Source organism: Cyclopterus lumpus, chromosome 8 (genome assembly GCF_009769545.1).
Source record: "Cyclopterus lumpus isolate fCycLum1 chromosome 8, fCycLum1.pri, whole genome shotgun sequence".
Taxonomy (NCBI): domain Eukaryota; kingdom Metazoa; phylum Chordata; class Actinopteri; order Perciformes; family Cyclopteridae; genus Cyclopterus; species Cyclopterus lumpus.
In genome coordinates, this window is record NC_046973.1 from 2755268 (window position 1) to 2816215 (window position 60948).

General features: G+C 42.5%; 1 protein-coding gene across 2 annotated transcripts; it reads right to left on the reverse strand.

The window, feature by feature from the left end:
- Nucleotides 1–33176: 33176 nt before the first annotated feature.
- On the reverse strand, nt 33177–59187 carry si:ch73-281f12.4 (RA_Radil_like and Myo5p-like_CBD_Rasip1 domain-containing protein). Of its 2 annotated transcripts, XM_034540310.1 has the most exons (16): nt 58596–59187; nt 57516–57845; nt 56515–56750; nt 53100–53431; nt 49414–50109; nt 49104–49141; nt 47509–47678; nt 47295–47407; nt 44013–44232; nt 43147–43319; nt 40787–40931; nt 39860–40041; nt 39437–39773; nt 35150–35244; nt 34768–34907; nt 33177–34671 (listed from the first exon to the last, which is right to left on the reverse strand). In XM_034540310.1, the coding sequence occupies exons 1-16, from the start codon at nt 58721–58723 to the stop codon at nt 34581–34583; spliced, it is 3426 nt and encodes a 1141-aa protein (XP_034396201.1). In that variant the 5' UTR covers nt 58724–59187; the 3' UTR covers nt 33177–34580. The 2 variants fall into 2 exon arrangements, with proteins under 2 accessions (XP_034396201.1, XP_034396202.1); XM_034540311.1 differs by lacking the exon at nt 34768–34907 and having other exon boundaries at nt 33177–34688.
- Nucleotides 59188–60948: the final 1761 nt, after the last annotated feature.

Sequence of the window (60948 nt, forward strand, 5' to 3'; positions counted from 1 at the left end):
ACGGGAACGACGAAGGAGACGGGGACGACGAAGGAGACGGGGACGCGTCGAAGGAGACGGGAACGACGAAGGAGACGGGGACGCGTCGAAGGAGACGGGGACGACGAAGGAGACGGGGACGCGTCGAAGGAGACGGGGACGACGAAGGAGACGGGGACGCGTCGAAGGAGACGGGAACGACGAAGGAGACGGGGACGCGTCGAAGGAGACGGGAACGACGAAGGAGACGGGGACGCGTCGAAGGAGACGGGAACGACGAAGGAGACGGGGACGACGAAGGAGACGGGAACGACGAAGGAGACGGGGACGACGAAGGAGACGGGGACGCGACGAAGGAGACGGGGACGACGAAGGAGACGGGGACGCGTCGAAGGAGACGGGGACGACGAAGGAGACGGGGACGCGTCGAAGGAGACGGGAACGACGAAGGAGACGGGGACGACGAAGGAGACGGGGACGCGTCGAAGGAGACGGGAACGACGAAGGAGACGGGGACGACGAAGGAGACGGGGACGACGAAGGAGACGGGGACGCGTCGAAGGAGACGGGAACGACAAAGGAGACGGGGACGTCGAAGGAGACGGGAACGACGAAGGAGACGGGGACGCGTCGAAGGAGACGGGGACGACGAAGGAGACGGGGACGCGTCGAAGGAGACGGGGACGCGTCGAAGGAGACGGGGACGACGAAGGAGACGGGGACGCGTCGAAGGAGACGGGGACGCGTCGAAGGAGACGGGAACGACGAAGGAGACGGGAACGACGAAGGAGACGGGGACGCGTCGAAGGAGACTAAGGAGACGGGGACGACGAAGGAGACGGGGACGCGTCGAAGGAGACGGGGACGCGTCGAAGGAGACGGGAACGACGAAGGAGACGGGAACGACGAAGGAGACGGGGACGCGTCGAAGGAGACTAAGGAGACGGGGACGCGTCGAAGGAGACGGGGACGCGTCGAAGCAGACAGGGACGTGTCGAAGGAGACGAAGGAGACGAAGGAGACGGGGACGCGTCGAAGGAGACGGGGACGACGAAGGAGACGGGGACGCGTCGAAGGAGACGGGGACGCGTCGAAGGAGACGGGAACGACGAAGGAGACGGGGACGCGTCGAAGGAGACTAAGGAGACGGGGACGACGAAGGAGACGGGGACGCGTCGAAGGAGACGGGGACGCGTCGAAGGAGACGGGAATGACGAAGGAGACGGGAACGACGAAGGAGACGGGGACGCGTCGAAGGAGACTAAGGAGACGGGGACGCGTCGAAGGAGACGGGGACGCGTCGAAGCAGACAGGGACGTGTCGAAGGAGACGAAGGAGACGAAGGAGACGGGGACGCGTCGAAGGAGACGGGGACGCGTCGAAGGAGACGAAGGAGACGGGGACGCGTCGAAGGAGACGAAGGAGATGGGGACGCGTCGAAGGAGACGAACAGTCAAACAAAACAAAAGATTCAGTATATTTTTCAGTAGAAAGAGTTGCAGTGAGTCTTTTGGTTCAATAACAGTAGAAATACTACAAATACAAGTTACTAGTAAAATTCCTTTGACGTGCTTTCACGTGTATTAATCGTACTGAAGAAAATCATAATTTAAAATGATTGACAGCAGCTTAAAATCCCCAACAGAACATTGGGTCGCCTTGCAGCCACTGAGGAGGGTTTAGAAAACGTCTCGGGGCTCAAACGGTGCTGAGCAGAGAAAAACCGAGTCAGCAGAACCCGAAAGGAGCCGGCTGTCCGTCAGCATCCGGCTGACAAGGTCAGTGAAACAAACGCACAGCGGACGAGGCAGCGGAGCTGCAAACAGACAAACAAATCTAAACAACAACAACAACGTTGTCCAGTTCGTCGTCAACACTCTTCCAGCCGGTTTCTGTGTTCTTGCATCACGTCCTCTGAAGCTGCAGGAGCAGATCGGTTTCAACTGATTCTCAGGTTTCTGATGCGGCTCAGAGAATCTTCTGCTTCAGCTCACCTGTTTTTACCGTGTATGAATACCTCAAAGCAGCGTCGTCACATAACGAGGTCCATGAAATCTAAATGCCACAAACTGCAATAGAAACGGACTCTCGTCTCCGTCATGTTTCACACTTTGTTTACGAAGCATTTTCACCTTATTCACAAATTGCTTTGCTGGAATGGCTTTTTCTTGATTTGATTTTTAGAGCCAGTCTAGCGTAGAAACGTAGCCACTTGGAGAATGATGGGCTCTCTATAATATAATATAATATATTATATATGTATATAATACATGGCTTTGGGACCACAGAGGAGTTCAGCATTATATACAATTTACATAATTTTTTGTTTGAACTATTCTTTTACTAATAAAATAGCAATCATCGATAGAAACGTGCATTCACTTTTATTATATTTAGCAAATGTTCCAGAAATGTGTTCGAATGTAAATTCGACTTCTTCTGCAAACGAGTGTCTTCTGCTAACAAACGTAAAATCAGAGTTGTCCTGTTATTAACTTAAACTTTCATTCGGCTTTGATTGTTTATCTAATTCTTATGTGAGATCTTTGCCCTTCTGGTGGGATACACTGCATTTCATTGTCTCAGTACTTGTTAGATTTAATTCAACTTGTATATAATTGATTATGTCGCTAAAACTTTGTGAAATAATCAATTTAAACGCCTCGGCCGGCTCTCTTTTCAGGGAAATCTGTTATGTGGAAGTCAGCCAATCTGCTTTGCTCTCCATCGTTTCCTCCCGGCTGATGTTACTGGCCGATTGCACCAAACGGGGGGGGGGGGGGGGGGCTCGGTCTCACACCTGAAGGGGGACCACAGCTCAGTGTTCAAGACCTTTTATTTGTCATCCTGCAGCAGTCATGCCTGCTTTGGGTCTCCTGGAAGTCTGAACGCTTACTTTGGATTGCAAAAACTGTTGTTCTTTTACAGTTTTTCCACTGTAAGAACAACCAACGGGAACAATAGTAATAATAAAAAAATTATGCCCATATGCATGTGTGTGTGTGTGTATATATATATATATATACATACACACACACACACACACACACACACACACACACACACACACACACAAACACAAATGTATTACTACTATAAAATGTCCCAGCTGCATCTTGTTCACAGTTACATTAATAAAGTACTAATGGCTTCAGTATGAAGATTGTTTATTTGCAAAGGTTGTAACTCACTCCGTCTGTGGCATCAGTTTACACCCCGATAGCACGACGGGAGTTCCAAAAGGTCAAATTAAGACAAACTTAATGAAAAGTGTCATAATCCAATCATTTATATGACCTTTGTCTATGTCGACGTGGTTCTTACATTTCTGATATTTACCCTCTGCTGAACAGCTTTGGATATATGGACAAAACCCTAAATAGGGTATTTATAGAACTCAAATCCAAAGAGACGTCTTCTTCCTCTCTCTTCATTTACAGTTGGTCTACTCACAAATTGCCGAGACATTACACCGAAGGCAAGAACTGTGTGCATGACTGACTGGTCCAATTTAATATTCGCCAAAAATGAACATAACTAAAAAGGTCAGTGCGTCCCCATCGACACAGAAGAAGCCTGCGCAAGCTTTAATTTCAAGCAGACTTAAAACCACTGCAATCCAATGCTCTCCGGTCTCCAGGAAAGCCAGTAAATCAATCCCAGCGCGTCCAGAAGGAAACGGCAGGAACAAAGAGAGGGGATCGCGTTGCTGCTCGGAAGTCCTTCCACTGACCTCCAGCTTTAAAAGACCAACAATCGATTCACGACGCGACGACAAAAACAAAAGACCAACAGAGGAGCTGCCGTCTTCCCAGCTCATGGTTTACAACTCCATATCAACGCTTCATGGAAATGAATGGCAACAGTCTCTGTTGTTAAAGTAAGACGCACATTGAGCACCGCGGGACAAACTGCCCCCCCGTCACCTCATTTCTGTTCAGGCCAACGTCGACTTGTAAAACACCAGCGCCTAATTAATCATTTGCAATGCTAAATCAATATGTCAGCCAACTCAAAAATACTTAAGGAAACAAATGCTGCGGGCGAAAAGTCTGTTACACCTCGAAGGGAGAAAACAGCTCATTGATTGTGAATAAATAATTCAAACTGTATTTCAGCACTAATTTGGTCTTTTTACAGACTGAAACATCTTGACACCTATTGGATGGATTAGCATTAAAGTTTGGACATGCATTCACGATCCCAAGAGGATGAACCCCACTGACTTCCTCCAGCTGTTGGATGGATTTCCGTGACATTTCATGCATACATTCATGTTCCCCTGAGGATGAGCTGCGATACATTTGGTGATCCTTTAACACGTTTCCTCCGTGAGGTCAAAAGCTCTCATCGTCCGATTCTTCACAATAAAATAAACTGACGCGATTAACATTATAAAGATTACACCTGCTTAGCATCAGCATGTTAGCATTGCTAAAGAGATTTAATAGATTAGTTTTTTCTTTTTGACTAAATGTAATAATTTACGAGCTAAAAGCAAAAATGCTCAACAAAGACTTGAAAGATCGAGAAATTCCACGAAAGAAACAATTCAACCACATCTGATGCAAAATGTCACCATGTTTTTGAGCTATCCCGCTGACACACAAACAAACAAACAAACAGGACTGAACACAAACCCCCTGTTGACTTACACATTTGATCCACAATCTGTCAGTGTTGACAACCAGAGAGCCCACTTTGTTGTGTCCTCTGTGTGGACACAACAAAGTGGGATCGACTGCTTCGGCTTCAATGACTTCAAAAATATAACGGCAAGAAGCGGTTTGATTGATGATCTTTGACCTCTGTTATAAAGTGGATGAGAGACTGCTCTCCATCTAATTAAATGAGTTGTATAGAAGTCTATGCTTCATGTGTTAAAGCTGCATTCTCTCTCCTGACCACCAGGGGGCGACTCCTCTGGTTGTATAGAAGTCTATATAAATGACTCTACTTCTCTCTTGATTTATTCCCTCAGTAAACATTGTAAACATGAGTTTATGGTCTCAATAATCTCACATTTGAAGTAACTGCACTAATAGTTCTCTGTGACTAATTCAGCAAACCAGATTTATTTTAAAAGCAATTGTTTAACATCGTTTTAACAGAAATTTGGGGTTAAGTGTCTTGCCCGAGGACACGTGGACATGGACTAGCGGAACCGCCGCCATTTGAAGGACGATCCGCTCTTCCAGGCTTCTTCTCTTCTCAGGTTCCAGTCTCTGCAGGACTTCAGGTCTGGTTCCAGTCTCTGCAGGACTTCAGGTCTGGTTCCAGTCTCTGCAGGACTTCAGGTCTGGTTCCAGTCTCTGCAGGACTTCAGGTCTCCTCCTCTCGTCGCCCTCACAGATTCCAGTCAGCGACTCCAACATGTGTAAAATGTCCCTCTCTGAATCTGCCCGCTGAGATAACAAAACCAGGGAGATTATTTCTGCACCACGAGCAGCTCTTTCCTCTTTCCTCTTTCCTCTTTCCTCGCTGCAGCTCGGGCCCTCCGGCGCGGGGCTCGAGCTGTCGGCTCCCACAGCACATCAAAGCAGCGAGGCTTTAAACGCCGCCTCGGCCCACCGGCGCCTGCGACCACACCGGGGCTTTTGTGCCTGCGCTCGGCGGCGCGTCACTGGGCGTGAACCTTCAAAGCCAGCCCAGTTCTGCTGCTGTGAACCCCGCACGCTACGGTAGGTAACGCTACCGCCCTTTGTCTGCTTTAATCTCTTCTTCCTTCCTTCTGTGCTCTGAATGTGTGATCCTCTGTCTGCTGGGTGGCGGTGTGTAGGCACATCTCAGCGTTATTATTATTATTATTATTATTATCATCATGTCCTTCGACAGAAGACATCCAATTTATGGCGACGCTGTTGAATTAAAAAGATTCACAGAGGGAAATTAAACCATCCATCGCTGTCATGGAGCGTCGTGCGTCGTTTAAAAATCGGTTGGGTGCAATCTGCAGCTTCACCACTAGATGTCGCTAAAGCCTCCACACTGCTCCTTTACGCCAGAGATATTTCTAACATGTTAAAATCGTAGAAATATGGATTTTTTCTACACCGTCTTGAGTTCTCCGGTAAATTAACGTGCATTTTCAGAGCCATTTACACGACGTGTCATCATTCGTACATCGGTAGGAATCGAAACCCACAGAATCCTTGGATTAGTGGGCGACCCCGCTGACCCACGGTGACCTCTTGAGGAACGCTCCAGTAAAACGCGTACGTAGGCCAAGTGTGTGGAACAGTGACGTCAACAGTTATCCAATCATCGACCGGTCAGTGGCGGTGAAGTCGCCGCTCGAAAGAGAGGGCTGTAACACAGTATGGATCTATTCTTATAGTCTGTGAAATGTCCAAATGTTGTGATGCAATAAATCACAACTTGTTTGGTTCAAACTGATTTTTATGTTTTCAGTGAATTGTGTCGACGTAAACCTTCATTTGAGCATTATTTTTACTCTTTGTGCTTTGAAAATACCTAAAAAGGATTAAGTGAGTATTAATTAGCAGATAGTAGAATAGCAGATGATATTCATACCAACCAAATAACGGATTAATAAGAGACCAGACACCATAATCTCTGCCGCCCAATTTGAGGGACCAAAAACAAAGAGCCATCAATACAAAATAATTAAAATACAAAAATGAAGGTTTTTAAGCATGCACAGGGTCTCATCCTTCACGAGACTCGCGCAGAGCTGATGTCAGGGTCCTTGTTTACAGTCTGGGAGGGAGTCATAAAAACCTGCAGCACAAAGACATGGAGCATGAACCAGCTCTGCAGACACAAAGCATGCATTACAATCAATGCACACACACACCAAGACAGGTATGCGTGTGCACGTTTGCAAATTAATAAATGTGATGAATAAATGTGCCCAAATCCAGATGGCGTACAGCTGTGTAAGCTAGGACTCCGTAGCCTGACAGCAGCTCCATTGTTCTGCTCAGCCTGTGTTCGCTCACACGGAGTCGGACATTTATATTATAAATAATTTAAAATACGATTTTTATAATTTAAATAAATTAACGAAGCCGGCTTGTGTACACCACCGTGCCCTAGATGATGCAGCACAAAGACACGCAACGTGACCAACCCGAATCTGAGCCGACAATGAGTAGTAATAATAATAATAATAATAATAATAATAATAATAATAATAGTAATAAACACATTTAAAGACACAAACGAGCATGCGATGACCCGTTATCTCATTTTAAACCGGTCGATCACATCTGATCTCACCTTTCAGAATATGCTGCATGCAGCCTGTCGATCCGTCCAGACACCGGCGTGTTTCAGAGGAAACGCTTCTTCTTCCCGGTGAAGCTCGGACCTCCGCTCGTCTGCACCGCCGCTGTCGGTCACCGTCTCCCCGCTGCCGGTTCACCGTCGAGCCGCTCCGTCTCTCTATTGTCTCCCTGCAGGTCCCGCCCCCTCCCACCGCTGACGGTCCAATCAGAGCGCAGAGCGGCGGTGCGCTCCTCTGCGACGGTGCCGCGTTCACGTAACGTAGGAATTTACGGTCTTATCTACAGCCGGGTTTGTAAACGGAGATAAGACAAGACACAAATATAAGATAAGATAAAGCAAGGTAAGATTAAATATGATGAGACAAGATATAAAATAAGACGAACTAAAGTAAGATCAAATTAAATTAAATAAGACCAGACAAGATAAAATTGTGATGAGATAAAATGCGATAATGTAATATAAAATTACACAAGACAAATTAAGTTAAGTTCATTTAAAACTATTTATCCAGATGGAAATTGTTGTGCAGCAGTTGCAAAGAAACATAAGAAATAGTATAAATGTCAAATTCAGAATATACACAACACCAAAAATATAAACTAAGTTAAACATTTCTCAAATTGCTTCTTGATGAGCTCAAGTTAAGTTATTTATTATATGTTTGAACGGAGAACAAAAACAGAGACGCAGTCTTAGGCAATAAAAGTCAAAGATCTCTCTTTTGTTAAGATATAATAATATAATCTTTATTAGTCCCACAGCTGGGACATTTTCAGGAGCAAAAGGGCTAAAATTCAAATAAAATACAAGCGCAATAAATAATCAAACAGTAGCGGTAATAAATAAGTAAACCGTAAAAAACAACAAAAGCTAGAAATAAAACGTAATCAGATCGAGTGGATTGAGTTGTAGGACATACAAATAGGTCAGTAAACGCCCCCCTGGTGACTTTTAAAGCTTTTCCGTGTCTTAAAAAAAAAAAAGAGAGTTTAAATGAGACGACTAAACGTCCTCACAAGACCAGGAGTCCTCATAGCCCAGCGGTGGAGACGGGAAGTCATGTGACCGTGGTGGAGTTCTTCTATAGCCTTCAAAAGTCAGTTTATTCTTGAATAACAAAACGTGTAAGTATCATAAATGTTTGTTTGGCACAGCGATCTGTAATAGTCCAAAAATCCTGTTTGGTGGAGGAACTTCCTGTTGACCTAAAATATATATATATATATATATATATATATATATATATATATATATATATATATATATATATATATCTTTCCTGCAGCCTCTATTGACTTAGAGCCATTAAAAGCAGGTAGATAAGGGATTAATATGAGAATAATATGTAAGGATTTAGGTTTATTTGTCTGAGAACATGTAGGATAAGGAAGTATTATCTCAAATAAAAGTTAAATTCAGAGATTTCTGTTGACTGCAAATATTTCCTAAAAACTTTTGCTCTGAAAAGGGGGGATATTTAAATAAATGTTTTGTTGTTGTTGTTTTTGCCTAATTCTTAACAGAGCAGTTGTATTTTTTTTCTTCTAATTCCCACGTCATTGAATGCAGCACGAGGACAGGCAGAAAAGCAAAGCACAACATGTTCTGGATGAAATGGGAATCTGTGGAGACGCTCACATTTAAAATCAATAGTTCCCCGTTTGCAGTGAGTGAATGAAGAGGTGTGAGTGATCGTCTCCTGTGCTGAATAAAAAGGGGTGAGAGCTAATTCAAAGAGACAGAGTTGTGCTGTTCAGGGTATCGATTTGTGTCCGTGATGGGAAGTCTAACGATCACCAGGATTAGTTGAAGGCTTCAGGCTGTGTTCAGGCTCTGTGCCATAAGGAGGGTAAATAAAGTCTTTGTTGGCATTGTTTAATTAAATCCAGCGAATGCAACGGGAAATCTGACGGATCACAATAAAATCACAATGTCACCATTAAGCCCAAAAACTAGTTTACAGACTCACTGATAACAGCAAAGCGTCCTTTGGGTTTTCATTTGTTTTCTTTGAACAATATCCTTAATGTTCCTTAAAGGAGCAGTGCGTAGGATTCAGTGCCATCTAGTGGTAAAGTTGCAGATTGCCGCTCAATGCTCCTTTTTCATTATAAAACTAATAAAATTATGTATCCATGTTTTACAACCCGGCTCGGAGACTGCAACATGAATGGGAGACCAAGAGAGTTAAAAACAATAGACATTTAATTAAAGAACACAACAAATAACCTGTAGAGTCCACCACAGGAGAGCCACCAGCCAGTCAAGGGGGCCTCCTCTGTCTTCAGGTGTTGCCTCTTTATAGCAGCCTCCAGGCTTCAGGTGTGGCTCACTAGCTGATGAACAGCCTGAAAGACAAAACACAGAGCAAACAGGACCCACACCCCTAGTGGAAGGGAGGGGTCGGCACCCTCCATAAAAACAGTGTTCCCAACAGGAATACTGACTTTTTAAATGCAAACTACACAGACTTCTTTTTTACAGATTTCTTACCGGTCTTCGAACATCTCCCGGCCCGCCAATCAATCCACAGCCACCCAGAACTCCAACATGTGGAGAAGCATCTAAAGAGCGAGAGCTGAGAAAGAAGGAAGGCCAGAGAGATGACACTGTAATATGAAACGGTTTCTCAGGAGGACCGGTTCATGCAAAGAGATGCTGGAACGAGTGAATACACACAACTGGAATTTCCATGATTACCAGCTACCAAACAGAAACTACCATAAGCACCAATCCCAAGTAGCATCGAGAAGGTTCCTCTGACACGACGACCACCCAAGTCGTCCACAGACGCACACAAAGAGGCAACCAGACCACACCCACACCAACGAGACATGAACTACAGTGCTTATGGTCACAGTAACCACATCCCTCCTTTAACCACCAACCTGCTCACCATGTGAACCGTTAGCACCCCCTGCACACTGCAGCAGGAGTCTTCAGGTTCTCAAGGTTAACACCTGCAAGGTAACTGGGTCCGACTACCCAGACCCCCACCAAGGCTGTGCAACGAGTCCAGAACCATCTAGAACATGACCATGAACACGAGAACCGGAATACAAAACATGCAGTTAGCAGGAAACACACGCACAAAAAAACATGTTATCAGTAAACCAAGGAGCAGTAAAGGCTTCCAGTTTCAGACCAAAAGCATCCCATAAATAGCCATCACTGCCGTCCTGTCCCTCTAGCTGCCGAACCAGAACTAAGTATGCTCCCCTAGTCTTCAGGTGGTCCTCGTGGTGGGTACTTTTGCACTAAAACCCACAGGCCCGGTAAAGCCACCGTAGACGGGCAACCCACCAGCAGCCTCGGACGAGCCCCCGAGACAACTGCTCCGACCATCTTCATCACCATGGTAACAAACCCCAACGGACTACAAAGAGAATCCAGTCTTCCTCCTGACGGGGACAGACCAACAGGAATGTGCCCTCCATGTATAGAGGACCACGATAATCACAAGCATAATCCAGCTCAAAACATACAGCTGCTCAAATTCACCCACAGGAATCAGCCTTCTCCCCTCACTCGTCCAGGTCTCCCAGACAACCAGATTGACCTCCTCACTAAGGAGGTGCACCAGCCCACGAGGCCACCACTGACCTCTGCACATCAAACCAATTACAGCCTGCAGATCCAACGTCACTACAAATGTAACCCTGGTCCATCTAACAGGACGAGCCCCCATGTGTCACAACCCGGCTCATGCTGCAACATGGATGGAGACCAGACGAGTTAAAAACAAGACATTTATTTAAAGAATAACACTTAAACTGTGTTTAAACAAGTTAACTAGCTTAAACAAACTAAACCAATAAGCTGTAGTGGAGAGCCACCAGCCAATCAAGGGGGCCTCCTCTGTCTTCAGGTGTTGCCTCTTTATAGCAGCCTCCAGGCTTCAGGTGTGGCTCACTAGCTGATGAACAGCCTGAAAGACAAAACACAGAGCAAACAGGACCCACACCCCTAGTGGAAGGGAGGGGTGTTAAGCATTTACACCCCCCCCCCTCTTTTCAAAATAAACTTCCTTATTCACAGGAATCAAACTCAGTTTATTTTAAGCACCTACACCTACCTCGTTAAGAAATGATCCCGGTTTGAGTTAAAATAACTATGACAAAGTCACAAAATGTATATATTTGTATATTCATATTTATTTGTATATTAAAATATGTATGTTGTATCTTTTTATGTTAATATATATATATATATATATATATATATATATATATATTTATTTTTAATAAATAAAAACTGAAGCGTGACCAGGTTAACGGTCAATAATAAATACTTAATAATGAGCAGGAGGACAGAATAGCGGACCAGAGTGCAGGTCCTCGCCTCACGATGGTAGAAACATGATGTCAGAGGCTCGTGGCGTCCTGAGTCATCGGCTGCGTCACCGGAGCAGATTATTATTCTGCAGACGAAGGAATTAGGTCTCAGGGGAGAGGAAAGGAAACAAGCAGCAGTGAGGAGGGAACACATATTGATTTCTCCTCTTTTTTGGGGGGGTTTAAAGTGAAAGTTTTCGACCATGTGAATCTGTCTGAGAGCCTCTCCGAGCATCTTTAAGTCATAATTTTTTAAATGCCAGCAGCAGACAAAGTGGCTCCTCCAACCATTGACATTACGTTTATTCATCTTTAATGGTGTGTGTGTGTGTGTGTGTAGTCCTGATCCCCTATAGACCTCAGTGTAGTCCTGATCCCCTATAGACCTCAGTGTAGTCCTGGTCCTCTATAGACCTCAGTGTAGTCCTGATCCCCTATAGACCTCAGTGTAGTCCTGATCCCCTATAGACCTCAGTGTAGTCCTGGTCCTCTATAGATCTCAGTGTAGTCCTGGTCCCCTATAGATCTCAGTGTAGTCCCGGTCCCCTATAGATCTCAGTGTAGTCCTGATCCCCTATAGATCTCAGTGTAGTCCTGGTCCTCTATAGATCTCAGTGTAGTCCTGGTCCTTTATATAGACCTCCATCAGTAAAGAGACCAGAGAGAAGATGATCTGGTTCTGTAGAGCAGTAAAATGTGGTTTCCTAAATGGACCCTGGTGCTCAGAGACATCTACAGATCACAACAACTCCCGCCCCCCCCCACACACACACACACACACACACACACACACACACCGTCATCAGGTGAAACAAACCTGAAAGCACTCGATTATGTTTTTCATTTAAAGTGCAGCATTAAGTGCCTCACATTTGTCCTCACTTTTTTTTCCCACCAGACCAAACACAACAACAACAGAACAGCTGAGAGTCCTTCAGTCAAGGTTATGGCGGAAATTACCCAGAATGCCGTGCAGCGCCATGATTGGGCTGACATCCAGTGTTTTTAATCTCGCCAGGAGTCAGACGCAGCGGAGCCGGTTACTGCCCCGTCTGTTAGAGCTTCTCCTCAGATAACCGGACTCCATTTCCAAGCACGATGGCGAGAAGACGGAGCGGAGGAAAAGATTGTTGCTGTCACGGTGAATTGGGGGGGGGGGGGGGGGGGGGGGGGGCAGTGATCCATCCTGACAATTAAAGCTGCTGTATCCAAAATAAAGCTGCATTCTCTCTCCTGACCACCAGGGGGCGACTCCTCTGGTTGGATAGAAGTCTATGCTTCATGTGTTAAAGCTGCATTCTCTCTCCTGACCACCAGGGGGTGACTCCTCTGGTTGTATAGAAGTCTATGGTTCATGTGTTGAAGCTGCATTCTCTCTCCTGACCACCAGGGGGCGACTCCTCTGGTTGTATAGAAGTCTATGCTTCATGTGTTAAAGCTGCATTCTCTCTCCTGACCACCAGGTGGAGACTCCTCTGGTTGTATAGAAGTCTATGCTTCATGTGTTTGCACTCCGGCAAATCACTCCACGTGTAGCGGACAGAACACAACGCCGCGTGGACACGTGCACGTTGTGCACGCCAGGAAAATAAATTGCACCCCTCACACTCGCGCCCGCCTATTTCTTCCCTGAGCACATCAAAGACAACATAGCTGCAGAGAGAAGGTTTATTTTCGTCCGCCGAGCCTCAAACCATCCTAATTAATTGAAGCGAGTTTTTTCATTTTTTTTATGATAATCATTAATTCTCAGAGCACAATAAGCATAAATATTGTTCCCGTGTCACAGTTTTTCAAGACGAGAACAGCGAAAATGATTAAAGTGGCCCTCTCGGCTGCGGTTTAAATCACATTACCACAGCTGGTTATCCGGCGTCCTCTGGCTGTAAACTGTAAATTAGAGCAGCATCAGCTCGTAGCGATAAAAAGGGAAACGATGCACTGAAGTCAATCTGCATCACGTGATTTGTATCCAAGCAGAGAAAATACAACCCAACGTTTCTTATCCAATGCACCACTGTAGGGTGATTTTTAGCAGCCAGTCGGTGCACATCTTTGGTCCAGACTAAAATATCTTCAATACTATTGGATGAATTATCATGAAATTGTATTCGGTATTTCATGTTTCCCTGAGGATATATCCTAACTAATTTGGTTATCCTCTGACTTTTCCTGTAGCGCCACCATGAGGTTGACATGCGTGTCATTTTTAAACACCATGCACTGACTGTGTCTTTTTTTGGTCGCACAAGGCAGAGATTTTAGTTTTTGTTGCATTTGACAAATGCATTATGAACACGAACACCCTGATTTTGTTTTTGAGATGAAACAGTATCTAAATGATGGAGTAAAAACTGCAATTCAGCTAAAGAAAGCACCGCCCTGTTGTTTGGTTTGAGACTGTGATGCACGCGTCTGATAGCTTCTGGGTTCCTCGTGCCACAGATAACTATAGTTCACGTGTCTCGGTTGCTGCAGAGTGTGTAATTAAGGAATGTGCGAGCTCGTTTGATTTAAAACACCCAGATGATGTTTGGTGATGTTCGCCGTCAGCTTCTCTTCTGATCCGACAGCTCACTGCTGTGAATATTAACCGTGTCTGATTATCAGCAGACTGCAGATGCACAGACCTCCACACTGAGCTGCACACCACCGCCTCGTAAACATTTCCCAGTTGCACATCAGCGGTCGTGAAGCTCACTTTTTTTTCTTCTTTTTTTTTATATTATAAACGCTGTAGAAGGTTTCCCAAAACACCAACTGGGAATGTATGTTGCACGACATCAAATTATCCCAAACTGCACGTTTGTTCACCTTTAAAAAACAGCAGATTCACTGATTACAGAGCATATCATTTATTGACAAGTCCATTTTTGCATTTTACAAAAAAGTCCACAACAACACTTTCTAAATAGTTTTCTAAAGATTGATTGAGGGGAAGATCAGGAACCAGCTGATAATTGATGGATCTAATAAATAATGTACTTCCTGAACTAGAATGATAATGAGTTACTGGTTGAATTAATGATTATTTATATGAATCATTATGTAATTAGTTATATGTTAATTATACTGATTACTTTCTTCATGACGTGTTCATTACTTGGAAGTAACTTCATTTTTTTACTGGGAATAACGAGACGGAGTGAATCTACAACCACGCGTCTCTCTACGTTGGACAAGTGGAGCTTTGAGCTAATTGCTAAAGTTGAAAGACCATTGAACCAATATCAGTGTTTCTACAATCTATTTATTTTTGTGTGCCGAACTGTTTATTACATTGTTTTCAGGCTGCCTGCGCTCATTAGCATCTTTTTTTGTTTTTGTTTTAAATGTACACATTCAATATATACTTTTATATAATTATAATGATTAGATAGAAAAAAAACTTTTCGGAGAAAATGTGCCTCGACATTCGATTCTTAAATTGCGTCTTGTGTTTAATTAGCCTCGAGTCAAATCGCATGTTAATTGAAGGAGGTTCTTGGACAGGGAATGAAAATAACACCTGCCAGAGTCAGAATAAACAGCAGGCTCATTTTGAACTATTAACTGGTTTGTAAAAAAATGGTGGGGCTCAGGTGCGGGGAATCGAACCCTCGCCTTCTAGCTGTGCGTGTCGACCACTGAGGAGGCTTGAGAGCTCCAGTCCTGCCCCACATGGAGGAAACCTCCTGCTCTGCTCGTCTCCTTACTCCGTAGCTCAAGTGAACCTCCGTTCGTTCACCGTTAGCGGTGCTGCTAACGTCAACTTGCTCTCCTCCCGATTTAAAGACAGATTTGTTGCTCACAGGGGAACTGTAGCGCACCCCCGTAGTGTCAATGACACCAGCACACAACTGTATTGGAGGTTCTCAATGTTTTTTATTGAACATCTGCCTGTCGGCTCTCAGTTTAAATGTCTTCACCACTGTGGCTCCGGCCTTCTCTCGCGCCTTCATCCCTACTCAGAGACACGATCAGTCGCAGCCGAAGCCAATGAAAGGCCTCTCTTCCCGGCATTCTTGATACAAGAAACAAAAACACACATGTTCTCTTCTTAAATGTTCCATTAGTTTATTAAGATTAACACATGGAAGTCTGTAAGATTAGAATTAAACGTATTCTTCCACCACCGCTTGACTAGTTTTTACGTCTCCGGGTGCGTCCGAATCCATAATCAGAAATGAGATATCTCAGGAATGACCTGAAGTCAATTTTTTTTGCACTCTGATTTTAAGAAATTAACCGATTCGATTGTGGAGCTCAAAGGTCAAGGACACTGTGACCTCATGTCCGTCCCATTCTCGCGAGGGGAATGTCTTCAAATGTGGCGCAAACATCCACCTGAACTCAAAGCTCCTCCCCTCACTTCATTGGAATGATGGTTTTTTTTTTTTTTTTTGGGGGGGGGGGGGGGGGGGGGGGGGCGTTGGAGGTCGTCATCATCAAGAGCTACTGCAGAGACTTCAGGGGGGTCTCCACAGACCCTTCACAGAGAGGAGGCAATGGGGCGCGCCAAAAAAAAAGTATATTTCAAATGAAGAGAACACTATAATATTAGACAAATACGGAGGGACCTACAAATATTATTCAGGCTGAAAGTAACGCAGTTTAAACTGATGAATGAAGGAAGGACAGCTGGTAATGAATCCTTGACCTGTGAATGTGTTTGAATGAACAGATTCATAACAGGACTGCTTCATGTAGAACACTAGGAAATCTGAATATAATCACATGTGCATATTCAGTTATGTTAATGTCTTGAAGATTTTCTGGCGTGTATGACAATATTTTCACCTTATTATTTCCGCTGCAACATATTCAGCGTGAAGCTGGACTTGGGGCCAAATAATAAATATGAACACATAATTCTAAGCAGTAAGGTTTCCCTCAATAACTTATAATCAACACAGCAGGAAAAAAGTAACCGGAGCAAAGTAGCACCGCATCCAGTCCGTGACTGTAAGACACGTCACAATGCAACACAGGAAGCTGACACGCGTCAGACAATATATGATGAAAATATACGTTAAGAGAATATATATATAGTGATATATTTTCTATTTGGCCCCAAGTCTGTCTCACAGTGCGAAAAAGGCTACGCTGCTGATATACAGCTGCAACAGATTAATTTAACAGAATATACACATATTGTCATAGTCCGATGTATCGAGCTCTAGATGAAGCAGTGATATAATAAATATGTCCATTTACACACATTCACACAGAGCGCACAGCGCTCCAACCGACACACACACACACACACACACCGTAGTAAAACGGGAAACACGTTAGCTCCTGCTATCGGCTATACATGTTTCCGGGCTTACGGTAAACTTACGTGAACAAACTACGTGTTTACCGACCTCGTCACCAGCCGACTCACCGGGAACCTCTCCGGTTACACCGGGCTTCCACTCCGTTCAGCTGGTGGAAAGCTCACGTTATTCAAGCCGCAATAACCGTGACCGGAAGAAGGTTTCTGATTGGTCGACAAGTCCTAACCAAAGCCTCTGATCTTTCGAACGTACATATTAATAATATAATAATAATAACAACTTGTACATATTCTGCTTTTTGACCAGTTCCCCTTAAGTTTAACAACATTAGCAGCTAACAATCTAAAACTGTAGCTTAAGGTTACACGTTAGTATACTGAGGCATGAGATCTCGCGAGAACCGTTGACTTCATGAGACTTCACTCTCGCGAGGCGGAGTCGGATCAAAGGAACATTTGGAAGGTTCGGTGGCGGTGTGACGTCACACATGACGTCCTTGATTCCTTTGATGTGCTTTTCCACAAGCTATATATATATATAGAGCCATAGGGTTCCAATCTATGTTACAAGAGGGACATAGAGAGAGGATTTAATTCAAAGACCATTTTCTTCAGAGCACCGATCAAGAATTATTCAAACAATGTATGCTTATATTAAGAACATGTTGGGTCGAACCAACCAACAGGAAAACCAGGCTGCCAATCCAATAGTAATGAAAGATCCAATAGTAATCAAAGTGAAATCTTCGAAACCCACCGTGCAGCAAACAAATAAAAGAAAATTACGTTCAAGCACCGAAATCCTCGGAGAGACATTACTTTTGCCAGCAAGGAAGCGGCAACGAAAAGCCAGCCTAAGCCCACAAATCGTTATCGCACCGGCAGAGACCTCAAGGTCCAGCGCCAGTATTCTCAGTAGGGACAATGTGTTGCTGGCGCTGAAAGTCAAAGAGGACAACAGAAATTTGGGGCGCGAAAAAACCAAAAGCCTCCAAATCAACGAGGCTTTTGAGGCTGAAATTAAGTCTCTGAAGAAGAAGATGGCCGAAGACCTGGAACAATATCAACAAGACACGTCCAGGATTAAGGCTGATTGCCAAGAAGAAGTTTCCCACCTGAATACAATGTTAATGAAACTCACTGAGACAAATAATCAGCTGGTGAAAGAAAAATGTGAACTCGTCCAGCTCAACGAGGCTGAATCCAAGTCTCAGAGAGAAGATATGGAACATACACTACAGATCTACTGCCATCTTCAGGTTCAGAATCAAGATATTGTAAACAATTTGGAGAAAAAGATGCAGGTTCTCAACCAGAACAATTTACAGCTCTCTGAGACTCTTGCAGAGACAAATAGGACGCTGTTAGAAAAAAGATGTGAACTCTTCCAGATCAAAGAGGCTGCGGAGGAAGAATCCAAATCTAGGGCAGAGAAGACGGCCCAAGATCTGGAACATACACAACAGGTCCAATCCGGGCTTCTGGCTCAGTATCAAGGTGTGGTTGACGAGTTAGGGAAAAATAACCAGGTTCTCAACCAGAACATTGTACAGCTCTCTGAGAGTCTTTCAGAGACAAATAGGAAGCTGTTAAACAAAAGACGTAAAATCTTCGAGATGAAAGAGTGTGCGAGGGCAGAATCGAGGTCTAGGAGAGCGAAGACGGCCCATGATCTGGAACAAACACAACAGGTCTGCTCCAGGCTTCTGGCTCAGTACCAATGTGAGATCGACGAGTTGGAGAAAAAGAACCATGTTCTCAGGCGGAACAATTTAGTGCTCTCTGAGAGTGTTACACGGACAAATAAGACACTGTTTAATGAAAGCTATGAATTCAACAACATCAAACGCGATATGGAGTCACAATTGAAGTTTCTGAAAGAGAAGGCGATACAGTTAGAGAAAATCATTTTTCTCAACCCATCCCGCTCAGCCGCCCCTCAGTCCGCCTCTGCAGTCGCCTCTTGGGATGCCCCTTCAGTCGCCCCTTGGGCTACGCCTTCAGTCGCCCCTTGGGCTACGCCTTCAGCCGCCCCTTGGGCTACGCCTTCAGCCGCCCCTTGGGCTACGCCTTCAGCCGCCCCTGTAGCCGCCCCTTGGGCTACCCCTTCAGCCGCCCCTTGGGCTACCCCTTCAGCCGCCCCTTGGGCTACCCCTTCAGCCTCCCCTTGGGCTACCCCTTCAGCCTCCCCTTGGGCTACCCCTTCAGCCTCCTCTTGGGCTACCCCTTCAGCCTCCTCTTGGGCTACCCCTTCAGCCGCCCCTGCCGCCAACATTCGGGCGCCAACATTTGGGGAGCCTGGCTGGCTGCCGTAAAGTCATGGTTTGAAAGACGTAAACTCATCCAGATAAAAAAGGCTGTGGAGGCACTAATGATTAGGACTCAAAGACAGACTCGAGATGAGATAGTCAGGTTAAAAAACAAAGAACGGGTCTCCGTGTTTCAGGCTCAGAATCAAGGTATTGATTCTTGTTGTTCTGAGTTGATTCTTGTTGTTCTGAGTTTGGACTCATGGTTTAATGCACTTATTGTAAGTCGCTTTGGATAAAAGCGTCAGCTAAATGACATGTAATGTAATAATGTAATGTATTGTTAGGGAGGAGCGAGCCACGGTGCAGGACTCAAAGGCAGACTCGAGATGAGATAGTCAGGTTAAGAAACAAAGAACAGGTCTCCGTGTTTCAGGCTCAGAATCAAGGTATTGTTAGGGAGGAGCGAGCCACGGTGCAGGACTCAAAGGCAGACTCGAGATGAGATAGTCAGGTTAAGAAACAAAGAACGGGTCTCCGTGTTTCAGGCTCAGAATCAAGGTATTGTTAGGGAGGAGCGAGCCACGGTGCAGGACTCAAAGGCAGACTCGAGATGAGATAGTCAGGTTAAAAAACAAAGAACGGGTCTCCGTGTTTCAGGCTCAGAATCAAGGTATTGTTAGGGAGGAGCGAGCCACGGTGCAGGACTCAAAGGCAGACTCGAGATGAGATAGTCAGGTTAAAAAACAAAGAACGGGTCTCCGTGCTTCAGGCTCAGAATCAAGGTATTAATTATTGTTGTTCCGAGTTTGGACTCATGGTTTAATGCACTTATTGTAAGTCGCTTTGGATAAAAGCGTCAGCTAAATGACATGTAATGTAATAATGTAATGTATTGTTAGGGAGGAGCGAGCCACGGTGCAGGACTCAAAGACAGACTCGAGATGAGATAGTCAGGTTAAAAAACAAAGAACGGGTCTCCGTGTTTCAGGCTCAGAATCAAGGTATTCTTAAGGAAGCTGGGAGCCACGGGGGCAGGACTCAAAGGCATACTCGAGACGAGATAGTCAGGTTACGTTTGTTTTCGACGTATTACAAATACGTTTCTAATCAACGTATCTTTAACGTTGACCCAGTAAAAACGTAGTTTAAAATTTGTTTTTCCAGAAATTGTCCCTGATCACAGGTAAAGAAAGTAAAAGCATATATTTCCACTGGGTTTTTAGTAGGGAGAGAGAACAAGTGTCCACTGTTAGGGATTTTGTTTTAACAGTTAGGGATGTTTACGGTTAGGGATGTTTACAGTTAGGGATTTAGGTAGAAGAATAAAGAGGACTTAAGGACGCTCGACGGAGCTATCCTCGTCGACTCTTAGTTTAGAAAGCCAAGAGTGTGTGTGTGTGTGCGTCAGCCATTTGATATGACTAGACCTACGGGATTAATACAATAGATAGAATATAAATCGTGAGCTCAAGAGGTAGGTTAAAATAGATTTAAAAAATAATAAGTAAAAAGATTGAATAAATGGCGTGGTAGGAAGAAGTGATTACATGAAATACTGAGCAAAATCAACTCTTGAGTGTTGAACCGGGTGGGACTTTGTGTGGGATCTGACCGAGAGTCGGTCAAGGATGTGTGCCGTTGTCAGCTGGTGAAAGCAGGCAGGAGGAAACTTATTTCTCTGCTGTACAAGTTTAAAATAATTTGTGGAGTTTGGTCTGTGTGAGTAGACGATAGAACGGTTAAATGATTCAAAGCTGTACTGTGTCGGACAGCCGTGTCAACATCCGTGGGTTTGAGACTCCGGTGGATTTAGTGCAATTTATTTGAGGAAAATTTACGGTTGCATACCAAAAAGGGAGCAGGAGAACAAAGAGAGCATTACGCCACGAGGGCTAGCGTCTCAGAATACAGGATAAATAGAAGAGAGACACATAGTGGTCGGGGGGGGGGGGGGGGGGTACTGTACTCCAAGAGGTAGGAACACTCATACCCCACTGCACCCTTTGACACCATTGTGTGGCCAAGTTTAGGTATTACAACGACAAGATTAGTATACACCTGTTCCTCACAACAGGCTGACACACTTTAGCAACCAAACTGACGCTGACTACACCATCAAAACAGACACATAGATTATTATGATAATAATAATAATAATAATAATAATAATAATAATATAGTAAGGAATAGGTAGTGAAAATAAGAATAAGAATAAAATACTGATAAGGGAGAATAAAAGATTGTTTAAGCTAAAATCAGGGTACACTCTCATACACCATCAGAACAGTAACTGAAGGCACAATAATCATACATTCTCAGTTTGAGTAAAATAACTTCAGTTTTGTCTGATTTTAACATCAGGAAGTTGCAGGTCATTGAAGTTTAGCCAGCTGGTTGGTCTCCTCTGAGTTGATCAATAGATACAATTGAGTATCATCTGCATAACAACATGCTCTATAATGCAGTGGTTCCTTCTTTGGAAAAGCCTAACGACTGTAATTCCCTGGCCTACGTTTTCTTTACATAACTCCCATTAATAGGCTTACATTACATTTAAAATGATGCTAAAAATGGTTTAGTATACTTGGCTATTAGCTCAAAGAAAAACAGAATGTATCAGAATAATAACTCACGATTTATTTGAGCTAACAGTTAATTCGAACACACCAAGTCCGCCAAGTGCAGTTTGCTGGAGACGAACTCGAGGGTTCAACCGCTCCCTGATATTTGAGCTGTGCCCGTTGTTTCCTCCAGAGAAGTTAAAAAAATGTAATAGTATATTTGATTTATTTAATCTTCTTGATCACCGCTCTGCAGGACGCTGCAGTTCAGGCCTCCGTAAACAAACAGCTAATCCATCACAGTAAGTGAATTTGGTTCTATTGGATTCATAAGGCAAGAAAAATACTGTCATTAGTCTCACTGTCGGGAATAATTCGGGCTTGTGTCTTTGTCCTGCTGCTCTACAGCTGCAGGCAGTAATTTATGCAGACACATAATGAAATACACCGGATGCTCCCTGAGCTCCTAAACGGCGCACGGAGCAAATTTGCATCAATTTACATCACTGGCAAAAAAAAAAGACCAAAGATATTCTGACAGTCTTTTTTCATTTTCTATCAGAGATTATTCTAGATACAGCAAACAAAGAAATAATTGATTCGGCATCATCAGGCCCAAATTAAATAGATAAATAGAAATATCAGTTAATATTTTTATTAATAAACACTTTTAATACTTTTATAGACTAAAATATTCTGATGTATTCTATTTTTCGTAAAGCTAATAGCCAAGTATACTAAACAACGTTTGCATAATGTTAAATGTAATCTAAGCCTATTAATGATAGTTATGTAAAGAAAAAGTAGGCCAGTGAATTACAGTCGAAGGAACCACTGCATTATATTATTAACTTTAAATATGCCTGAATATGGAAAAATAAACAATACACATATGCTACTGTACATATATATATATATATATATATATATATATATATATAACACATAACACACAGATGTATTTTAAATATGGTACTTAAGTAGAAAGTCACTTCTACTTTAATTATTGAGTATTTAAGTTATATGCTCCGTTATACTTCTGCTCCACTATAATTTAGAGGCATATGTTGTAATTTCTACTCCGTCTGATTGCTGGAGTTTAAGAGAGAAATTAAGATTTAGCACAAACATATTTGATTGATTGAAAGCTGAAAGGTCAAGATCTATATTAATTATAATGTATTGATTTAAGGGTAACAATTAAATACTGTTTACATTTTCTCTATAATTAGTAGCAAATTATTCAGTTCTTTCCCAGAATTATTATTGATATTGATTTACAGACAGATGACTTTTTTCTCTCTGTAATTGTAAGAAAATATGTGTCTCTCTCATAATCGTGGCTTGTGGATTGTGAAGAAACAATCACACTATATATATATATATATATAAAGTATATATATAAAGTATTCACAGCACTTCACTTTTTCCACATTTTGTTATGTTACAGCCTTATTCCAAAATGGATTCAATTTATTATTTTCCTCAACATTCTACACACAACAACCCATAACGACAAAGTGAAAACTGTTTTTTGCAAATTTTTGCAAATCTATTAAAAATAAAGAACGAAAACATAACGTACATAAGTATTCACAGCCTTTGCCATGACACTCAACATGTAGCTCAGGTGCATCCTGTTTCCACTGATCATGCTTGAGATGTTTCTACAACTTGATTGGAGTCCACTTGTGCTAGATTCAGTTGATTGGACATGATTTAGAAAGGCACACACCTGTCTATATAAGGTACCACAGTTGACAGTAGTGATGGTGAGATGAAGCTTCATGAAGCATTGAAGCTTTGCATCCAATTGGTTCACTCATGGACCGAAGCTTCATGATGCTTCATTTGCTCTACTGCGGCATCAAGTGGACAATAAATGTAAAACAGGAGAACATCTCTTTCTTGCTGGTTCCATCGCAAAAAAAGTGGGACGGCCGGCTCACGAGGCTTCAAACGTCATCAACACAAGCCTCGATACGCGCTTCACAAAAATCTACACTGTCAATATGGACTGTCAACTAGTGATGTGTCCTTTCGTGTCGAGGCTTCAAAGCGGGTGTCGAGTAATTCAGGAAGATTTTTGTGAAGCGTGTATCGAGGCTTGTGTTGATGACGTATGTGATGACGTATGTGATGACGTTTGAAGCCTCGTGAGCCGGCCGTCCCACGTGACTGATTCCCCGATCACATTGTGTGGACTTGGGACTTTATCCTGCATTTGTTTGCAAAGTATTCAAGCTTCTTTTTTTGCGATGGAACCAGCAAGAAAGAGATGTTCTCCTGTTTTACATTTATTGTCCACTTGATGGCGCAGTAGAGCAAATGAAGCATCGGTCCATGAGTGAACCAATTGGATGGAATGCTTCATCTCGCCATCACTACTGTCAACTGTGGTACCTTATATAGACAGGTGTGTGCCTTTCTAAATCATGTCCAATCAACTGAATCTAGCACAAGTGGACTCCAATCAAGTTGAAGAAACATCTCAAGGATGATCAGTGGAAACAGGATGCACCTGAGCTACATGTTGAGTGTCATGGCAAAGGCTGTGAATACTTATGTACGTTATGTTTTCGTTCTTTATTTTTAATAGATTTACAAAAATTTGCAAAAAACAGTTTTCACTTTGTCGTTATGGGTTGTTGTGTGTAGAATGTTGAGGAAAATAATGAATTTAATCCATTTTGGAATAAGGCTGTAACATAACAAAATGTGGAAAAAGTGAAGCGCTGTGAATACTTTCCGGATGCACTGTATATATATATATATATATATATATATATATATATATATATATATATATATATATATATATAGTGTGATTGTTTCTTCACAATCCACAAGCCACTTACAATTACAGAGAGAAAAAAGTCATGTGTCTGTAAATCAATATCAATAATAATTCTGGGAAATAACTGAATAATTTGCTACTAATTATAGAGAACATGTAAACAGTATTTAATTGTTACCCTTAAATCAATAAATTATAATTAATATAGATCTTGACCTTTCAGCTTTCAATCAATCAAATATGTTTGTGCTAAATCTTAATTTCTCTCTTAAACTCCAGCAATCAGACAGAGTAGAAATTACAATACATGCCTCTAAATTATAGTGGAGCAGAAGTATAACGGAGCATATAACTTAAATACTCACTAATTAAAGTAGAAGTGACTTTCTACTTAAGTACCGTATTTAAAATACATCTGTGTGTTATGTGAGATACAACATCTACACGTCTCTGCGCTGTGAATACTTTCCGGATGCACTGTATATAAAACTAAGATCCATCCGTCACGTGTCATTAAAACATTAAACATCAGCAAATTATCCAATAATCTTTTGAAAACAGTAACAGAAGAAACTACATTAACTACTGTGGTGGCTGGGGCGTGGTTAGGCTCAGCTGCGGAGGGGTGTGGGGGGAATAGGCCTAATTGGCCTCAGCTGCAGGGGATCGAGGCCTGAGTGACTCTTCCCTATATATGGTGCATACAGGTGGAGGCACGAGAGAGAGGAGCAGAGACACAGTCTGGACAATAAAATATATTATGAAATATATCCTTGAGTTTGCTGATCCTTTGGGGCTGGGGGGGAGGAACCTGCATGTGACAGCCAGGAACAAATACATTTAGCTGACTAAAACTTAGTATAATTTGGATTTTGTCTTCTTTTGTAATTGTTCACTGTTTGTATTGTTTTACTTTAACAAACCATAAAAGAGAGAAAAATAAAGTTCCATTTACTGTGTTTTACTGTAAAATATTTTGGGTTTACTGTTAATACTGTAAATGCTGTTAACCCCGTTAATATGGTTAATACTGCCCCCTTGTGGACAGAAGGGGTGCCATTCATTTTCTGCAGATCCTCTACAAAGACCACTTTTTTATTTACAAATGAGCTATAAAATAAAAAACTAGCTGAACTGAATGCTTTCATCTCATTTTACTTCGTCGGTCGACCTCCCTCTAACTCAACGTGTGTGTTTGTTCCCATGGCAACCGGTCAACAGAGTGACTCAACAGCAATGCACGCGTACATAAACTTCTCAAAAGATTTCACTTCAAACAGAAGAAGAGGAATTCAAAGCCCGGCTGATCAGAGGAGCACTCATAGGAGTCAGAATCAATAAACTAACGTGCCTGCTCACGGATATGAATCCTGATGTCATGCTGATTATATTAGATGTTAATAATTTATTTCAATGATCATTATTATCCTCATTGATGTAATTATTATTGTTTAGTGGTCTAAATAAATACTGAAATTTGGGGGAAATAAAAGGAATATGGGGTGAATATTGGTGTAGTGATACATACCTTTGTAAATCAAAGCCTACATCCTGAAATGTCCTCTTTTTAATTTGTGATTTTACATCTGGAGCAACAACATTTCAGCAATATCTTTTTATTTCCAGTTCTTTATTTATAAATGATCTGAGCCTTCTTGTTTTCCTCCAGTAGAGGGAGCCAAACATCATGTTCACCGCTTCATTTGACCAAAGCTTTTTTTTCAGTGTTGGGGGAAGTATTCAGATCCTTCACTGAAGTAAAAGCACTAATACCACTGTGTAAAAATACTACTGTGTAAAAGTACCACTGTGTAAAAATACTCTGTTACGAGTAAAAGACGTGCATCAAAAATGTGAAGAAAATGTACTTAAAAGTATTAAACGTAGAAAATGTCCCGTGACTTATATTATATATAGATAAATCTCTCTCTCTCTCTCTATGTGTGTGTGTGTGTGTGTGTGTGTGTATATATATGAATATATATGTGTATATATATATATGTGTATATATATATATTTTTCTAGTAACTAAACTAAAAGGACAGTTTGTCCCACTGCGACGTCGTGGAGCAGAAGTATAACGTGGTAAGAAAAAAACAAATAAATATATAATTCACTAAAGAAAAGATTTGACCTTTAGAGCTCAACATAAGAAGGACTACAGGTCACTGCGGAGGAAACACAGGACTTTGAGGTACTTGTACATCAGTATTTACATTTCATGCCACATAATACACTCACATTTTTTATCTAAATAAACACAAACTATCCAACAGAATATAAATGCTTGTTTTGGTTTTATTAAGTACATCTCACTAATGACACTTTAACTTGAGTATATAAACAGTGTGATTTTGCTGCCTGAATAAATACTAAATACTTCTTCCACCAGTCCTCATTAGAGTAAGTTTGTTTAGAGCCCAAAATACATCAAGTCCTGTTCTTACATTTCATGTTGCATGAGTGCACAGTGGGGTGGGGGGGGGAGTGTCCCTGACCCCCCACTCTGTTCTCCACATACCAGCAGCACACCTGTGGTTCTGCATTTTGGTTGTTAGAACCTTGAAATCCACTTTGAAGTGATCCGTCTGTTGTAGCAGCATAAATATGCATGAGAGGAATTTTATAAGAGCAAAAGATAAAAGACAGCTTTAGTTTAGTTTTTTCTCTCTGAGGAAGCGTGTCGTGTTTTCTGTCAGAAACATGAAAAGAAAAAAGTTGACTTGAGTTCATTCATCTGTTTCAGAAGTTTTGATACTCAGCGTATTACACAGACTGGGAACATTTCAGGGCATTAATATTATCTGTGTGAAAACTGTACCACCGTCTCAGTATTATTCTTTCAGAAGTATCAAAACAAATCTGGTTATTTTATTATAAATGTTCATTTTTGGCAAACTACTAATACTTTTATACATTTGATACATCTCATTTCTGTGTGGAAACATTCATTCACTTGTGTAGATATTGCAGATAAACTCTTGTCTTGTTGTACAAGTACACGAGTATTGAACTTAAGTATCGTGGTGTTGTGCATTTCTGGAGTTATGTTGTACTTTTACTACCATTATATCTACTAATTTGACAGCTATAGATACTTTGGAGATTGTATTGTACATACAAATACGAAAATCTGATCAATTATGATGAATTGTTTAGAATTGTATATAAAGATTATAAATACTGTGTATAAAAAGGTAACCCCCCCCCCCCCCAAAAAAACTTGCTTTCTCTTGAAGTCAGTTTAAATACAGACTAACTGATATGAGCAGATATAAGGTCAGTTATCTAAGTCAAGAAACAATACAAGTAATTTCACTTTTTTAATTAGAAAAAGTATTTTCCATTATGGTGGTTCATACTACTTTCATTTAGGATGCGTCCATCTTTCCCCGCTGTGGGTGAATCAAACTCTCTCAGACTCGGAGGCATCTTTACTGGCGTGTACCTTCGTCTCCAGACGGGATTTCCTGTCTGGGTCTGAGGGAGGGGCTTGATCTCCGGACCCCCCCCCCCCGGCCCGGTTTTCCAGCACTGATACTGGGTCATCGACTGGTAGGAAGTCAGCGACAGCGGTGAGAACACTCACTCTTGCCATGTTTAAGTGGTCGCCATGGCTTTGTTTCCTGCCTCCATTGTTCAAGATGAGCAGGAAGGATGAGCAATCGCACAACTATCATGGCGTTGTCACTCTGTTCCTGTGATGTGGTATCTGTTGGGGTTGAGCAGGATTAATCCTGCATCTCTACGGTAAAACAGGGTGTCTGAAGATCCTCAAGTTGTTTGTGGTTCATAGGTCAACAACAGGTTTAGTATCAGAATACATCCGATCTGCAGTTGTGACACAGATTATGGAAAAGCTCAACTAATCTGAAGAAAATATATATATTAGGATTTGAATGATATCAAACTTTGTCGTTATCTAAAAGTTATGGATATAAAGTTGAAATAGTTAGCTAACTAGCTAATGGATGAACAGATATATATCTAAAAGTAATGGTTCAACAAATAGTTATCTAAAAGTAATGTATAAAAAATAGTTATCTAAAAGTAATGAATAAACTAATAGTTATCTAAAAGTAATAGATAAACAAATAGTTAGCTACAAGTAATGGATACAAAGTTGAAATAGTTAGCTAACTAGCTAATGGATAAACAAATAGTTAGCTAACTAGATAGTGGATAAACTAATAGTTATTGAAAAGTAATGGATAAACAAATAGCTAGCTAACTAGCTAATGGATAAACTAATAGTTATTGAAAAGTAATGGATAAACAAATAGCTAGCTAACTAGCTAATGGGTAAGCAAATAGTTAGCTAACTAGCTAAAGTCCAGAATCTAGTCCAAAAGGTTGAAAACCAAGATATTATTAATTGTACATGTTTAGTTAGAATTCTGGTTTTCCAAACCTTTTTCTTCGTTGAAAGTTTGCATTAATGTCACATTCGAAAGAATCTTTAAACCCCCCCCCCAAAAAAATGTGGGTTAAAATCAAAAGTGATTATTTTACCACCAGAATGAACAACACACATTCCCTCTGTTCTTCCTCCGTGATTACAGAGTGACCGACCTCATATCTACTGCTGCAGAGCCGATTGCTGCTTCCTGCCTCTCTACGTTTCACACGCAGAACAACATGAAGAAGAAAAAGTCCAAAAAGTCCCCAAAAGACGGGAAGAAAATGTATGAAGCAAAAAAAAAAAACATAGAGAGTGTTCAATGATTCTGGTTTGAGCCAATCTATGTCGATGAGTTTCCTTTAACAAAATGATTATATTATATAATTAAATATATTATATTATCATTACAAGTTATGCATGTGTATGTCTCGGGCTTTAATTGTGAAAGGTAAGAAGTGTGGCTACACTTTTCATATTGCGCTATCTTCAGGTCAAAATGTATTTGTGTAAAATACCTTCAAAACTACGTTACCCATCAGCCTCAGTGCTTTATGGTCAGTGCATAGTGTTTAGTTGGCGGTTTAGACGTATTACTGCATACATACACCTTTCCCGATACATGTAAGTGTATATTATTCATCTGTAAAGAACGATTTAAAGGTTTCCGCGGACGAAACCCGGCGGTCCTTCACGTCCAGCCGGCCGGCCGCAGTCCGAGATGACTCGGTGGTTTATGACCGGCAGCTGCAGGTGGACGAGCTTTTCAGTGACGCAGATGGAAGTGGATCAGTCGCCCTGAAGGATTTCTACTTTCGTAATCCACCTTCTCCCTGCATGTTCGTCCCCCCGCCCCCCAAAGTCTGAACCCGCCTCCTCTTCTGGAAACAATTACAGTATTGTCTGGGATTTATTTTGGTACGTGCTGAGATTGAAAACTCAGACTCCGGTGTCTGTTCCAGCTCCTTTGAACGTGAGATAATCTGGAAGGAAAAAGAGATTAGAAAGAGATATGTGGGTCAGTATTAACCCGAATGCCACAGTGGGGTTGAACTGAAGTATTCATGGAGGCCACTGTGAGTCATAAGAACAGCTTTGGGAAACAAAACCGGAACAATATTCCTTTTGTTTGAGCGAACTATACTTATGTACTGAAGGGTCATAACTTTCAACTTTTTAAAAAAAAGCAAGAAAACCGATCAATAAATCGCGCCACAAACAAACGTCTTGCTCACTGCAACGCTCGTGACAAACTATTTATCTGTATCTACTGTTGGGTAGCTCAATTCATAATAATACATCATTATGTGTTAGTTGATTTATTTGATTAATTAATGTAACTAAAGCAGTCGGAAAAATGCAGTGGAGAAAAAATCATCATTTAAATAACCGTTGGAGGCCTCAAAGAGGTCAAATTATATCATTTAAATAATAAAAAATGAATAAAAATAGATTAGATTAGATTAGATGTGTATCAGAACTTGTTTTTTTTATCTTCTGCTCACGACCCCTCAGATTTATCTGGTGGCCCTTTGGAAGGGCCCGACCCCGAGGTTGAGAACCACTGGACTAAACTAACCGTATATTGAAACTAGTTCCACTGCTGCGACAGTAATAAGCTTCATTATCAATCTAAAAATGTCATATATTATCTACAGGAGAAGCAGAGCTTCTACTTTTGATAATTTCAGGACATATTTACGATAATACTTCTGAGCTTCAAGTAAACGAGTGTTTTTACGTTGTTTTATTACCGAAGTAATCAATGTGAATATGTCTTTCCGTCTCTCTCGAGTTAACAGAAGGAGCGACGTTACAGAATCACAGGTTCAACGGCCTCTTCTTCCTCATGACGAGTGAACATTCAGACCGAAGAGTTACTTCTGAGCCGTCGGCAGTAAATCACTTCCTGTGTCTAAACATGTGACCTTAACGGCTACATCAACGGAGACGACCTCGACGCGACCTTTCACACACGTGTTGTTGTTTTTATGTGTGTGTGTCGGTGGTTGAAAGTACATTTACTCAAATACTATGTACTTAAGTACATGTTCTAGCTTCTTGTGCTTTACTTGATTGTTTTCTCAATTTTAATGCAACTTGATACTATTTTTATTACTTATTGTTCTTCATTACGCTTGGATGGAGATATTTTAATATTTAATTATCATTCTTAATATTTTATATCATCAATTTATGAATACAAACTGTACCACCACCTCACTATTATTAGTAGCACAGTATATTTAGCAGATTTTTCTTTAAAATGTGAATTTACAACTATTTAAGAATATTGTACATTTGACTCATTCACTCGATAACTATGTATATTTTATTGATAAACTCATCAAGTATCAGTCCCGTTAGGGAGAAACTTTCAATTATTGTACTTAAAGTTACTACAAGGAACTTTTATTTAGTGTTGGTTCTGGCGCCCCCTGTGGACAGTTTATTGATTGTTGTAGTAATTATGAACAGTTAATAAAGAAAAAGAACACAGAGGTTCATATAAAACAATACCTTCCTTACTTCCTTCCCTTTACTTCCTACCCTCCTTCCTTCCTTTCTTCCAAAAAATAAACATGCATGTGTTTTGGAAGAAGTACGTAAACAGATGTTTTGATATAGTTTGTTTACTTTAATATCATCTCTAATTTATTGTTTATTATCTATATTATCTCTAATTTACTGTATATCATCACTAATTTACTGTTTATTATCTATATTATCTCTAATTTACTGTATATCATCTCTAATTTATGGTATATTATCTATATTATCTCTAATTTACTGTATATCATCTCTAATGTATGGTATATTATCTATATTATCTCTAATTTACGGTATATTATCTATATTATCTCTAATTTACTGTATATTATCTCTAATTTACTGTTTATCATCTCTAATGTATGGTATATTATCTATATTATCTCTAATTTACGGTATATTATCTATATTCTCTCTAATTTACTGTATATAATCTCTAATTTACGGTATAGTATCTATATTATCTCTAGTTTAGTGTATTTCATCTCTAATTTACTGTATATCATCTCTAATTTACTGTATACTATCTATAATTTCACCTTTTTGATGATGCATTTTCCAGCTGATCCAAGAACCTTTTAAAGAGTTTATTTAGTTTTAAGAAGTAGGAGGATTGTCTCAACTCATAAAGGAAACGCTTCGTCCTTCAGTTCATCACAAACGTTCAACTCATCTGGAGATACGAGGTGTTCACTGGACGGGAAGGAGATGAAAACGTAACTAAAGCTGTCAGACAAATAAACAACAGTATTTCCATCTGAGATGCAGCGGTAGAAGCATAAAGTAGAAGGAAAAGAAAAGACTCAAGTAAAGTACAAGTACCTGCATGTGAGAGGATGAAGACGGTAACCGGTGGAGATGCAGAGAAATGTTGCAGGTACATAAATAATAGCAGCAGCGTGAACCTTAAATTAAAAGCATGCAGAGTGAACATGAAGCTGAGCTCATAAAAAAAGAGGATTAACGTCAGAAAGCTGCACGCTCAGCACTTTATTTACCCCGTCAGACGTGTCCGGCGTGCTGCACCTCGAACACTTTTATTCCGATATGAAGCGGTCGCTTTAATCGGGGCCTCTGGGGCCCTAAGAGCTGAGCTGGAGTCAGTGGAAAGTGCTGGGCTGGTGGAAACCGCGGAGCAGCTATAAACAGCAGGCTGGAGGCCGACCGCTAAAGCGTGCCGAGGCTGACACACCCAGCGGCGCGGCCAAAAACACACTTCGCAGGAGTGTTTGAACACAGAGACGGAACAACCAGTCAAAATAATGTTTATTCCATAGTTTTCCAAAAAAAATACTGCGCCATATAAATATTACAAAATACTATGAATAATACTGTGTGTCAATGTACTCGAACTTTACTTAAAAAGACGATTGGGATGAAAACACGGACAGACTCCCGATGAGCGGTGCAGCCGATTGTTGTCCGCTGATGTTTTTCATATGAACTGATCTCAAATCAGTAACTCTGTTTTGATTTTTGGCCCAAAAGTAAAGCTTTAAAAGGAAAAGTTCACTATTGTTTACATCTTTGCGTACCGTTAGAGGATTGACACCAATGTCTAGCATCGACATGGGAAACAAGAGGAAAACTGGGCTAGCTGTTTCCCCCCGTTTCCAGTCGTTATGCTAAGCTAAGCTAACAGACCAGTGGTGCCAACTTCTCATCTGACTGTAAGCAAGCATAAAACCCAAAATGTTGAACTATCCCTTTGTTGAAGTATCACTAATGCACATATTTGTGTGTGTGTGTGTGTGTGTGTAGTAAAATATCCCAAAACATACAAACTGACGGAAGAAGGCAGAGTTTTTTAATTTTCTTTCTGTGCATTTTAAAATGTAGAATAATATTCATCTCCAAAACTTAAAAAAAACTTTTTTTGAAACTCAGAAAACAGCAGAATTATTGTCTTGCGTTTGTGTCACCTGATGAATTTAAAGTCCAGTTTTCTCTCTTTTAGCTCCGTCTTTGGTCTCCTCCACCAGCTCGGCTCTAACTGATGTGCAGTGTTGTGTCGAGTGGCTTTTTCTCTGGAAACGATGCCATGAGGGAATTGAGGGTGAACAGAACAATAAAGTTGTGGGCTGCAAATAAAAACGAGGATCTGAAACTCACAATAAAACTCTGTAAAGCCGCAGACTCAGCTGATTAACAACGCTTCTACTAAGGTTTTTAATTGCTTTTACCTTCATTTTGAGCCCTAGTGATTAATATTTCATTGTACAAGTTTTTCTCCAGCAAAATGTTCTTGACTGGTTTCTTTTTTTTGTGTGTATGCATGTTTGTATGGAAAGCACTATAAAAATAAATAAAGTTGAGGTTGAGGAGGTAATTCTCTGTATGTTCATCACTATGACTTTGATCTACTGTTATGATACAAAAATATAGATTACAGCTGATATAAATCATCCTCAAGTTTGTTTAAATGCATCAAAAATTACAAAAGAATTGCAGTTAATTGCAGTTGCAGTTACCCATCACACGACCTGCTGTCGTAACAGATCAATACTTTTAAAGAACAGCCTTTCCTGTGATACAAAAGTGGAGATTTTATTTTGTATGTTGAAAATGACTGCTAAAAAGCAAAGAAAGAAAAATTATATTGTCTCTTTTTTTTTTTTCTCCATATAACAACAACCCAAAAAATCCCAGTAAATTGAGATAATTCTGCTTGATCCCCCAATGTTGGTCTTCCTTGTTTTGGGGGATTTTTTTCTAGAAAAGACAGAATATTAACAAATATATTTGTCCCAAATATGATGCCCAGTGACGGATCTTTTACTCAAACGAGTTCATAAAACATACCGTAATGTAAAAACAAACAATTCCAGTTGTTGTCGCCGGCTCGATGAAGCTCGTCGGACCGAATACGAACTCAGACATTCAAATAGATCTTCTTTTTTTTTTTTTTTTTACAACTACAAATTTCCCCGGGCAGCTTCTCTCCTCCTCGCTGCCAAACCCTCTCGGGTTTATGAGTTTGTTTTATTGGCCAGAAAGACGGCCGTGGCAGCAAAAAAAAAAATGAGCTGCTGCTTTTGGGTTGATTGTCTCAACGCGGCTCTATTTCACCACGAGTCTGAAGAGAGAGAGAGCAGGAAGTGTGTTCACACACTGACTTTTTGGGGGAAGCTGCAGCAGGAAGGACGAAAAAAACCAAACGTCCTCCCAAGTATTCCCAGTTTGCACAAACGCCTCCTTCAGCATTCAGTCGTAGACGAGCCCTTCGGGTCCATTTTGGCCACCAGCAGTCGGAGAGAGTCTCCTGACGATCGGATCAGTTCCCTGCCACTGGAATGAAAACAGAGCTGTAAAGACACACACACACACACACACACAGGCAGAAGAGGTCGGACTGATATCTCCAATGTGTACTTTTATGCTTACAAGTTGTACTCCGTTCCGACCACGCTGACGCCGTTCACAGCCAGGATGCGATCGCCCGTCCTCAGCTTCTGACACTGAGCGGCAGGAGAGTCGGGAACCACCGACTTCACGTAGATGCCGCTCATTCTCAGCTGAGTTTTCTATGAAATCGCAACAAAAACAGGAAAAGTCGGTCCGCCACTTTGGTCCAGACTGAAATACCTCAACAGCTACTGGAGGGATTGACATGAAAGACTAAGGACTTGACTTTTCATTTGGTTCCAGCTTCGAGTCAAAAGCTGCACAAGGTTGTTCAAGTTAATTTGACACTTTTAACTGTAAATACGTGTTTTTAAATCAATGTGAAGGAGTGTGTGCATGCTGGATAAAGGAGAATTCTTACCGTCCCGTCCACGAGCGCCAGGCCGAGCCCGCGAGGTCCTCTGTGAAGCTCCACCGTGAACACTTCCTCTCTGCCTTCGTCAGCACATCCACTGGCTGAACAGAGAAAAAACATCAAAACAAGGTGGAATAAATTAACGACAATTGAAACTATTATAGATATAGAGTTGTTCTGTAAAAGCTTTGGCAAAAGTTCAATTAGGAAGAATAGACTTCTATACAACCAGAGGAGTCGCCCCCTGGTGGTCAGGAGAGAGAATGCAGCTTTAACACATGAAGCATACACTTCTATACAACCAGAGGAGTCGCCCCCTGGTGGTCAGGAGAGAGAATGCAGCTTTAACACATGAAGCATAGACTTCTATACAACCAGAGGAGTCGCCCCCTGGTGGTCAGTAGAAAGAATGCAGCTTTAACACATGAAGCATAGACTTCTATACAACCAGAGGAGTCGCCCCCTGGTGGTCAGTAGGGAGAATTCAGCTTTAACACATGAAGCATAGACTTCTATACAACCAGAGGAGTCGCCCCCTGGTGGACAGTGGAGAGAATGCAGCTTTAACACATGAAGCATATACTTCTATACAACCAGAGGAGTCGCCCCCTGGTGGTCAGGAGAGAGAATGCAGCTTTAACACGTGAAGCATAGACTTCTATACAACCAGAGGAGTCACCCCCTGGTGGTCAGGAGAGAGAATGCAGCTTTAACACGTGAAGCATAGACTTCTATACAACCAGAGGAGTCGCCCCCTGGTGGACAGTGGAGAGAATGCAGCTTTAACACATGAAGCATATACTTCTATACAACCAGAGGAGTCGCCCCCTGGTGGTCAGGAGAGAGAATGCAGCTTTAACACGTGAAGCATAGACTTCTATACAACCAGAGGAGTCGCCCCCTGGTGGACAGTGGAGAGAATGCAGCTTTAACACATGAAGCATAGACTTCTATACAACCAGAGGAGTCGCCCCCTGGTGGACAGTAGAGAGAATGCATCTTTTAAAACACTTCCGCATCAACTTCACTGCAGAACTAGAGGATGCCGCCTGATCACAACAACAACAACGCAGCAACAGGCTCAACCCCCTCTCTCCCCCCCACCCCCCCCCCCCCTGTTCCCACCCCTGCAGCTCCTGATCGAACACACACCCTTCCAACTCCCTCCCCCTTTTCCCAACATGCAGCCTGTCTGCCCCCCACGCAGGACCTGCCCCGAACAATGCCTCCACCGATTAAGATTCCACGCACCAACCCGACTGTAAATTCCCATGACGGATCGGCCACTGCTCTTTTCTCTCCTGACATCACCACCTCTCTGTAATTCTTGGGGCCAGATTAAAGGATTACCAAACTTTCAAAATAACATTAGCCGTTAGCCAAAACCACAGAGGTAGATACACTGGGGGCCGAGGTGCGGCCCCCGCATCGGTGGGACGATATTCAGGGTCCCCGTCAGTGGGGAAAACAACTTCACGCACATAAACAGGATTTTCGTTTCATATAATTTGAATAAGTGTCTGATTCATTTGTTCAGAATGTAGCAGAAAAACCTATATAATATAACGTATTTGAGACATTACCTTATTATTATTATTATTTCTTTATATTATTAGGCCAAATAATAAGTAGTAAAGTAAAAATATAAATTTTACTCCAGAAAATTAAAGAAAATCTTCGATATCAACTTAAAAAAAAATCCAGAAAGGCATAAATTAAATTGTTATAGTTTTTTTAAACTATTTATAATATTCCTGACTGACTAACAAGAAACAAATTAATTATTTTCACTATCCGTTAACGTGCAGATTATTTTTCTGATTAAATGGATTAATCGTTATAAAACATCACTGTTCATCAAATGTCTCGTATTTCTCAAGAAACAGTACAACATTTATTTTTTTAATATTAAAAACAATATACTAATAGAATATGATATAAACAAGGAAAATAAGCAATTTCTCCATTTTAAGAAGCTGGAAATATTACCAACATGATAGTATAAACTCATGCAGATTGAGAAAGTATTAAACTATTAAATATACTGCTAATTAAGACCGATGTACACACAGAGATGGTGCCAGATGGCTTCCTCCCCCCTCCCTATATAATCCTGAAACCCTTTAAGTAAATGACTTTTATAAAAAGGCACTAACAGGGAAAACGTAAATACAACAAGTAACCAATGAGAGTAAAGACATCTGATTAGGATCAAGCAAATCCCTTTAAAGCCTTTTGCTGGGGGGTCTGCGAGGGGGCGCATTACCACAGGTCGGAGCTCTTAAACACAAACACAAGCACATGTGACGAGAAGCGTTTCTGAAGGTCTGACTCAGATCTGAGGAGAGCTTCTGGGGCCGGCAATTAGGATTTATTAATCAAGGAATGTGTGTGTGTGTGTGTGTGTGTGTGTGTTTAACTCATTTTGGTCCACATTTGTAATTCAGAAAGTTGTAAAAGGTTTTAAGAAATAGTGGGAAAGCATTTGGGATGATTTAAGTACGCAAGTCTCGACAGTTTTAATGCAGATAATGTTTCATATTATACCTTCAAGTTCATCGAGTGACAATCAGTCAGTATTAAACATCTATTTATGCCTTTTTTATGTCGTTTGAGAAACTAAATGACACATTTATTGTAATGTCCAAACAAGAACTATTTACCACGAGTGCTTTAAATTATTATATATCTATTTTTTTTAAATTATTATTATTATTATATTTGTTTATTATTGTCTGTCACTGTTTTATGTTAAATGTGCTGCAGCTGTCTTGGCCATGGACACTCTTGTAAAGGAGATGATTTTTAATCTCAATGAGGCTTTTCCTGGTTGAATGCATTTAAATAAATAACTTGCAGACTTTGTCACGTGATAACACAAAGAAAAGACCAAAAATTACTTATTTTTGTCAAAGGAGTCTTAAGTTCTGCACCAGAAAGGCGTGAAAATATTCTAATTATAGAGTAGATTTAAACTGATGTCCACGCTTTCAGGTGCGTTAAATGCGTCCGCAGCGTCACTTTACTTTAAAAACACCCAAACCCTTGAAGTGGGTACGTCTGAAACGTCTTGGCATCGGTTGAGTTCACGTTTCCCCCGACACGAGAAGCCGAGCGGTCGACTCTCGCTCCGACTCCCTGAGGTGACCTCACGACGGAGGCGTCCAGAAACAATAGGGGGCGGGGGCGGGGGGGGGGGGGGGGGGGGGGGGGGGGGGGGGGGGGGGGGGGAGGAAGCACTCCTTCCTTTTGGCCCCGGCGAGCCCACCCTGCACATGCCTTTGCACTTGGAATTCCTGACCTTCCCAGAGTCGAGTCAGAAGATGAAGGGAGGACCTTTTAATGTTGCAGGGGAGGGGGGGGGGTTATTACCTTTTAATGTGGACCCCGGAACAAATATGCAGCGGGTCCTCGAGGTCAAGTCACTAAATACTTTCTTTCATAGATTCCTCCTATAAGTTTTAAGAGGTGACCTCATGCTAGACTTTGTGTGTGTGTGTGTGTGTGTGTGTGTGTGTGTGTGTGTGTGTGTGTGTGTGTGTGTGTGTGTGTGTGTGTGTGTGTGTGTGTGTGTGTGTGTGTGTGTGTGTGTGGCTCTAAGTGACAGAGCTGTGTGTCATCTGAATGAAAACCTGCTGTGTTGTAAGTGAAGCCATGAATGGGCCTTTTGAGACGCTGCCGGTTTTTCTCATCACGTGCGGTTTCATCTTCGTTTCTTTGTGCGTGCGCTACTTTACTTAATAACTCTCAATTATCGTCTTCGGTCGCCCGGGTTCCAGTTCATGTTCGCCAGCTGTTTGTGGCTTTAGAAAGAAACACTTTAAAAAAGGGTGTGATGTGTAACTTTTACGCATTAAAATGTCTAAAAAAAAAACTACTAGACCTGTGTTGTATACGGTGTTGAGTTGTGTACTTACATCATCTTGTCACCTGTCACACCCTCTTTGTGTATGTGTCGGCGTTGTGGCTGTCGGCCAAAAAGTGACTTTTTAATCAACTTTTAAGCCACATTTTTACAATAAACTTGAAATATGTTGGATATTTTTAGCCGGATGAAGGATTTTAATGGTTGTGTGTCTGGATCCCTCCAGGACGTCCTGTGTTAGGACACTCAACATTAACATTGGTTTTACTCTTTAGTCTGCTTGCTTTGGAGAGGAGGAAACATCTGGACACTGAAGGAATCCAAACAGGAGAAGCTTGACTACAACTCCCATGATCCCACGCTGCTTCTCAACGTCCCTCAAACTGCGTTTATCGCAGCTCTCGCTAAACCTTTTTGACTTCGGTTACCTTTCTTTTGCTGCCGGGCGCCCTCCCGCAGATCGGCCTCCAGCTCAGCCAGCTCCATGCCCTGCGGGGTGTTGGGGGGCGTCAGCAGGCAGGACGGGTCCAGCGCAAGGCTCTTGTGGTAGCCCATGTCGCCGTGTCCCGGGAGGGTGTTGTGCAGCTCCAGGTTCCTCAGCTTCTGGGTCAGGACCGCTTCGTAGCTGCTCAGGACGCCATGAGATCCTCTGGCCTGAGGCGGCTCTGCGGGGTAGGTCTGGTCCGGGTCGGGGCCCACCCGATGGGCGGGGTCCTGGAGGGCTCTGGTCGCAGACTGGCCGTCTGCGGTCGTCCCGTCGAGGGTCTGACGAACATAAAAACCAAACCAATCAACAACAGATGCAGAAACGTCGAGGTGCCTCACTGCGGGGGGGTCGGGGCGCCTGTTACCTGTTCCTCCGCGCCGGGCTCGGCTCGGGTTTCACCGCGGGGCAGTCGGCGTATGAACTCCTGCAGGCGGGCGAGCTGTCGGAACAGAGCGGGCTCCGCCACGGGTTTCGCCAGCTCCAGGTGGAAGCTGCTCTCGGGCAGGATGAGCGGCGGGTGGCTGTCGAAGCTCTCCAGGACGTCGGCTGCAGGGGGGAAGAAGAAGAAAAGTCGTCCATCACTACTGACCCGAGCTTCATTGCGGCTTTTCTAATGTAATTGGAGTAAAGCCGCCGTATGTGGGTCGACGGCGAATTAAAAAAGGTGTAAATAAAGTACAGGACTGATGCGCCTGTTGTGGGGATCAGTGTGCTGTCTACGTGGTCGGGTGGCGTCTGAGTGAGTGCGGAACCAGGTGAGAGACGTCCTGCTGGGAGCCGAGGATCTGAGAGGACTGAAGCTGATTGGTGGAGACAGACCATCAGGACGTGATTACCCACCCAGACGGAGTCTTTTTCATACACATTGAACCCTCTGAACACATCTCTTGTGATCTTAGTTAGCGTGGAAAGAAGGAACGCTCGTCCGACTGCAGCAGACGTTGAACAACGTAATAAAAAACTAAGAATGAAACTAATAAAGACACATGAGATTAGATTATATTGTTCTCTCTGTTATTTACGACGAGGTCTCGTGACTGGACGTCTTCCGACGAGTCCGGTTCCTGTTTACGGTAAACAATGTTCATCTGTGTGCAGTGAAGCGTTATGTTTTATTAATCCATTCATCTGACAGTCATTTTGCACTCAATCAATTAATTGTCATGAAATGTACAAAATCACGTCTTTAAACTCTTTGTTTTGTCCAAAACATAAAAGATATAAAATGGTAGGTGGATATTTGCTCGAACATGTGCGAGCTTGTGTGTTTTTTTTTTTTGTTGTCGCTCACCCGTCCGGACCGCGTCCTCGGCGTCGACCCGGGCCGGGGTCCACCCGGCGGGACAGGGTTTACCAGAGCTGTACTCCCTCAGCATGTGGTGGAGCTGAGCGGCGTTCAGGGCGGCGTACTCGGCCCTGAGGGAAGCCCAGGACGCCTGGAGGGACGGAAGACGACAAAGAACAACATTGAGAGTGAAATTTGCATACTCTTTCTTCTTTTCTTTTTTTTTTTTAAACATACATGCTGGACTACAACACTGCAATGTCAGATAAACTTATTGTATTATTCTTACTTGTGCTATGAATGGGAGAAACTTAAAGTGCTGCACAGGTTATACACTATTCAATAATCTGCATTGTTTCCCCTCCCTGCTCCGAGTACCCACTTAAACACACAACAAATTACAAAGCCTTTCAGCATCTTCTCCAATATAATTATATAAATCCCACTGGAGCCAGATTTGAAACTGATTATAAATTGGACACACACGAGCAAAAATGAGAGGTTTTCTCAAGGGACTCTGGTGCTCGGATAACAGTACCACTTCTGTCCACAGGGGCCGCCAGAAACCACCCAGAATGTGCAACTTCAGAGAACGAGCCACAGAAGCTCTTTGTAGTCACTGTGAGATTGACAGGGAGGGACGCAGAAGTATTTTCCCAGGATACTTGACATGCTCTCTCATTTGCATGCAGAGTATTTTTTAAAACAAGTATACCATCTAGTAAAAAAAAGAATGTTTGAGTCCCTGCAGGTATTCAACGCCTCGTGGGAAAAATATTTCTCTCGGCGTGTGAAAATGAGAAGAAGCACATATCAATGCTCGTGTTTATTCTGCACTAGAAAAAAAGGACGAGCGCGTAACAATCGACACGTCGGTCTGGTTCTGCGCAGCGTGAGAAGTGTACACTCTTCGTTCTCTCACCAGCTCGGCGTCTCAGGGGGTTCCTTCAGCGTGACATATGTCACATCCGAGGCGGATAGTATGTGATCACCTGGTGACGACGAGTAGCCCGAGGGGGGTAAGAAACAGGTGACTCACGTTTATGGGATTATTAAGAGACGTGACGTAGTTTATTTAGTTTGAATTGGCGGAAGCAAGACGTTGCCTCGACAAGCCAGAAGTAAAACACAGACGGCACGCTGAGCTTTAACACGAGCTGACGTTCCAATGCTGCTTATAAACTTGCGGTAAATGGTAAAAAAATGTATCTTGTTTGTTATGTCTGAGATTTAAATGTTTTCGGCCTCTGATTTCTCCTCAGAATAACTCCTGAGGACGTCACGTTCTTCATAACTGTTGGCAAAACAAGCCACGCCACATCCCTCTGCTGTGATTTACAGCCAAAAAACAGAACTCCAGATGGAAAACTGTGTTGGAGGGTGTGTGCTGTGCTGCAGCAGCCACAACGTGACCTCATGCCGGGGCAGGGAGACGTAAAAACAACCCACCGGCCTCCTAGCAACCTTCGGGTTGAGGAGGGGGGGGGGGGGCTCATGCAGTGAAAACAGGTGTGCAAAAATAGTGTAGAATAAATGTAGATCTCCTGTCTGAAGTAGATGTGCTTCACGAGATCCTAAAATGACATTCTGTAAATCCCTTTACTTCCTTATTTCTGTTCAGAAAGAAATACTTTTTAAAGTTTAAAGTTTTTTGTACGCCGTTTGTTCCTCGTCAGTCAAAACTAATTGTTTCTCCGGTTTTAATAAGCGAGCGCTCGGCTTCCTCCTGGGATACAAAGTGTAACTGAGAGAGCGGTGACCTTAAGGAGGGATCAACCGGCGAGTTGGCACGACGCCACCGCGGCGACGCGAGTGAAAGCAAAGTGGCCGATCCGGTGATGTTTGAGTGACACTCACTTCAAAGGCTTTTTAAAAAAAACGCCTTTGCTCTAAAATGTACTTCTGCGTCTCTCTGAACATTAAAATGCCATTCCTGTTCTTGGGGCCACATGTTTCCACTCGTCTTGGCGTCAGAATAAATAGGATTCAAGCTGCTGATATATGAGATAAACACTCGAGGCTAACAGGGTTCAGTCGTCACGTGGTGTTAAGTGAGGACTACGGTGTCATTTAAGTGTATTTACTTTGTCCTTGAAGGCCATTTCCTCTTATCTGATCCGTGACCGTTTAAGATCATTAGCGCTACTATGAACCAACAACATGCCTCAATGGCATTGTGTTGTTTGGCAATAAGCAGTCGAAGAGAAGAGTTAGACTTCTGCAGCGGGGGGGGGGGGGGGGCAATTGGCACATAATCCATGAACGTACACCACTAATATAGAAGTGAAACCTTTCAGACAATGTGTGACTGGACTCTCGTGGCACAGGGAGACAAACAGGAAATCACAAGCGGGGCGTCCTCTGACCTGCAGGAGCGTTTCTCTGGGTGTGGCCAGCAGGTTGACGGCGACGGAGAGCTTCTGGAGGTATTCGTTGGCCAGGTCGCCAAGACCGATGCTCTGGATCCAGTCCAACAGCAGGTCCAGGTTGGCCCGGATCTGAACTCCTCGGGACCACTGGTAGAACCCAGCGACGGACCCTGAAGAACGAAAGATGAGATGTTACAGATAATACGTTGATGTGCAAGCTCACTAATGCTCACCGGACATTTTATATTCAGTAGCAGTACATATTATATTATTAGCATTAATGCTATTAGCCTGGTTACACGGAAATACTTCCATGTTCTTTACTATAAATGCTTTATGTCTCATTAATATCACATCTCTTAATCCCTTTGTGAGAGGTAAATGTGCATTATGGGATTTTTGTATATTTTCCAACAGGCATCATCCTATTTGCCGATAATTTTTTGACTGAATTTGCTATATTGCTGTTCCCTATATTCTTGAGCATTTTTATTACACAAATAAAGAGGCTTTATTTTATTGTTTCACTGCCCCTGAACATTTGAGCTAACGCTAGCACGCTGAGGCTCATAATGACAAAGTAAACAATCCCGATGTTTAGCAGGTTCCACCTCGTAGCTTAACGTGTTAGCATGCTAACGTTTGTAAATTAGCACTAAAGATGATCATTTGGTCATAAAGAAAAATGTATATTTTCAGCTGATAATTGCACTAAATGCAAACATAAAGTTCATCCACAGGGGATTTAATGGCAATCCATCAATCATTTGCCAAAAAAAACCCCCACAAAGGTCAACCTCATGGTGGCGCTAAAGCAGAAGTCAAGTTAAAACGGGTCCAGACGAGTTTCTTGACGGCCTCACCTCTCTCCATGAGGGCGTTGAAGAGCGACGCGTTGATGAAGAAGAGCAGGTAGGCGCAGAGCTGTAACGAGATGTCCGGGTGCACCTGGAAGGCCGTGAGGAGCGTCAGCGTCTCCTTCAGAACCTCCAGGATGCCGCCGAGTCCGTCGGGCGCTCGCAGCTGACCGCTCTCCGAGAACGGGTTCCAGTCCAGCAGACCGGACAAGGCCGAGTACATACTCTGTGGAGAGAGACGGGGACCGTTTAATTCTCTCGTATTAACACGGCGTACAAAGTACTGGATAACCACGGCCGATGCACCATGGGAGACCAGCGATAAGGCAGATTATTGATGGAGTGCATTGCAATAAAGTGAGTCTTTTGTTATTTAGTGGAGGACATTATGAGCCGAAGAGAGGAAGGCATTCACACAGCGTCCAGGAAGCTTTGCAGGAGAGCTTGTCTTTCACAACACAATTATACGACAATTTTAGTCATTTTAGAGACGCACAACTGCCCAAAGACAGGGATTACAAGGAGGATTCAAACAAAGGACCTCCTGGTGCCTTTAAAACGTTGTTCTTTGACATTAACAAACCCATTGCCACGTCAATGTTAAGACTCCGGCTGTATCGAATGAAGCTTCTGTTGTGGTTTACAAATGAAGCTCCGATCATATTTTATGATGAAAAGAAAAGAATAGAGAGTTTTTTTTGTGGTTGAGGTTACATAAATAGTATTTTAGGTGTTAGTATGTTAGATTGCTGCTCGAATGTTGTTTTCCAAAAAGGCTAAACGCCAACAAACATGGATTGAAGCAGAATACTTTGTTGGATTAAAAACATCAAAGTTATTAAATCTATCATCTTTTAAAACATTTTTACTTTGAAACAGGGTCAAACTTCCACACATATACAAATAAATAAAAGGAGGAACGAGACAGTCGACTGCAAACACGGCAGAAAGGTTCCATTGAACTCATTGTGAGTTCTCACACTGGCTCTTATCTCTACTCCTTCTAACACAGTTCTGCCATTGTTTTCTGCATGGTATGACATCACCTGTTAGGCACACACACACACACGCTCACACACTCACACTCATTCACACACCATGACTAAGCTAATGGCCTGAGATAAAGGGCCATAAAAACTACAATAAATAACACGGCATGCCTGAGCAAATCTACAGGTGCTGATCGGTTATCATCATTACTGTTAACAACACACTGTTAACTATTAATATTGTTGAAAACACATCTGGATGCTTACACATTTTCTGTACATCTGTACAGCACATAAATATAGATTTTCCACACTTTTAGTGTCTTTCTTTTTGTTCCACTGTAGATTTGTTCTACTGTAGATTACAGCTGATTGAATAGCAGCCCCTCTTGGTCAAGTTGTATTCATATTCTATTTTTAAAAAGAGTTGGACCAGCAGAAGAAGAAGAAGTGCTGAAATGTCGTCCGTAAATTATGAACGTTGTGTTATATTTCACAGGAAATCAACAGAGAAACTGTCCACCCTTCTTTTTCCTGTCGGGTGTTTCTCAGATGACAGTTTGTCTTCCTCTGCAGGAAACAGAACCTCCTTTTCTCTCCACCGTATCATAATGTAATAATCTACTGAAAGATTGCAATGCATCTTACTGATAAAAACAAATCCGGTGCTGCATGATTAACAAGCCTCAAAAGAGACAAATAAACGAGGTGGGAAAGTGAAGGAAACTGCGTCTCAAAAAGCTCAAATAAAAGAAACTCCTCAGCTCCGTTTCCTTCAGCCTGAAGAGCATAAAGCTGTACAGTAAAAGTACAGTTTCTTCAGCGCAGGCTGAAATATGCCTGAGTATTCAAAACAACAGCACAGACTGTTCCTTCCCCCCCCCCCCCCCCTTCCTCAAACAGCCTCCGTGAAGGGCGGTGCAGCTTCTCCAGACTCTGCTACTGTGACATTAACTGGATTCTGCATACACCAGACACCCTTTAATAAACATCTTCATCATGGGAAAGCCACATAAATACAGTCTGGGAGTGTCCTGTCAGGCTTTAAAACAGGAGAGAGTCGACTGTCACAAAGAACATTCAGAGAGATGCACGTCAACTTTTGACGTGCATCTCTCTGTGTTTGTGTCCAGATTCAAAGTTTTTTAAAGGCGTTAGCGTGGTATAAACCATCTCCGCCCCCTGTGGTGTGCCCCAGGGCTCCGTCTTAGGCCCCACTTTATTGTTCCCTGATATGTTTTGTTTTGTTTTTGTTGTTGAGAAGCTAGTTGAGAAGGAGCTGTTCTTCCCTTTTGAAAACTAAGTGAAACACATTCAGTTTCTTTTATTTGTTTGAAGGATGCAAAACACTGGATCGCCATCTATTTGCTTCAACTAAATAAGAGGAGAGATAGCGGTTGTTATCATTTAAGTCTCGGTACAAAAGTCAATAGCACAAATAAAAACGTACCCGTATTTTTAAAACACGGAGACCATCTTTTATTACTTCATGTCTTATCTCAAAATCCAGCAGCGAAAAGAAGAGCGACATCTCAGAGGAAGATATAGGAATGATTTTAAGACACTTGTATCTGTTTTTAAATCTCTTCATGGATTGGCCCCAGCCTACACCTCTGATCTCTTCAGTCCATCTCATAAATAATCTGCTGCTCCCAGATTGTGGAACAGTTCACCTCCACGGTCAGATCTATCCAATCTTTTGCTACCTTTAATACCTTTAATATCTGGCTAAAGTCCCACTTTCATGCATGTATCCCGCTTATTATCAATATAACAATAATGTTTTTTTTCACCTTTTTATTTTTGTTTTTATTACCTAAATGTCTCTGCAAAGCACTTTTGCTCACCGTCTAATGTTTTTGAACGTGCTCTGCGAACGCATTTGACTCGACTTTGAACTTTCAACAGTTCCGTAACGCAACTACAAGACTTACAAAGGCTTTCAGGCGTTCATGCAGTGGTTCCCACCAAGTCGGCCATCCTGGGGTTTGTTATTCAACAAACCAGTGAAATCAGTGAAACCTTGGGAAAGAGATTGTCTTCTTGTTTTTATTCCAGTGGAAAAGAAACCCAGCTCACTATCTCACAGGCCTTTCCTGACAGAGCGCCAGACGAGCGTTTCCATTCTCTTATTGGGGTTTTTCCTCGCTGGGATATTCTCAATGAAAACAGAATATCGTGTTTACACAGTCCGGTTTCCTGATTCACATGCGACCGGTCAAAAAGGATGTGAAACATGCTGAGGTCACTATTTGAGTGTGTGTTGGATAATGCAGTGCATCAATGTGTGGCACACAACCTTCGTTAGGTAGTAGACGGACTGCTGGAAGGTGAACATGATGACTTCTTCCAGGACCGTCATGGCTTCCTCGCAGGCCGTACGAGTGGAGGACATCTCAGAGTCCAACGGGCCTGACAACACACACACACACAAACACATGTTTACACACACGCGCACACACACTCAGTGACGATGATATTAAAGCTCATGGCCACGGCGTGCTGTTGTGTACCTGTGTCCTCCTGGTCCTGCCTCCAGGGCAGCAGCTGAGGGACTTCGTGCTGGATGAAGTGCAGCAGTTCAATGGAGTTGGCCATCCACAGGACCAGAGGCCGCAGACCTGGGATCAGCTCCTCCATGCTGAGCAGCTGAAGACACTCGGGCGGCCTGTCACTGGAGCTCCTGACGTGAAAACACACAGAAATACACCGATTCTTAAAACGTAATAGCTTTTACTGGAATATTTATACAGGAACACCTTGACCATTTTACACTTTATCATCGATGTATTATCTCTAGACTGCACGTGTATCAGACTTTTTTCCCATTTAAAAGTCTCCCCCGACAGATATACCATCTCATTCTAACCCATGCAGATGTCTGCACCGGCGTTGACGCATTTATTTCAGGCTCCAAGTCTATTTTCCCTACAAATACTTGAGGTTGATGCCCAATTTAAAAAAAAAGGCAGAAAATAACAGTGTCTCTGGCCGCAGAGCAGCAGCTGAATGTGTGTGTGTGTGTGTGGCCGCCCTTAACCGCCTCCCACTGCTGTTTAACGACACAACTGCGTCAACCTGCGCTCGAGCGACACTTTAACATCGACCTCGCCGTGAACGCAGCTTTGCTGCTTTTTGTCGTTCGCGGTGTGAACGCAGCGTAATGAGGGAGGAGTCAGCAGTCCATGGAAGTGAGGGCTTCTGGGGGAAGTGTGAGTCATCGACCACGAGAGGTCCTGGAGCACAAAGCCACGGACAGACACACGGACGCACACACACTCACTCACACGACGCATCATCTCCAATGGAAAGGCTGCGTGCATTTGAGTGCTGATTTAGAATGTAATGAAGTTTTAATTCCAATATGTTGTTTGTTGTGAAACAGAATTCACTAATATTTGTTGTTTAAGTGACGTAATCTAATGATTTATTATAATGACACAGCGAAGATAAGTAAGATGAACACGTTACTGTTGCCATCCAAATCATCCACAAACCGTGGACTCTGTTTAACCTTCGGATAACTTAGTTTGAACTTCCTCATTTATTTTTTTGAAGATCAGCAACAAATACAGAGTTGCAGCAACTTTTCCTCCCGATGAGGTCATTGGTAACGTTGGTCGACAGAAAGATGATCCATTATTGTGGAGCTCATTCATCATTTATCATCTTCTCAGTTCCACGTGATTGTAAACCGACTGTTTTACAGACAAAACAAAGCTTGGACTCACATGTTCGTCAACAATAACAACGAATAGGGTTATTTGATTATCATTTGCAGCTGTCTCACTTTCTAAAAGGAACGCTCACGTTATCTTTATTATGTCTGTTTGAGTTTACACTTCGATTACTTTGCCCCGGAGATACAGCGAGAAGTGCTCGTGAGAAAACCTCTTTCTGAGAGGAGAGACGGTGGGAAAATCCCTCTTTGCACAACTTGCATTTAAAAGAAAACAAAAGAAACCTCATTGTTTTCTGGAGGAGCAAATAGTTGTAAAATCAGACTTTAACTCCTCTTTTATTCGGTGATGCTCGAGGCGTCGTATATATCGCGGCGGGCAGCAGCTGCTCGCTTTTCTCTTCCATTCCGAACACTTTGTTTACTCACGCTTCTGTCTGGATCGCTGCGAGTTCCTTTGTCTTCTCCTGAGAAAAGAAGAGCATATACATTTCATGGGCATTAAAATACACGCGACGATGTTACATTCTTCTTCACGCTCATTATGATGCTGAATTCACACTTACATCTCTTTCCACCACCATCCCTCGTTAAAGACATTATTGTGATCGTTGATGTTGTAATAAAAGTGTGTTTTTTAAGGCTATTTACACCCTGAGTCCTGCAACCATTCCAACACAAATGCATTTCCCGTCTCAGTAACACTTTTGCGCTCAAGGACTCCAGGTGCCATCCTTACCCACATGACGAGCTGGATCTGCGCGGCGATCCGGAGCAGCAGCTGCCTGAAGTGCGTCAGCTCGAACGCGGAGGCCGAGCGCTGGATGCAGAGGATCAGCAGGAAGGCGGGCGTCAGCTTGGGTTCGTTCCCACCGGGGTCCAACGTATCCAAAACCTCCCGCAGGACCCGCTCCTCCTGCTCCGGCTCGTAGCTCACCAGAGCCTCCGCGCCTTCGGGGTCCTTCCAACGAGGCGGCGGCCTCCCGCGGAGCCTTTTTTTGTCGCCGATGGAGGAGCCGCACGATGAACACGAGGAGGACGTCTTCGCGTCCGAGTTGGGGCAGAGCGCGCTCATCCACGGAGGGGTCTGCGGGGACCCGGATGCGCCGGTCGGATCCTTAAACATGAACAGGTAGTGTTTCCCCAAGCCGACCAAGTCCCCCGTGTTCAGTTCCACCTCCTCTTTGAGGAGGGAACCGTTTCGGGTCACCGGGGCCCCGTGGAGGGGCTTCAGCATCGTCAATGTCTTCCTGAGCTCGCCCGCGGAGGTCGAGGGGTTGGAGTCCAGGCGTCTGACGCAGCAGTGCTGAGGCAACACGTCGGGGGCAAAGAGAAGGATGTCGACCTTTAACCTCTCCTCATCTTCTCCGTTGCAGTGCTCCCTGCAGCAGCCGAAGACAGTGGTGGTTCCACTCATCAGGTAGATGACAAAATCCTGCAAAAGAAAGTGTTTTGTTCAATTCAGGTGCAGCAAATCCACATTTTATTTATTTGATGTATCTTTATTAATCCACTTATCGTCTATAAAATGTAGGAAATTGGTGAAAAAGACGGTCACAATGTCCTATTGTCTTGTTGTTTTGTGGAGAACTGAAAGATATTCAGTTTACAGTCACAAAAGTAAAAGTAAATGAAGCAAATCCTCACAACTGAGGAGCCGAAACTCCTGCGGGTCATGTTTGGTGCTGGAGCTTGAAAAATGCTTTCAAAGCATAGTTCAGATTCTTCGAGGTGTGGCTGTAAGAGGTGCTCATCCAAAGTATTGCTTCTTTCTCCGCTTTACCTTGCCATCCGACGGCGAAGCCTTTATTTATGCTCTCTCTTGACCTCTGACCTCTCTTGACCTCGCAGAACACAGGATCTAGTTGAACGTTTGTTTGTTTTTGCAGTGTTCAAGGATTAGTTTGGATTCTCCAACGTCACATGATGAACTAACCTATCGAGGCAAAGGAACAAACGCTAGAACCAACAGCTCCCGTGTTCTGCGAGGTGAAATGAGTCAAAGGAGTCTGGGGGCTTTGCAGAGAGCGGAAATAGTCGTAAATGACGATCTGACTTTGAATAAGTACTTCGTACAACCTCAAAACAATCTCAAATGCTCTATAAAGAAATACCAAAAAAGCTAAATGCGTTTTCAACCTGTTGGTTTGTCCGAAAGCCAGAGATATTAATCATTATGAGACAATAAAAAACAAGCTGAAAGGATTAATCGATTATCAGTTCATTATTCCGTTCACGCGTCAGCTCTAATTTAGCCCCGCCCCCTCGGTGTGAAACCCGTTTCCCAGGCGACGGTCAACGTGCAGGACGGGATTTTTGATTCTCTTGCGTAACATTTTGGGGAAATGAACCAACTGTGTGTGTGTGTGTGTGTGTGAACGGGATTAGGAGTGAGACGTCGGTGACGTTCGTGACCTTGGGGTCACCGCATTGAGCCTATTAGTGGTGATACGGTATCATCTGTGCTGGTATCAGTCAATGTGGAGGCAGAGCAGCTACGTGGTGCGTTGCCCTGGCAACAGATATGAAATCCACTTCACACACTTCCATCAGATTAATCTGCACAGCCTCACGCAGACAACTGAGACGCTGGCGATGTTCTGTTTTTGGTATGATTATTATATTTGGGCATTGAGGCCGTAGTAAAGTGCAGAATAATCCTTCATGTATGTTTTAAAAAAGGCAACAAAAAAAAACACTTTTAACTACAACCTTGACGATGAAAATAATTTAAACATATCTGACACGAAAATCTGAACATTAGAAACTTTGTAAAGGTAGAAATGATCTTGGATCTGTAGTATGGAATGCAATAGATTCTACATGCGTACCTAATAAAGTGGACATTCAGTCAATGTGTAAAATGCCTGTTATTGCTGTCACTGTCGAGAATATATTTTAGTAGTTATTTAAACATGACTATGATCTAATTACTGGATACTATGTGGTACTTTGTTTAGAGCTGAAACTATCAATCAACAGCAACATAATAGGCAACTATTCATCATTTTTCAATTGTTTTTAAAACAATGATTGCTGGTTCCAGCTTCTGCAATGTGACGATTTCACCCTTTTCTTAAAGTCGAGTTTCTTGGAGGTTCGAAACTCTGCCGGCGTCGTTCGTGATTTTCAGACATTTTATTGACGAATCGAGAAAACAACAGATGGGTGAAAACGATTATTAGTTGCGGTCTTCTTCACTATTTTCTTAGTTTAAGTCAATGCAAACTGTTTAAGTCATTTCTCCACAAAGAGTCCTCCTGCTCATGTCATCGTCACAGTTAGTGTTTTAACTTCACTGGTTGTGAAGACACAGTTTCAGGAACAGTCTTGCCAGTTATCCGACCCCTCACATCCCACAGACCCCCCCTGCCCCCCATTGTTCCTTGGCTTTGGGTGGACCTATTGTTGCAGAGTTAGATTAGTCCTGCTGTGGTTCTACCAGAACCAGCATGCTGCACAGTCAGCACATCTCCACCAGTGGGGGTGAACCACATTGCGAGAAAGAGCTTCCTGTTCCTGGGAATGGAGCTGCTCTTAACCAGCAGACCACAGCTCGGTTTACTGGGAAGAGAAAGAGCTAAACCAAGACGTCAACTGGGACCGGAGGTGATGTTGCTGTTGTCTACCAACTGAGTTTGAAACCCTCATCCTGAATACTAGTGTGTGGGGTTTGTGTATGTGAGCAGAGCTTCTGTGTGGTTCCCCACCCCCCTACAGTCTTCAATCTGGTTTTATCTGAGCAGGTTTCCTTCAGACCGCACGGGGAACACTTTGTTCTTCATCGGGACCGGATGACACACCTCATGAGCCAGAACCACAGCGGTTCCGTGCTCTCTGGCCTCCACGTGACTCTCTGACTCGGAGATGTCTCTGGCCAACACACTGCAGGGAGACTCTCAAGGACCCTGTGAGGCCTTCAAGGACCTTATTACAACAACGGTGTAAGGGGGGTGGAGGGGGGTTGTCTGTTTCCACTTTAATGTGGACGTACTCTAAGGGAATGAGCCCAAACACTCCATATGAGAAAGTGTGCCACCTGGTTGAGTCCAGGTGTGAAAGTCTTTGCAACACAAAGAGCTGTAATACTAAAACAGAAACAATACAAATATGTTCATCCTTATCTTTAGTAGAAACCCCAAAGGAGAAAGCAAAGAATATTTGGCGAGCCAGCAACAGGGTTCATGGGAAATTAAGTCTTAATTGTGAGAAACATCACTGGTAAAAAAAAAAAAAAAAAAACGTGCAGCTTGTCATAAAAATTAAAAAAAAACATTCAGAACAAAAAACGATTTGAATCTGCAACAATTTTCACATACAATTTGTATAAATATAATCATTATTTGAATCCCTAGTTATTTGTTCTAACCGAGTAATCTGATTATTCTGCCGTGAGACTTAAATGGTGCATTGTCACACCCTCACCTGTCTGTGGCTGTAGCCCTGCAGCAGCAGGAAGTACGGGAAGTCGAAGGGCGGGTGGATGGAGTACTGGGTGGTGTTGTCGTCGCTGCTCTCCGTCTCCTCCTTCTCCATGCCGAGACGCAGCACCTCCTTGTCGGCCTCGGCCTCCGGATCCTCTGTGAGGCCGGCGCTCTGCCGGGCCCGGCTGGCCTCCTTCCCCATCGCGGGCAGGTCCATCTCGCTCAGACTCCTCCAGATGCCGAGTCCGTCCGCGTCCTCGCCGCTGCCGTCCACGAACAGCGAGGCCACTCTGGAGCGGCTCTTCTGCAGCTTACGGGCCTGAGCGTTGATGCCTGCATCGACCAGAAGACAGTTATTGTAATAATTACAATATGAAAAACACACGGTTGCATGTTCATGGTGATAAAGTGTGCAGCAGCTGATATTGTCAATAGGTCATACCTCATCTGTCACATGTAACATGACACACAAAATCAAATACAAAACATCATTTAAAAAAAACTCTACATCAAGTTATCATAACTTTTTTTTTTTATTTACTTTTTGCATCTTTTAACTTAAAGGTCTGGAATGTTTCCTTATAAGATGACAAAACAAATTTATTTTGCAAAGTAATTAATCATAATTATTCTCTTTTTAAATTTTCTGCTGCTTAAAAGATCCGGCTTGTTGTTTAGAAGATACACAAAAACGTATAGAAAAGCTTTTTCCTAAAACCGACTTCAAAAAACGATGCACAAATAATCCAGATCGGGGAATATTATCTTTTCAGATCTTACTGGAGTCAGAGGAAAAATGAAGATAAAATGTAAAGATAAGCATTCGTCGATCCCAAAAGGGGGAAATTCAGTTGTTGCAGCAATTCAAAGACAGAAAGAAATAGAACATATATAGGTACAAAAAAATAAAAGAAGTAAAAATAGAAACTTTAAAAGAGCAATTAAAGTCAAAATTACAGGGCAAAAGTGACAGTATCATAGTGTGTAAACAGCATCCATCAGACTGACGTATGATATAATTAAGTAATGATAGTTAGCGTTACCTGTATTCATACAGACATAAGGGGAAATGTAGTTGAATCGTCTCATATAAAGTAGAGTATAGTAAATATAAAATCAACATCTTTAATTTTATCGTTAATGAATCAATAAAAATAATGTTATTGGATATAGAGCACCATGTATCTTTATCTAAAGCCACTTTATGTCACTATATGTAACTTCCAAACGGAAGAACTACCACAATTAGATTAAAATCAAACACATTTAGCTCCGGCACCAATTCAGATGAAACATAAGCAGAAAAGGAAAGAGAGGAAAGCGAGATGTGACCAGCAGCCGCCGCCTGACGTAACACAAACACCATTCAGCTCATTTGGAGCCATTAAGCGGTGAGGAATGTCCACCGGGCCGGCGGCTTCACCGCTCCGCCGCTCTTATCAGCTGTGGAAGTGGGTGTTTCTCCACATTGTCCAGCAGCGCTGTGACAGACCGGGCTCGTATTGTAGAGGAGCAGGTCAGTGAGAGAGAACCAGAGGTTTGGTTCTACGTCAATCTTTATAACGTAGAACACAAGCTGTCAATGTCTGCTCTTGGATTTTGTGTTCGAACCCCATTAAGACCTTTGGACGACACTCAAACTCTTCATCAAAACACAGACTAATGCATTTAAAGTATCCCTTCAACATTTTGGGGAATTCATTTGTTTTTATTTTCCAAGAGTTACTATATGATTATTAGCACTCCTGGTAGCCTGAAGCCTGCAAGCTGGTTGGCTTAGTTTAGCATCAAGACTGGAAACAGGAGGAAACAGCTAGCCTGCTTCTACCCAAATGATAAGAAATTCCACCTGCCAGGAACTCTAAAGCTCAATAATTAACGTTATATATCTTGATATTTTACTGTTTTATTGGCGTTGTGTTCCAGACTATTTCCTGGCCAGGAACAGTCACCTTCTACTGGTTGGCATATACATTTTCCTTGTGTAGCTCCTCGAAAATCACATAGAATTGTTGCTTCTACACTTCGTTTTTTGTCCGACTAAAACACACGAGATGTTGCTTAGTGAGCGTTAGAGGTGCCGGTAGATGGAGTTTGTTAAATTGTGGACGGAGCCGGGTTAGCTGTTTCCATTCCTTATGCTAAGCTAAGCTAACTAGCTGCTGGCTGTAGCTTCATGTTTACGAGTGGTGTCAATCTTCTCATCACGCACTCAGCAAGAACGCAAATAAACATATTCACCAGACTAATAAAATCAATAGAAGTCGTTTAGTTGAGTCATACTGTACCACCTATTTAAAAACAGCAGGATACAGTAACATCTTCTTATTATTAATATAACACCTGTTTACATAAATAACTACAACAAAGTTATCAGTTAAATGCAGAATTAACACACAAAAAGTGTGATTCAACAAAGCAAAATAGTGCCAAGAATATTACCCTGATGGGCCCTTGCAATAAAACAAAGATAAGAGTGGTGCCGCGCCAACCTCCTCCCCGATCCCTTACTGCAGCTTTTGTTTCCTCCTGACCTCTCACGTGCCTGCCCATCTCCGCCGATCCAGCCGGTGATAAGCCGGACAATGAAGGCTGTTAGCCGGCAATAAGAGACCAGGATAAAGGCTCCCCATGCCACCAGAGTGATTAGTTACCCTGCCGTGAGGACGTTAGGGTCACTGAGTTGTACTGAACATGGTTGGATGTGTGCCGTTTGACCCCACTTCACTCCCAAACCCGCCGGCGAGACTGAAAAGCATGTTTTATTCAAAACAATAGCCAAAAACGTTTATCATAGTCAGAAGCTGTAGAAACCGCCATTATCGCCAGATGTTCGGCTCGCTGACGGCCCTTGAACACATCACGTGTGGCAAACGCTTCCGTCAGAAGAAAGCGACCAAAACAAAGCTTGAATTGTGACATTTTATTAATAGTTTTGTAAACCTTTTGCTTTAACCAGATACTGTAAAAAAAACCATTAAATTCTGTGTTCCTCAGCCCAACTAGGAAGCCGTGATTGGCTCGGCTGAGCCCAACAGTCACGTGACAAGAAATCTGATAAACTTCAACTGAACTGCAGGCCGCTGAACAAAGAGCAGCAGAGGACAGTAGAGGTCGTAAATAGAGGTTGTAAAGACGTAAATAGTTCCATAGAGGACACGGAGCGTCCATTTTTTTTCCAACATTGGTCACACTTGTGGGCACTTGTGGGATTTATGTCATGGTAACATGTTTGAGTTCTCTCTATCTTGAGCCACGATTGGTGCAGGACTTTTATACTACAGTGAAAAACGAAGGCCTGGAAACTGCTCGGGGTTCAGAGGGTTTTAAGGAGATTATTTGGCCCAGTCTTTGGTCTCTGATGAAGACGAGGGTCGTGAGCTAAAGCCGCGGAGGCCTCTGGGCGACGTGTTTACCTGCTGTGACGGTGTCCCGGTCCTTTAGACTCTGCTCCTCGACGCTCGCTCTCAGCTGGATTTCGAAGCGCCTGGAGAAGCCTTCCTTGGGTTTCCATAGCGACTGCAACATGAGGGGCTTCTCGTTGTCTCCCACCACCCGGAAGCACTCCCTCTTCCACTGGTTGTCCTCACCCGTCTGGCCAATCACATCGCACAGCACATAGTCGTTGGCGTCTTCTTTTTCCAGGCAGTACCTGAACAACAAAGGTGGACAGGAGGAACACGGGGGGGAGGTTAAACAACCTGAAGATCACATTGGAAAATGTCGCCTCACCACTTTGGTCCAGACTGAAATATCTCTACGACTATTAAACCGATTGGTTTAACATTTGATAAAAACATTCATGCGCTCCTCAGGATGATTTACCGTAAATTTGATGACCCTCTGACTTTTCCCTCTAGCGCCATCATCAGGTCATAATTCGTTTTGTCCAATATAAAGGTTTATGGCCCGAGTTCCTGCAAAACTAATGACATTCATTCCAATTGGCCTCAACTGTACTTTGTGCTTATGACTAAATGTTAGCACGTCAATGTGCTACACTCAGATGGTGCACATGGTAAATATTAGTCTTTACAATCATGAAACATTGAGAAAAGCAGCAAATCCTCACATTTCAAAATCTGGAATCAACATTCTTTGGGGGCTTTATTTTCCTCAATAAATGGCTTTTAACGATGCCCATGTTAATACTGCTCCACTGGTACTGAAAATATCTAAGAAGGAGCATCAAATTATCTTTTTAAAAATCCAGTTCAGACTACGATTGAGGAAAGAAAGAGGTTGTGCAGTTGCAGATGCGTGCCTCGTTTTATTTCTCAAACACTGGTTTTCAAGATTGTTTACATGGTTCAGGGGAGTTGAGCGGTGGTGTTTCTCTATTTGATCCGGTCCGTTCCTGGTCGGGTTCAACTGACCCTCAGCAGAGCTTTCAACCAGTCACCTCAACAGATCTCACCTCTCCAAGGCCTCCTTCACCAGTTCCTTTGCACTGGACTGAGTGGTGGCCAGCACGCTCTTATAGTGGGTCCCCTGACAGATGTCGCTGCCGAAGATCTTCAGGATGCCGGGGACCGACATTTGACTGGACAGCTCCGCCGGGTCGTCCGCGGCCTGGAGGTCACCGACGGGGGTCCCGCTGCCCAGCGTCTGGCTGCGGCGCCCGCTGCCGGGGCTGTGGTTGAAAACGGCTGAGAGCCGGTTGTTGTGGCGGCGGATTTTGCTCTTGGCCGGCTGCCGGACGCCGGCGCTCTCTGTGGAGCGGACGGTGATGTCCGAGTTATTGGACCTGAGAAGATGACAAACACCGTGAGGCCTTAAATATACACGATGGAGTGGTCAGCCTGTCCGCGTCTATGAACCACTATTTTATGTATTTTATTCAGATCTTTTTGATCTTTTTATGGTGTGTGACTGCACACAGTGACTTTTGGGTGAATAAAAAAGTATCACAAACAGATACAGAGCCACTAAAAGTATGTGAAAGGTGAAAAATGTAATTGGCGAGTAAACTGTGTTTACTGTATATGCCAAACATGTGAATAAGGCTAGCTGGCAATACTATAGTGAAATAGTAAAGAAAGACTAAAAACTATTATTGTATCAACATTAACAACTATAAATCTGTATGTACAGATGATGATTGACAATACCATCACCACTTATGGGCAAAGATAGAAGATGTATTCAGATACTTAAAAAAAAAAGAAAAAGTAACAACAATACAAAAATAATCTGTTTTAAAATCCTCATGCAAACATCAAATTATACTTTAAAACCAAAAAGCAAGAGTACTAAATATGCAGAATGGCCCATTTCAGAATATAAAAATATTATTAATATTTGTAATGTTGCAGAGATGAGGCTTCATGCTGCTGTGAAGCTGAATCTATAATAATAATAAATCCTAATGTATTAGTATTTTTTATATTCTGTACTGAAGTAACTAAAGTTGTCAGATACATGTAGTGGAATACAATATAAATACTCACTTAAAGTAGCTCAAAAGGTGTGAATGGAAACTTAAATGAGGACTTACTGGACAGATCCATCGCTGGGTTTCCTTCCCAGTTTGACCAGTCGCTTCTTCGGAGAGCGGATGATTAAAGCCACCGGAAAGTTCAGGGCTTGTTTATTTACGTGGCCGCTTCTCTCCTCCGAAATCATAATTGTTCTGTATTCACGCCACTAAACTACCACAATAAAGCATTCTACGCTTTATTATATATATATATATATGGTGTACAAATGGTGTGTACAATAAAATGGTGTGTAAAATACTCCAACCAGTATGAACTGTATCCATGAAACAAAAAGTTATAAAAAGGTATTTAAAAAAGCGCGTTCACGTTATATTCCCTTAGAAGAACGTCTTCCACAAAACCCCCAAAAAATGGAGAAAAAAAAAATTCAAATTGGGGATGAAATCCAAAACTTTGTGCAGCGGAAGAAGAAGCAGCGACGTTTCCACTCAGTGTTCGTCCGCGTGTGGTTGGAAAGGAGCCGAGGAACAGTCCCGGTCCATCGTAGACCCCGTGAGACCCGATAAGTGTCCTGCCGGTGAGCCTGGACCGGACTGAATGGGGAGAGAGAGACCGGGCTGCGGCTGGAGACACGAGCTGCTGCCCCGAGTGACGTCACCGCGACGGTCCCGCGAGGGAGGCGGGACTAATCTCATCACACACGCACACACACACACGCGCGCGCACACGCACGCACAGAGACAAATGCACAGACTGGGGACCCTTGTGTCACCGACGTCCTTGTGGAGTCCTAGTCAGGTTCCGCATTAAAATGTCAAATCGGGTGGAATGTGAATAGAATATGAAGTACATAAATAAGTACTACAAAGTAGCACTTAAATGGCACTTACGGATAGTACTTTGTAGTTTAACTTTATTGAAGAAATTGTACTTGCTTGATTCTTGTTGTTCTGAGTTTGGACTCACGGTTTAATGCACTTATTGTAAGTCGCTTTGGATAAAAGCGTCAGCTAAATGACATGTAATGTAATGTAATGTAAATAAGTATCCTTTTCTCAAGTACAATGATACTTTTTCAACTTTTTTCCACTGATGAGATAAAGATGCTTTGTTGTCATTGTTACACACAACGACATTTGGATTGCCAGCAATCCACTACACTGAATAATAATCATATACAGTATTGTATAAAGTCGTATACAGTAGCGTATTATAACATAACAAATAAAATACTACCATACATGCATGTAAAATACTGTAAACCTTTGCAATCCAGAATCAGAAACAGTTTTGTTCTCAAGTAGATTTGCACATGAAAAGATTTGTTCTCAGTGTATTGATGCATGCCAGTACATACTGTGCAAAAGTCACAAGACATCATTTGAAATATAAAACAATTAAATTGTAGAGAATATGGAAAAATATGAGAAATACATTGTGTTTCTGTTGGGCAGTTTAATATATTTTCATGTATGTGTAAAGTAACTAGTAAATAAAGGTGTCAAATAAATGTAGGGGAGTAAAAAGTACAATATTGAATGAGAAGTATAAAGTGGCAACAACTAAATACTAAAGCAACATACAAAGTGCTTCCAATTTTGAAGTATGTGTGCAGCAATGGTGATTTTGTTGTTTCTGCCTTTTGATATGCTTTCCCTGACTTGTCTACTCTATTTGTTGAAACTGTAAGAAATATATAAAAAATACATTAATAAACATTTTGAATGCAAGACTATTACTTGTACAAAATAACTCCTGTGTGTTAACAAAAACTCATAAAATACATCCTGGTGATAGCTGGATATCAACAAAACAGGAGAAAGTAGGAGGCCAACACCTGCAGCAATAGTTGTGCAGAAAGAGTATTATCAATTGTTACTAGCAGCAGAAATATGAATCTATAAATGTATTTCTATTGATTATTAATAACATTATTAAACTGTGCACAATCCTGTATTAGATAATGAACCCAATGCTTCGCTCCTCGAGCTGAGGCTCATTTGCTCATTAAGAGCTCCATCTAGTGGCAGTGAAGTTGAACTGTCACCCAGTTTATGTTGACCTTATTAAGTCAACATAAACTTTAGTGTTTTGTATGATGCACATTACAGTTTTCTTTGCAATGGATTTCACACTAAAAAGTGAATGCTTAGAGAAAATCAGAAATTCCTTAATCTTTGACACTATGACTTTGATAAAGGCACTAAAAGTACAAACACAATGTCCCACTTTTGCAATTCTGTATTCCACACTTTCAAAACAGTACACACTGTTTCTTACATTAGACACACACACATTCAAGTCTTGCAATCATTGGGAAAAGTGAAAAATACAATATTTGCCTCCAAAATGTAAGCAATAATAAAGTACCAACAAAAGGTACTTCAGTACTTGAGTAAATGGGCTTTC

Coding starts and splice junctions, on each gene's coding strand:
- si:ch73-281f12.4 (XM_034540310.1), bottom strand. CDS start 58,723: ATGATTTCGGAGGAGAGAAGCGGCCACGTAAATAAACAAGCCCTGAAC. Junction 34,908..35,149: donor TGGCGCTCGTGGACGGGACG/GTAAGAATTCTC, acceptor GCGATTTCATAG/AAAACTCAGCTGAGAATGAG. Junction 34,672..34,767: donor GTCGGAACGGAGTACAACTT/GTAAGCATAAAA, acceptor TTTTCATTCCAG/TGGCAGGGAACTGATCCGAT.